The 52,963-nt window shown below is 53.4% G+C and overlaps 1 protein-coding gene and 1 long non-coding RNA gene across 2 annotated transcripts; one reads left to right on the forward strand and one right to left on the reverse strand.

Moving 5' to 3' along the window:
* Nucleotides 1-11,133: 11,133 nt before the first annotated feature.
* On the forward strand, nt 11,134-14,068 carry LOC131423961 (uncharacterized). Its single transcript, XR_009226219.1, has 2 exons — nt 11,134-11,513; nt 12,001-14,068. It is a non-coding gene; the product is annotated as an uncharacterized LOC131423961 (long non-coding RNA).
* A 5,443-nt stretch (nt 14,069-19,511) lies between these two features.
* Tmprss3 (transmembrane serine protease 3) lies at nt 19,512-46,071 on the reverse strand. Its single transcript, XM_046439238.2, has 12 exons — nt 45,950-46,071; nt 40,838-40,948; nt 39,889-40,005; nt 39,402-39,525; nt 36,972-37,097; nt 35,560-35,603; nt 34,908-35,073; nt 33,961-34,130; nt 32,348-32,443; nt 29,280-29,422; nt 28,502-28,654; nt 19,512-26,400 (listed from the first exon to the last, which is right to left on the reverse strand). The coding sequence occupies exons 1-12, from the start codon at nt 46,041-46,043 to the stop codon at nt 26,383-26,385; spliced, it is 1,362 nt and encodes a 453-aa protein (XP_046295194.2). The 5' UTR covers nt 46,044-46,071; the 3' UTR covers nt 19,512-26,382.
* Nucleotides 46,072-52,963: the final 6,892 nt, after the last annotated feature.

A 52,963-nucleotide genomic window follows, 5' to 3' on the forward strand; every position in this document is an offset into this window, starting at 1 on the left:
TCTTTTAGTCACAGTAGCAAGCGCCACACTGTCCAGGCATGTTCTCAGCTCCACCGGACACTCCATTCTTTATCACCATCCCTCCCCACCAGCAGCACAGCAGCAGCCAAGGCCCGATGGCAGGGCTGGAGGAAAGGGAGACGGTGGGACAGAGCCAGGATCACCCTTGTTCTCTGCCTGGTGGGGACTACAGGCAAAGCCGTCTCCTGAATCAGGGCAGCAGAGGCCAGAACTGGAGGCTACTGGGGTAGGTGGGGTAGGAGAAGGAGGAAAAGGGAGTCCCAGAATATGAAGGGGAGTCCTTCAGTTTCTGCTTGTGTCCCCCAGGCCAGACAACACAGCTGTTGGTGGAAGGACCACCAGTGGGGAGGCTGAGCTGAAGAACTAGTGCAGGGCTGGGACCCTGGAGTTCTGAGCAGCCCGGAGGAGGAAGGGATCACCCACCCAGAGCAGGCTGGCTGTCCCAGGATGAAGGTGCTCTGGATCCATTCTAGAAAAATTTCAAAGCAATTCTTGAAGGAACCCTGTTAATCTGCAAGTCAACTAACTGCCTGCATTAGTTTGCTAAGGTGACCATTAGAAAACGCCACAATGGGGCTACAGTGACAGAAATGCCACTTTTCACAGTCTGGAGGCTGGAAGTCCAAGATCCAGGTGCAGCCAAGGCTGGTTCTTTAAGAGGCCTTTCTCCTTGGCTTGGGTGGTGTCTTCTCCCTGTGTCCTCACAAAATCCCCCCTCAGCACAGCCACATACCTGGTGTCTCTTTCTTATATGCACATCAGTCAGATTGGATCAGGGTCCACCCTAACAGCCACAATTTACCTTGATGACCCCTTTAGGACACAATTTTCAAATATAGTCATACACTGAGGTCCTGGAGGTTAGAGCTTTAACACACAAAATCCAGATGTGCAACACAGCGTTCATAGTATATAACACAAAAACAAAACCTATCAGAGATCTGGAGGCAGGAAAGCACAGCCAACATCTACTACAAAGATCAGTGATTGGAAACAGACTCAGAAATGGCACAAAAGTGTTCAATTTAAAAAAAAACACTAAAATATAATGAAGGAGTAAAAGAATGGAATCTCAATATAGAAATAGAAAGTAAAAATAAGCCACGTAGAAATTCTAGAAATGAAAAATATAATATCTGAAATGAAAAATTCACTGTAGGGGTTTTATGTGAGATGCTGAATAGTAGATTCTGCAGAAGAAATGATCAGTTTACTTGAAGCTGGTATAATTCAAACTATCCAAACAAAAGCACAGAGAGAAAGGAGCTGGAAAAAAAAACAGTGGAATTTCCGTGACTTTTGAGACAATGTCAAGCAGCCTCACACACCTGTGATTAGTGCATTGGTAGGAGAGGAGAGAAAAAGTAGATGAACAAACACTGAGCTAAGAATGAGCATTGGAAGAAATTTGGTCAGATTTTTTGTAAACTTGATAAGGATAAACCAACAGATCCTAGAAACTCAAATAACTTCAAGAAAGATAAATACAATAAAAGACACAGTGTGAAATAGAATGGGTCACAGTGAAAATCAGTGATTAAGAAAGTACTTAAAGCAACTAATGAAAATAATCTCCCTGAAGGGGAACACCAGGGAACAACTGACTTCTCTCATGAAACAATGGGAGCCAGAGGGCAATGGAACGGCACGTGTGATGTGCTGGTGAGGTCAGGATTTTCACTCAGTGGAAATATCCCCCCAAACAGGATATTGCTTCTAGATGGGGAAAGCTTGGAGAAGCTGTCACTTGGAAGCCTGTCCTCCAAGAAACATTAGAAGACATCGGGGCTGAAGTTCTGGCCACCTCTCAGTACAGGGCCTGACTTGCCCGGCTGCCCAGCCAGGTCCCACCTGTATGGGTCTGCTCCATCATGGCACCAGGTTGCTGTCAGTTGCGACCCAGTCATGTCTGCATGACTCATCACGTGGTTTGCTACCACTGTCTCTGTCCTAGTCTCTGGGCCAAAATTTGTCTTAAGTATCATTACAAAATGATAAGGCCTCACAGCCTATCGAGGACAGGCCAAACTCCTGAGTAGGAGAAGCAGGACCTGTCGTGCACTGACATGCCCCTCGGCCCACTTCTGTGGCTGAGCTCTCAAGCATCTTGGCATCTTGCCCTTTTGGAAACACACCTGTGTCAGTATGTGCCCCTCCTCCTCCACTCCTACCAGCTCTTACTGCACCTCAGCTCACCTCTTCCACCCTGAGTGAAGAGCACCCGTCCCCACTGTACCCTGTCCACCCTTCCCCTCACCCACACTGTGAGTGGATCTTACTTCTCTGGCTCCTGTATTAATTGTACCAAAGGTCGTAGGCTTGCTGATGCAAGGCAGTTGTCTGAAGGTTTTAGATGCTACGTTCCTTTCAGCCCTTACAACAATCCAGAGGAGGGGCTAAGGGTAACCATCCCCATTTTATGGCCCAGGTGGGTGAAATATTTTGCACAGATAACAGCAAGCCAGTGCAGGGTGAGCAGAGCCAGACCCAGGCCCCACTCCCTGCAGTTCCCCAGGACTCTGCCTCGTGTCCGGCACACGCAGGCTCACCCCAGGACGCAAGCTGAGTAGAGAAGTGGATGACCATCATCCCAGGAAAGGAATCTTTTTGGGAAAAGGAATCTGCCACCTCGTGTTACCCATGACCCAAATTGTCTTTTGAAGTCACAAAATAATATCTAGACATGGTTTGCATGGATGACTGCAAGTAAACAAGGTGAACCTCACTGGGTCCCTCCACTGTCTCCTCATCCGCAGAAAGGAAGGTACGAGGAGACTCGTTGAAAACCGTCCCATGTCTAACTCATTCCCTAAAACCAAGCATGGGAAGGTCTCATTGTTATTGTTATCAAGGCAGAAAATGTTTTCATTACCCAATTTCCGCTCTCACGACGCCTAATGCGGGTGGGAAAGGTGAATGGCGTGTACAGGGAGTCCTTTCCCAGGTCCCCAGCTTCTGGAGGTTCCTTGTGCTGAAGCATGTAGCAGGTCAGCAGTAGAACTTGTTGAAGCCCAGGACTAAATACATAGCAAAGAGCTCAACCAAAGCTAGGAGAAAGAATAGGAAGATGGACCAAAGCCAATGGGAATTTCAAGGCTGAGTTTGGGAAGGGATGAGCTTACGGATGTCTTGCAAGTGACAATCAGGGTGTGGTCAGATGAACATAATGCAAGCCCATCTTCAGAGTGTCCTGCAGCCAACAGTTAACCTGCTCTTGAAGATCTCTTGGCCTCTGATGACGTGGCACCTCCCCGAGACAAGCCGAGATCTGAGCGATTTTAAAGCTCAGACATATTAATCCATTTAAAGTTCAAGTCACGGTAAACTGGTGTATCAAGGTGGAGCTGAGAACTAGGGCTCATGAGGGCCCTTTGCCTGTTTTTTTACATAAAGCTTTATTGAAACACAGCCACGCGGTTCCTCTCTAGCTTCTTGGCTTCCTTCTAGACACGGGAGTACAGTTGGTTAGCTGAGACAGAGACCACGTGGCCCATGATACCTAAAATGGTGACTATCTAGCCCTTTTTTAAAAATCTGCTTACTCCAGGTGTGTGGTCCCCACTCTGTTCACAGGGTAGAGTCCCCCTACCCTCTCAGGGGTGGGTTACCTTCCCTGCTCCCAGAGGTAGGGTCCCCTGACAAGCAGCCCTTCTTTCGAGGGACCAGCACAATGCCTGCTTATCAGGGATTAGCGGGTTTCAGTTTGCTGCCAGCCCACAGGGTGACGTGAGCAAGCTGACCCGGTCCTGCTGCAGGAGCAGCCGCCACCACACCCTCCAGATGCTGCAGGGCTGCCTCCCACAGCCCGGCTCCTTCATGCTGGTCCTGAGGGCACCCTGTGGGGCCACGCGTGGCCCACCCTGTCCTCCTCCCCTGGGCTACATGTGACTCACAAGGGGCTTTCCTTCTCATTTGTCTGTGTTGGGAGCAGGGTGCCTGGCCACCCCCACAGCCTGAGAGAAACCCTGCCCTTCCCTCCCCGCCCTTCCCCCATGAGGGTAGGAGGCTAAAGCAGCCCTTTCTTCAGGTCTCTCTTCCAAAGGATGTTTGTGGGGTAGTAAGGTGCTCTCTCTGGAGCAAAGGACAGGCAGCCTTGGGTCCCCACCATCAGGGTCCCTGTCCTGCAGCGCAGCTCACTGAGTGTGGGGCTTCCTCCTGAACCCAGCCCTGGCAGCCCGGGGTCTCGGGGCCCAGGGAACCACCCTCCTGCTGTTCGTGCTGCTTGCTATCCTAGGAGTCACGAAGTCCTTCATCTCTGACCAGGGACCTGCCAGTTTCCACCAGCAATGCAGGAACAGTAGCAGGTCACTTGCCAGCCTGCGAGTTCTTCCCAGTTCCTGACCCGGAAGAACCAGAGAGGACTGGACGAGGACGATCCTCCCCACGCCTGTCTCCGGGACAGCTGCTCTCTAGCCGACGGCTCACTCCCCTGGGGCACAGCCACGTGCAGGTGTGTGTAGTTTTGCCTACCTCAAAAAAATCCAGCTCAGTGCCAGGTTACAGGCTGGAGGGACAGCCGAGCTCTACCTCTGGAGTAGCACTGCTTCTGGTGAAATAGTCCTCTGTCACCAGCCACAGTAGGCATGGTCCTTTAGGCCACCAGCCTTCCTTCCCGGTGGCCACAGCCACTTTCAGCAAGTGGTGTGCACCGGAGCTTGCCGGGCCAAAGTTCCTTCCCATTAGTGACCTTTCCCAACAGGCTCACATGGAAAGATGGGGAAGTTTTTTAAGCTGACCGAATCTTGCCACGATAGTGTGAATGACCCTATAAATATGATCTAAAGCCACAACTCAGTTTCACAAGAGTTCCCGGCTGGGCCCTTGGTTCAGCCTCTCTGAACGGAACCTGTTTTGAGGGAAATTGTACAGAGCAGTGGAAGCCCCCAGCACAGGAGCGGCTCAGAGCAGAAGGGCTCACAGACAAATGGAGGCGCCGGACCTGCCCAGTAGGGAACCAGCTCACAGTGCAGGGAGGGCATGGGCAGGGGCAGCAGGCCAAGTGCAGGGTGCAGGTGCGGAGGACACGCCTCAGCCCTGGGCTCTGGGAGGTTCTGGGGGTGCTGCTCTCCAGCTCCTGCAGAACTGTGCTGCTGAGGCAGAGAGAGGGAAGGCCCGGGCCACCACGGGTTCTTGACCTACCTGAGGATTCAGGGGCAAGGACCCTGGCCATGCCGTGGCCCAGAGTGGCCCAGAGAGGTAGGCTCTCACTCTGTGATGCTGGGGCTGTGCTCCTGGGGCCACCCGCCTGTGGCCCGCAGAGCCGTAGCCCCAAGTACATGCTGCTCCTTGGAACTCTGTCTTCCCTGTCCCTGCCTGTCGGTGACTATTTCCTGCTGGCTCCATTCTGTCATGCAGCACATCTCACAGGTCACTAGCTCATACAGTGTCCACAAGGAACAATGCTTGTGAACAATGACCACATCCCACAAACCTCCTGGTGGCCCACTATCTGTACTTGACACATCTTCAGTGTCACAAATTCACTTTTTTCCACCATCTCTAGCAGAATTGACTAGTCTCAAATAACTGTGAACAATCCCGACTCTGCCCTTTGGTAGCTGGCATTGACAGGGCTCCTCAGCTGCATGCCACAGGGTTATGGGCTGAATCTTGACACCCATCCCATCCATACGCTCAAGCCCGGACCCAGTGCCTCCAAAGGAGTCTGCGTTTGGACACAGTGTCTTTAAGAGCTGACCAAGGCAGAATGAGGTCTTTAGGGGGCCTTAATCCACACAGCCATGTCCTTATGGGAAGAGAGGTCTGGATGCAGACCCCAGACACACAGGTGATTTCCTGGGAAGAGCAGGAGAGTGGCCCTCTGCCAGCCCAGGTGCAAGGCCTCCGGACAAGCCAGCCCTGCTGCCACCTCGAACTTGGACTCCAAGTTCACGTCAGAACTTAGACAGACCATGAACTGCCCACATCCATGTCAGACAGGTAGACGGGACACTCCCACCCCTGCTGTCCAGCTAGAAAGGCCCTGTGTTCCCACAAAAAGTGAATGTCTCCCCACAAGAGATTCCCTGAACTTTCACCTGAAGAGCTCAAGGACATAAGAAGTTCTAGAAAGTTCCCCAGTTAGTAGTCTGCAGGCCAGAAGGAAGAGGGCGGGGCTAGGACCTGTAGCCAGCTATGGCAGCAGCTGGGAAGGAAGTGGTCAGCAGGTGCTTCAGCTTCATGGTGGCCCAGAGCAGGAAGAGTGTGTCCCCCAGCTCCTCTGAGGGCTGTGCAGGTGGCAGACACACGGTAAGAAGACTCCGCTCCACGCAGCACTTAGAGCTGCCAGAGTGCTCAGCGTGGTGTTCACTCCTGACACAGGCCCACCGTTTGGGGTACTAGGAGCCCTTGCCCCCAGGGGCCATGCACACCCAGCCCTCAGCCCCCGTCCCCGAGAGCACCTGTGGTGAGCGTGCGCCACTCTCTGCCAAACCCTCAGCCACCCCGTCAGTGGAGCAGCTCCCAGGGAGGCCCTGTGCCCACAGCTTGCCTGCGCCCCCCTGGGCACTCTGAGGACTGCAGCACCCAGCCTGCTACTCCGGAGCTTCCTCTTCTGCCCTGAAAGTGCCAGCATGGTGTGCAGAGCTGGTGCCTGGCCGTGCTTTCCTCGTACTTCTGGGCTGTGGGAGGAAACCATTTCCCTGCTGGGGGGCTTCCTCTGGCCTCACCCCTCGTCTCTCTGAAGAGAAAAGGAAGCCACGGGTGCCCACACTTGCCGCTGCAGAATTCAGCAGGTTCCCCCTCACCCACAAAGCCTGAGGGAGCTGCAGGTGCCCGGAGAAGCTCTGAGGCAGCCCGGGGCCAGGGCCAGGAGAGGCCTCAGCATCTGTCCTCTGACTGTCTCCCGAGCACCTCAAGCCTCCCGTCCCCAGCAGCACCTCTGCCAGGCCTCTGGCCCCTGCCCTGCCCCTGGCATGTTCCCTACCCCCTCTCTTGCAGTCCACCCTGGAATCTCCGGGCTGGCGAGACTTCCCAGACGGACAGTGGCAGAGACCACTGTCCAAATGCTCTTTTGTGCCCTTTTCCTGGCAGTGGCAGGGCAGAGGGTGGTGGTGGCCTTCTGGTGGTGGCAGGGTCACTCCCCTGGGAGTCCCAGGCTTCTTGCCTATCCTGATGCTGAGCCGTGGACTGTGCATGTGGACGGTGGGTGCCCAGAGGAGCGTGGGTAGAAGGAACCCAGAGAAAGGAAAGGAAGAGTCAATGTCACTCACCTCTCTCCTTCACTCCCTCCACGGGGTGGGAGCCCAGGGGACCAACGGAAGGGAGTGGCCCTGCCTGATGGCCTCCTTGTCAGCTGGCCCAGCCACCATGCCCCTCCCTGCCAGCAGCAAGGCTCTTGTGGTGGCTGTCCCAGCGGGAGGCTCCCGGCCGGCCACCCACAGGTGGAAACAACTACCCACGCCTGGCCCAGGTAGGAGGAGAAGGGTGGGATGCTGCCCTCGATGCCCTTGTTGCCCAGGTGATGCTCTCAGCCTTGCTCGGTCTCTTTGTCACCAGCTGTTGGTGTCTCAGATCAGCCTCGGGTGCTTTTGCTCCATTCAAGATGGAAATTGCCAAGGGGCAGCAGTACCCTCTGAGGGAGGCTTGGCTGGGGCTTTGGCTGGGCCGTCGGAGACAGTGAGCAGGTGAGGGTTCTGGACAGTGCTCCCAGGAAGCCAAGGGGGAGCTGGCCCAAGCTGACCCATGACTGCTGCAGTGATTGTGCAGGGCTCAAGACTGTGGCCCGGGTCTTCTGCTCTGGGCACTGGGATGGTGCATGGTGCGGGGCACTCATGGGCCCTGGGTGGGCTTGTGCTCACCTGGGGGGTGCTGCCTGAGGGCCTCACACAGCAGGCCCAGCTGAGAATCTGCACACTTAGAGGCTGCAGGAAAGTCCCTTTGTAAGCTCTGAAGAAAGCAGTGGCATAAATAGGGCTATCTTAAGGTGCACATCCTGCCAAAACCTGCCTCCCACCCAAGACATCACAGACTCGGCAGGACCTCAGCCTTCTTGCCCCATCTCATCTTGGCTGCCCAAGGCTTCGACTTCATTAACACCCTCAGTTCTGGGAGCTGCTACTTCCTGAGCATCTGATGTGACCTGACCTCTGTGCCTGCATGTGTCTTTCACCTGCAGATTGGAGATCAAGCCACGGAGGAGACATCACTTGCATCAGAGCTGATGGTGCCAACAGTAAGTGACACTTTCACTTGACCCTTCTTTCAACCTGTAGTGGGGCTGTATGGGGGTCGAGAGGGACACATGTAGACTGCAGTGAGACTTTCCAGTGAGCACTGGGCATGAGGAGCAGATTGCCTAGACCACCTGACAGAGACCCGCCTGGAGGACTCACCCCCAGGACTCTCACCTCAGGTGAGAGCACTTGGGAATAGGTGGGCAACAGCAGCAGTTGACCTGCAAGGAAGGATACCAGGTTCACTTCGCTCAGAATCGAGGTGGTGGTGGGAGCTCAGATTAGCAGCTCAGGGGTGTGCAGGCTTTTATCAGGGAGAAAAGGTCTTTCCTGGAAATCTTCAAGATGCTACCTGTGTCTCATGGCCACCATAGTCACGTGGCCACCTCTAGCTGAAAGAGAAGTTGGAAAGTGAGTTCTTTCCCTGTTCGTTCTTCCAAGTGGAAGGGAGACAAGACAGAAGGGAAGAAGAGGAGGGTGGGCACCCAGGATACAGGCCAGTTGTGAGCTGTCATTGGGAAAGCCACCTCCCTAGCCCTGAGGACGAGTGGGGAGAAGAAGGCATGGGCCTCAGCCAGCAGACTGTCCCGTCATCCACCAGAGAGTGTGCACAACTACGTATGAGGCCCTGGAGCACCCACAGATTTTTGGCATCCATGGGGGTCCTGGAACCAGCACCCCATGAACACCGAGGGGCTGCTACGCTGTTATGTGCCGGTGCAGTCCCTCCCATCCCACTGCTGGCTTCTGGTCCTCTTCACTCCTTTGACTGGTGGCCGGGGGTTTGGGGACTGGCTGACCTGACTAGTTAATTTGGAAGAACTGGTCTCAGGGTGCCCAGCGCCAGCCTCTTCCTCTTGGGAACCAGCTGACTGCAGAAAGGGAGAGGTTTCCTGGGCCCCTGAACCTCCAGGTGCTTTGGTTCAGATCATACACAGCCCAAGGGCACCTGGGAGACTCAAGTAGGGGAGGAATCCAGCTGCCTGGAGGGACCTCTCCTAATCCTCAAAGAGGGGCCAGGGGGCCGGCAGCACCTGTGCTCTGTCCCCCACCCATGCTGCTCCTTGAGCAAGGCCATGTGGGGTGGCGTCTGGTTGGGAGCCCCAGTTGGCTCTGTTTCCTTTTATCTGGCCTATGATCGTAATAAGGTGACAAGATGACTCTGGGCTTCAGTTTTCCAGTTTGTTCAGATGCCCAGGGGTGGAGGCCTCAAGGTATCAGCTCCTGCCGTCTCTGCATCCTTATCATGGGCACTGGGGACTTGCCGTCAGGTTTGATCTCCTAAGCCAGTTTCCATTGGGGAAGTAAAGGGAGTGGACGGCGTTTTGACCCCTGGGTGGTTAGGGCACCACAGTGAGGGTTTCCAGAGAGTGCCCGAGCTCAGAGCGGCTTCTCGACCTCACGAGACAGGGCTCAGACTTCTTGTTGAAACCTTTGAGGGCTCCCGGACTGAGCCTGAAATCTGCAGTCCTTGCATGTACACTGATGCCAGCAGCCAAGGAGCCGCCATCAGCATGGGGACCCCTCCTGTCCCCCAGCCTCCATCTTCTGCCTTGCAGCTAGTCTGCAATCCGGGTGGAAAAATCAGCAGTGAAAACGCTGCACTCCATTTTCAAAGACAGAAACGCATTGTGTGTGGGTGTGTGTGGGTGTGTGTGGGTGTTTGTGGGTGTGTGGGTGTGGGTGGGTGTGTGTGGGTGTGTGTGTGGGTGTGTGTGGGTGTGTGTGGGTGTGTGTGGGTGTGTGTGTGGGTGTGTGTGGGTGTGTGTGTGGGTGTGTGTGTGGGTGTGTGTGGGTGTGTGTGGGTGTGTGTGGGTGTGTGTGGGGGTGTGTGTGGGGGGGTGTGTGTGGGGGTGTGTGGGTGTGTGTGTGGGGGTGTGTGTGGGTGTGTGTGTGGGTGTGTGTGGGTGTGTGTGTGTGGTTTTTTGTTTTGTTTTGTTTTGTTTTAAGAAAGAAAAGAAAACCCAAAAGCAGAGAATAACGCTCGTCTCTTTTAATTTTAGGCCGATTTGAAGTACTGAAGTCAGAGTGGTCGAGTCTGCGGGGAGGCAGGCGGAGGGGCCACCAGGTGCAGCGCAGCGGGGCAAGCTGGGCGGTCGACAGGAAGAGCGTCTAGAAGAAACACTCGTCTGCTGTCGGGTGGGAGAGGCATTAGTGAGAACAAGTATTCTCTTTCACTTCAAACAACTGCAGAGTTTTTCCTTAGAATATCAACAGGTAAATTCTTTAGAGAGCATGACTGCCTTCCTATTTCCACGGTCGTTCCCGCCACCTCCACCCTAAGTGAGCAAAACATGTTACGTGGATTGAATCTTCCCCGAGTTTGGTTTGAGAGGTGACGAAGGTCCCGGTAAGGACAGCCTTTCAGCCTGACTCTCTGTGCTGGACTTGAGTCCAGCCTTTGCAGGCAGAGCCAGCTCCCCCCATCCCAGGGCCCCAGCTAGGCAGAGCACGGCCCTCGATGCTGGGAAGTCCCTGGGGGCCCACAGGGTTGTTCTCACTACTCTGAACTCTCCACCTCAGACCTGATGGAGTACCTTGTGTATCGTTCCCACTTCCTGTCTTGTTGGCAGACCGAGGGTGGAAGCACCAGGGGTACCCCAGAGGGCTGTCTGCAAAGCAGCAGTCTCTTTTCTTACAGTCATCGGCCGTGACCACAGGGAAGCCACAATTCATCCTTTCGTAAACTTCCATCTCACACTTCTTCCCTACAAGTGCAGGAAGGGCAAGAAGCAGCCGTAAGTCGTGAGCCAGTCCCCCCTACTATCACACACACACACACACACACACACACACACACACACCCTGGCCTCTTTCTCCAAGGAAGGAAGCATCTGGTGAGGCTGATGCTGAGCCCACTTCTGGGTCTGAAAGGGAGGTGGGGTCTGTTTTCCTGGTGGGAAAACACGGGGGGGGGGGGTGCACAGAGAAAGCCGTGGACCCCGCCTGCCAACACCGCACCTGCCTGGTGACTTAACCACTCGCTCCTTAATCCCAACAAAGGATTGTTGAGCCTCACTCCCCTGATAAATAAGCATTTACTGAGCACCGTTCATGTGTGTGAGAAACACACCAGGCCAGGTGATGGGATCCAGAACTGTAACTAGAGCTGCTGTTCGGAGCCTGATGGAGAAGTCCATGGAGATGGATGACAACACAGAGCCGCCACCACTGTGCTCAGGGGAGTGTGGGGACAGTGGGGCTGGCCAGGAAGGCCCATGGCAGGCAGGTTGAACAAAACAGGAAGAGCTTCCTAACGGAGGAAGCTGAGCAGATGCGGAGCAGCCTGGAGCCGAGGAGCTGCCGGTCCAGGGGCAGGTGAGGTGGAGGGGTGGGAGCTGGGAGGAGCTGGACGAGGGCTGGGTGACAGATCCCGGGGACAGCTTGAAACAGGGCCGTGGTGAAAGTGCTCCAGAGGGAGGCTCATGGGGGAGGCTTGTGGGGGAGGTTGGGGAGGCTCCTGGGGGCAGCTAAGAGCTGCCAGATGGCCTGGGTGTGAGGCCAGCCAGGCCTGAGCCAGACCATGGTCTGGGTGTGTAAGGGATCTGGTGGCCGTCAGACTGCAGCAGGCGGTGGAAGAGGGATTGGAGCCGTGTGTCTCTGTGTTGGGGCTCAGGTAGAGCAGGCGCTCGGGAGTGCTGTGGGGTGTCTGGGGTTCTGTAGGGGCTGCCCTCCTGATGTGTTTCCACGTGTGGAGGTGTCACCAGCTTTCTTAAAGAGGGCTCCTGGCTTTGCAGCAAAGACATCAGCCTTCCCAGGTGTGACTCCCATCATGAATCTAAGGTGACCATTGTCCACTCCACAGGGCAGCCGGAGGTCTAGAGGAAGCCCACAGCAAGGGAGGAGCAACAGCCCCAGGGCAAGAGGGGCACCTGGCCAGGTAACCTGCTGCCTCCAGCTGGGTCCCCAAACAGAAGTTTAAGGTCTCCTAACCTGGCCCCTGCGCTCTACAGGCCTGTCCTGCCCTGCAGAGTGTGGTCACACGAGGGAACTAACGGCAGTGCTCCCTGTTGAGGGCCAGATGTGCCATTACGGCCTTCTAGATTTGTGCTACCACAGGACTGTGGACCCCAGAATTCAAGATGAGCCCTGAGCCCCAAGACAGGGGGCAAGGGTGGGGGCTGCCAGACCACGTAGCAGGCTGAGCTGGGCACTGGGAGGGGAGAGCCCAGCAGCCCGGGACCCTCCCCCGTCATTGCCTCTCTCAGGCCATTTCCTCCCTCAGGTTTAGAAGCCGACCCGCTCCCTGCCATGACTTTGGGGGCCCCAAACCATACCCTTCCTCTTTCCTGCTGCCCTACACTACCCCTTCCACCCGGCCCCAGCCCACAGGCATCAAGAGGGACCTGGAAGGGGCCCAGAGGGGAGCAGAGCCTCCCTAGCTCCTCCGTAATCTCTGTGGAGGCCGTTGACTTAGAAATTTTGGAAAATACTTTCTGCTGTGGATCTGACCACGGTCAGTGGCCTTCTGCAGCTCCTCCTAGCTGAGGACGCACGTCCACCAGCACTGCCACAGGCAGAGCACCGTTTCCAGCGGGCTCCCTGTGTGTCTACCGCGCCTTCCTGATGTACATGTCAGTGTCCAAATCTGGAGACCAACGAGGCCTTGGGACGTGGTAGACCCCTTCCCCCTGCACTCTCAGGGAGAGCTTGGGCCCACTGAGCAGAGCGGACAGCACAGGGGAGCAGGGGTGTGCACCCCTAGGAAAGGGGCTCTTCTCCCCCAGCCTGCAGCCATCAAGCCCAGGGACCTGGGGGTCGATTCTGAAAGACTGATGGCCAGGGAGCTCCTTCCTGTGGCCCTCCTCGCGGGCCTCGGAAGCCTGCCTCCACAGCTGGTCCCCACTTGCCTCTGCCCATCCTGCTACGGGCTGTACGTGCAGGGGCTGGACCAGTGGCTGGCACAGGCGGGGAACGAAGCAGAGTGTAACTGTGGCTCCCGCAGGTTCTCATGCCCACCAGGAAGCAGGAGGGCTTACCTCCAGGGTTCTCTGTCAGGGTGCTGAGGGCCAGCATGAGAACCATGAGCAGGATGCAGGTCACCTTGTGCCCCATGGCCACTTTGCCTCCTCTCGGCCCAGAGCAGACCACGAGTCAGGGATAGAAACCTGTCCGAGTTCTCACCTTTATACCGCAGGCCTATTTGCTTAGAGTGTGAGATAGCGTTTGCCTAAGGAGGGTCCCCAGCCCTCCATGCCAACAATCTCCACCAATCACAAGCTGTTCCTGAGACGCGCTGAAGCCCGTCAGCGGGTGTGCTGTTATGGAGAACACTGTGCGGACGGTCATCTAGGGGCAGGGATTCAAGATTCAGAAAGTCCCTCTCTTTTTTACCCCCCCCCCTTCTATTTTTTTTAACTTGTTCTAACTAGTTATCCAGGACAGTAGAATGCATTTTGACACACTGTACACAAAGGAGCACATCTTCTCCGTCCTCTGGCTGTGCATGGTCAGTCACTCCAGTAGTGACACAGGTACGTAGGGTAACAATGTCTGCCTCATTCTACGGTCCTTCCCATCCCCACTGCCACCCCTCCCCTCCCTCGCCTCTGCACAAGCCAAAGTTCCTTCACTCTTCCCTACCCTCTCCCCCTGCCCCACTATGGATCAGCATCTGCTTATCAGAGAAAACATTCGGCCTTTGGCTTTTTGGGATTGGGTTAGGTCACTTAGCATGATGTTCTCTACTGGGGACTGGGACCATCCACTTACCTGCAAATGCCATAATCTCATTCTTCTCTAAGGCTGAGTAATTCTCCATTGTGTGTATACACCACATTTTCTTTACCCATTCATCTGTTGTAGGTCACCTAGGATGGTTCCACAGTTTAGCTATTGTGAACTGAGCTGCTATAAACACTGATGTGGCTGCATCACTGTGTTATGCTGATTTTAAGTCCTTTGGGTATAAACCGAGGAGGGGGACAGCTGGGTCAAATGGTGGTTCCATTCCAGGTTTCCTGAGGAATTTTCATTCTGCAGGAAAGTCCCTGTCTTATCCCATGAGTCTCCTCCAACAAGACCTTGATCCGGGTCCCTCCCACACCTTGCTCTCACTGAGCTGGTTCATAGGGACACATGGCCAAAGAGGGCCCAGTGGCATCAAGCCCCACTCCAGGATGCCTTGGGAGGAAGAGCCCCATCCAGCTGACCTAGTCCTTTCAGGATGGACAAAGGAGTGATTCTTGGACATGTGGAGAGTCCAGGTCTGAGGGAGGGTCACTGAGGCTGGATGAGATGCTAAGGGGAAGAACAAGCCTGTTCCGCCCTCTGCTCAGCCCCAAGGCTTTGGACCTTCACCTGCACCTTCTGTCCACTTGCTTTGTCCTGCTGGACATCTCCATGGCAAATGTGTATGTGAGCGAGGCACCCAAGGCCCTTCACCGAGGGAGCCTGGCCCAGCCCAGGGGCTCCCATTCAAGCAGCCTTCACCTTGGACACACAGGGTTACTGGAACTGTAGGTGGAGGGGTGTCTCCTAGGTCTGCAGGCTGACCACTGTGCACCACCCCCAGTTCCTTACCCCAAGGGAAACTTGGAGGCATTGGGTGGGGTATATAGACAGAAATATCACCCTGAAATGTTGAACAATGGAATCTTCTCCAGCCCTGCATGAGGTGAACCCCCCCACCCTGCCCACATTCCCCTGCCTAAGCCTTCAGTCAGGCAGGCCGTGGGATACAGGGCAGAGGCTGCAGGGAGTGGGGCCCACGGAGGGACGAGTGGACACGGCACACGCAGTACCTACTGTTGAGCCCTAAACCAGAAGGACATCCTATTATTTGTGACCACACAGACAGAGCGGGAATACATTATGTTGAGTGAGTTGAGTTGAACACAGAAAGTCAAATCCTGCTTGTCTTAGATATGGACTCCTGGAAGCAGCCGGTGGGGTGGTGTTATCCGGGCTGGATGTGGGCTTGGGGAGGCATCAAAGGACACACAGTTCCAGTTAGACCAGAGGAACTAGTTCAAGAGAGCCAGTGTCCATCTTGGAGAGAGTGTTTATAGCAACATACTGTATATTTGAATAATACGAGCAAACTTTAAGTGCTTTCACTGCACAAAATAATATATGCACTTGCACAGACCCATACGTTAAACACTGATTTAGCCATTCCGTAAGGTACACGCCTGCGCTGGAACATCATTGCATACCACAAATAGGTATGAGTTTTATTTTCCCATTAATTTAAATAATAAATGAAGTGGGATCTAAAAAAGAAAGACAGACTGAAGGGGCCCACGGCATCCTTCAGAAGTCCAGTGGCCCCAGGCTTTGGAGCCAGGGTTGATGTGGGACCCACAGACCCTCAATGAGAATGGAGTCCAGGTCCCTTGGGGAGGGGTCTTAGAGCAAGGCCACAAGGTATATGGTGACCCTTCTCCCAAGCCTGCCCCAGAATGGCCTGGGCCATTTGCCAATGCTATGGGTTACCTTGTATCCCTACAAAAGATGTTGAGGTCCTGACCTCCAGCACCTGAGAGCATGACCTTGTTTGGAAATAGGGTCTTTACCTGGAAAATAAGCCGGGTTAGTTGGAGTTATTAAGGTGGCCATGACTGTTTCTCTATAAAAACAAGAAATTTGGACATTGACATGTACATCAGGAAGGCAAGGTAGACACACAGGGAGCCGCCATCTAAGTCCAGGGACCACTCAGGCTACCAGAGGCTGGGAGAGGGCTGGAGTGGATCCCCTCAGAAGGAACAGGCCGCAGACCCCAGGCCCCAGGCTCCAGCCTCCAGCAGCACGAGACGGTGCGACTCTGTCACTGAAGCTTCTCGCTTTGAGGGGCTTTGTTACCACAGCCCCGGCAGGCTAACATATCCAGCATGACTGGACACTGGGAAAAGAAACAAAGGCTGTCCAGGGTGGCCGAGCATTAGGTGACCTGACACTGAGCCTCAGAAACCAAGCCCACAGCAGTTCAGCATGTGACTTCAGGTGAGGGCCACGTCAGCCCAGCGTCCGTCCAGTGAGGCCTGACCCTCAGCCCCTAGGGAAGCTTCCCTAGCATTTTTCTATGGAATTTGTAATAACATGGAAAAGTGTCGTGCGGTGGTATTAAATAAAAAATAAACAGACACAAAAGTTGACAGACAACTCAGTAGGAATCCCCTGGATTCCGCCCTCTGGTCGCCTGAACCACTTCTAATGCACACAATCAACTTTCGCCACTGAGACACTGTGTTCCTAAAATGCAGGGTAAAGATTGGCCCCCTCAAAACCAGAGAGGGAATGAAAGTGCCTCCCCTCCTTCAGTGAGTCAGGCAAGATGCAGAGGGTGTTTGACTATGGGGTGCCCGGGCCCCCGCCCCACTGACACACTTGCTCTGTGACTGTTCCTCACCCCGTCCCTGAATTCAAACACAGGCCCAAGGTGACGACGCTGAGCGCGCCTGTGTCTCATAGATCTCAGGTACCAGGCGAGGAAGCAGCCCAGTCCAGCCCACTGTGTCCTCCTCACCCCTCCCAGCAAACCTCTACACACAGCGTCAATGTGCAGACGGGGCCCAGAGGGAAAGGATACGTGTGACCTGCAGTGGTAATGGGGCCCCACCCCGTCTACCCGTGCCCTCTTATCCTGGCCCCTCCTCCCACTCCTGCCCCTCACCAGCACCAGCCCGCAAGGCCCCTAACCTTGTCCTGGACGACCCTGACATCTGCCTAAGGCAGGCTATAAGGCAGCCCCTGGGGCAGGGCACATGGCTGAGAAAGGCATCTGAGCTGCCCAAGGGCCTGGGGTAAGGTGAGGACTAGACCGCAGGTTCCTGATCCCACCTGCATCCAGAGAGTGTGCCCCTCTTCTCAGGCCACCTCGCCACCAGAAGACCACCCAGGCCCCTCAGGAAGGCATGTTGCGGGGACTGAGCGCACACTCTAGAGGAGCCCACAGCGGGGCTGCCGTGGCCAGCAGTGGTGCCTCCTGGTACCAGCAGTGTTCAAAGGAGCGACTTCATCTGAAAGATGACTTAGGAGGAGGTGAGGTCCTCCGGCAGCATGGCGCCCTCTCCCTTGCATCCTGACACCTTCAGTGTGAGAGGAAGGGGCAGCTTTGAAGTCACCATGGTGGCACCACCCAGCCTAGGCTCCCTGTGTGAAGTCTGTCCCCGGCACACAGCAGGCAGCTGAGTCCACCCGTCACTCTGTGCTGTGATCTGCAGGTGTCCTGCCTCCTGAAGGTCCATGTGCTGGAAGCTTGGCCCCAGTGTGGAACGTGGAGGAGGGGGTGCCTCTAAGAGGTGAAGCCTCGCGGGAGAGGATGGGTGTGCCCTTGGAGGGGTTGAGGTAGTTCTGGTGACAGCGGGGTGTTGTGTGGTAGTCTCCTCCCTCATTGGGCCCTTCTTCACAGGGCCAGTTTCCCTTCCACTTCTCTGCCATGTTGAGACACAGCCAGGGGGTCCTCACCAGCAACAGCACAGGCTGCTGGGACCACAACCGTGAGACAGATGAACCTCTTCCCTTGATGAGCCTCAGGTATCTTTTTAGAGCAACAGAAATGCACCAGGTCAGTGTAAAATATTATATTTTGAGATTCCCACTTTACACAGGGGATGCCGTAGTCCTTTCCAAGGGCGTCCCTGGTCTTTTTGGTTTTCCCGTGGGCAGAGATGATGAACTGGAGTGAGTTTCTGAGAGCAGACCTCGGGGCACCTGGGCTTCCCTTCCAGTCTGCACTGAGGATGGGGTGATGAGGAGGTACATGGGGCCCAGAGAAAAATGGAGCATATAGCCTCAAAATTTTTATGACAGGTGCGTGGCATTCAAGAAGTTATTCTGTATTTAAAATCCTCAGAAGTGTTAGTCCTTATCAAACAACAGAGCCTCACAGTACGAGAAATAGAATTGAAAGGAGAAGGAGATCAGGACACAGGGACACCAGGGACATCAAGGCCCCTCACAGCAGCTGGTAGAACTACGGAGCAGGAGGTTGACAAGGGCACCAGAGATCTGAACTACACCACCCATTAAGAGGACCTGATAAATAGGATATGTCACCAGAAATAGCAGAAAGCACATTTTCTAAGTGTCCATGTAAACCCATAAAGATCCAGCATGAGCCAGATGTGATGGTATGTCAGGAGCAGTGGGTGAATTAGGGTTTGTTTGTATCATCTCAAGGCAGAGGTGATGCCCTTCTGAGAACTCCAGGTGATATCTTGCTGATTCAAGGCAGCCCACCTGGTGATGCCTGCTCAAAAAGGATTCTGTGTCTCGTTTATTGGCTCGTTTATTGAATTTATTGGCTTGTTTATTGAATTTATTGGCTCAAATAGCCCTAAAATCAAATGCCAGTTGCCCAGGGGTGGAAGAGATATCTGTGTGCCTAGGGGTGGAAGAAATAGCTGTGTGCCCAAGTAGCCTGAGGCACCAGCTACCCAGAGAAGGGAGAAATACCAGGCAAGTTTAAGCCCTCATTTAGGCTATTTTCCCACAGCCCTGCTTTTGTTTATCTTGAAGAAGCTTTTCTCACAATAAATCCTTTTGATGTGTTTGCCTATAAAATGAAGCACACGGAGTCTCACTCTTTGTTAGCGATCAGATCACCATCAGGGCTGATCTGCCCACTGGGCCGCTTTTCACCTAGATTCGAGTCTTTGTATTTATTTCTTATCTAAGTTTCCTAATACAGCCCACCACCTGCATTCCGAGGACTGTTCAATCACTGAGCAGGTTGTGGCGAGACTGGTGCACAACTTAATCCCAGCAGCTTGGGAGGCTGAGGCAGGAGAATCACAAGTTCAAAGCCAGACTCAGCAACTTAGCAAGGCCCTAAAGGAACTCAACAAGACCCTGTCTCAAAATAAAATATAAAGAGGGCTGGGGATGTGGTTCAGTGGTAAAGCACCCCTGGGTTCAATCCCCAGTACAAAACAAAAAAACAAAAAACAAGATGCACCATAAACATGCATCTAAAATAACTGAAATTATAGACTGGATTTTATGACTACAACAGAATCAGACAGACTCTCTAAACACATGGAAATTGAGTAATATTCTTCTAAGTAATGCACAGTTTAAAAAGGAAGTTTCAATGAAATTTAAAAACACACAGAACTGAGTGAAAATAAAAACATATCAGAGGCTCAGCGGAAGCAGTGTGGAGGTAGAGATTTACAGCATTAGCCTACGTTAGAAATGAGGACAGAGTCAGGCCAGTGGCAGATGCCTGCCGTCCCAGAGACTGGGAGGCCACACAGGAGGATCACTTGATCCCAGGAGTGTGAGGCCAAGAGCAAGAGGCTATCTTAAAGAGAAAACACACACACACACACACACACACACACACACACGAGAGGAGAGAGAGAGAGAGAGAGAGAGAGAGGTCTCAAATCAATGACCTAAGTTCCTACCTTGAAAGGCAAGAAAAAGAAGAACTAAATAAGCCCAAGGAGAAGGAAATAAATGATAGAGGTAAGAGCAGAAATAGATGAAATTGAAAATAGTGGGGAAACAAGACCAAAAAAAACTTGCTCTTTGGGAAAATCAGTAACACTGACAAACCTATAGCAAAATTAACAAAGATTTAAAAAGAGAGAACACAGTAACTCATATCAAATTAACAGGGGACATCACAACGGACCCTGCAGGCATCTGAAGGGAAAAAATTTTCAAGAACTTCATACTCAAGATTCTGACAACTGAATAAACTAAGCCCTCAAAAACCACAGGGTACCAAAACTCAGATAAGATGACATGCACAACTTGAATGACCCTATGACCACCCAAGAAATTGAATTTATAGTTTTAAATCTCAAAAAAAAAAAAGAAGACATTTTTATACCCTTTTTTAAAAGAATTAACACCAGTTTCACACAATCTCTTCCAGAAGGATAGAAGGCAGGTGAACATTTCCCAGCTCATTTTACCCTATTACCAAAACCAGGCAACACCAATTTACAAAAAGAAAACAGCACATATTGGATTACCTGCAAGACGCTTTGGTGAAATCTCAGCACAACTAATTCAACAACACCCTGCACTAACTCCACCTGACCAGGCGGGCTCATTGCCACCGTGCAGGACTGGTTCGACATTAGGGGGTCATGAATGGAATCTATCACACCAGCAAGGCACAGAAGACAAAGCTCATGGTTGTATGATTGATATGGAAAATAACTGACAAAATCCAGCATCTATTCATAATAAATTTTAAAAAGTCTTAGCAAGTTAGTAGCAGAGGGTGTTCCTTGACTTGGAAAAGAACATCTACAAACCTAACATCCTGCTTAGGACTGGCCACCTCTGCCCTAAGGCTGGGAGTACGGCCAGGAAGCCAGGTCTCATTCAACATGGGCCTAGAAGCTGTCGTCACTGAAACCAGGCAAAGGGAAGAGAGGAAATGCAGAGATGAGCAGGGAAGAAATGGAGCCCCCCGTGTGCACATGGGTGATCTGCAGGACAGGTAAGTCCCGGGGAGGACGGGCTGCAGCCTGAGGTAGGGCAGGATTAGTCTGTGCGAGGCGCTGGCCTCCACCCAGCCTCTAAAATGAAATAACCCCAGTGAATCTGCAAACACAACAAAAGAATCCCAGAGACTCCTGAGAGAACCAGTAAGGACCCCAGATACAAGGCCCCACACCAAAGCACCCGCACTTCTGTGCACTGTCACCGAATACGCAGAATTTAACATCAGAAACACAACTGCCATTTACAGTCACTCAAAATGGGCTACACTTAACATGGACAAGATCCTATGCTGGAAACGCCGCCGAGGTTCTGAGGGAAGAGCCAGACGTCCTGGAAAATGCAGAGGCGCGCCATGTCTGTGCCTGGGAAGGCAGGCCCAGAGTCCGTCCCCTGGCTTGGCCACAGGGGAGAGGAGCTCCTGAGAAGCCCAGCCAGGTTTCCTAGAGACACCCACAAGCTCACTTCAGAGCTGATACGGAAGACACAGGCCCCAGGATAACCAAGACAGGCTTGAACAAGAAGATCAGTGGGAAGAACCCCACCCAGGACATGTAGGCTCACTGTTTTAGGGACAGTGATTGACAATGTGGTAGTGGCAGATGGATAGACACACAGATCAACAAACAAAAGAGAGACTAGGAAACAGACTCACACAAACATGCCCGGCTGATATGGGCAAAGGAGCAAAACCAATTCAGTGGAAGAAGGAAAGCCTTTCACCAAATGGCGCTGAAACACCTGATATGAAACTCAAATACATCATAGAACCAAAACTGAGATATAATAAAATATAGAACCTTGAGAAAAATAGGCGAAAAGCTTTACATAACATGTAACAATAAACCCCACCGTTATGCACAACTTCAAGGCACCAATGTAAAAAATGTGGAAACAAAAACAAACGTTGAGAACCTAGAACTAAGCAAAGGGTTCTTCAAGTCGGCACTCTGAACACCAGATGTACAAGGAAAACGCCAACGGAACCACACCAAAGTAGGAAAGCCCAGTGGACAGGGACAGAAAGACAGCCTGCAGACTGGGAGAAAATATTTGCAAGCTACACATCTGGCAAAGGATTTGTATCCAGAATATAAAAAGATGCAACAGTAGAAAACAATCCGCTTTAAAAAATGGGCAAAGAGCATAGAGATGTTTCACTAAAGAGGATGGCAGCCATCTCATGAAAAGATGTTAGCCACCAGGAAATCCAAATCAGAACCACAAATAGATGTCTCTGCACACCTATCGGGGTTGACAGGTCAGTTCCTAACAGGCCAAAGCCAGCCTAGTTCGGATGTTTGTTCTTCAAGAGGAGCGTGGCCGCACACCTGCTGGTCCACACGACTGGAATGCGCCTACATTTTAACGTCATAGACATTAAAATGTTCCAACATCAGCAGCTCCCAACCCACCCCTGCCCGCCGGGCCACTGCAGGCCAGGGGAGCCAGAAGAAGGGCAATTGCAGGTGCAGGGGCCACATCCTCCCACCCTTGACCCCCAGCAGAACGAGGGGTCAGCAAGTGGCCGAGGCAGGTGAGGAGGGGACAGAAGGCCCAGCTTGCCTGCACAGCTGGGCCCTATCACAGCCAGCTCCCTGTCAAGGACAGGAGGAGGGTGGGGCCTCTGCATGGCACCCAGATGAAGGGAGAAAATGCCACTGACAGCCCAGCACGCACCCGATCCCGACCCCAGTGCGAGAGCGGCTTCCAACCCCACCCTGCTTCCCCTTTGTTCCTAGGAAGGAAGCCTCCTGTTGCAGCTTCCCGCCAGCTGGGACAGTCTTTTGACCATTCTTTGAACTGGACCTTGGATCGCTGTGTTTCTGATTGATCACCCTAATGCAGACCAGAGCCCAGGGGGACCCAGAGATGTGGCAGGGCTCCACCTTCTCACCTCCAGTGTGTTCTGCACTTGTAAGTGGAGAAACCAATCGTGTTACTAATTCATGTTGCCTTCGGCCGAGTCTCGCCTGTTTCCAAGACAGAAGTGTGCCGGCGTGCGAAGCAGCAGCACTTGGACAATCCATGGAGTGGTGGCTTGTTTTGTGGTGGCTGTTCATTCATGTCTCCAAGCTCCTGGGCTTCCTATGGGTCCTGGACTCTGGCCTGGGGCCAGGAGCATGGGGAGAATGGAACAGCTTCGCTCTCAGTTGAGTCTCAGTGTGGAGTGAGTGACTCATGAGCTAGTGGCCATGCTGCCACGGGAGTGCCACCACATGCACACACACCAACAGGTCTGTGCACGCACACACAGGTATCATGAGGAAAGAGTGGGGCCACAAAGTTCAGGGGGAACCCGACCACTCCCCCAAAGAGACAAAATGAGGCAGCAAGCTAAGAACTGCGTGGTCAGACGGCTCTGCAGGCCCAGCTCCCCCGAAACCCTGTCACACAGAGAACATTCCAGCCGAGCAGCAGGCCAAGTGAGGCTTTCTGTCACAGGCTGAGGGGGACAGTGGCCCATAGGGGACTCTGTCGACTCCATCTAAACGGGCTGATCAGAGTGGATGCTGGAGATCCACACAACAGAAGTCCTATTCTTTTGGCCCTGGCTGGGCTTCCTATCCTCTGGGCTCAGTCCCTTCCGCCTCCCCGTGGCTGAGGCTGGTCCTCAGAAGTTGCACCTGCCCATCTGAAGGCAGTGTGCCGAGGCCGGGATTCTCCATTCTTTGGGGCTTCAGGGCTTTGCCCTGCATCTGTGACCGACACTCCCGCACCAGACAGGGAGAACTGGAGGACACAGTCATCAGGGTGACCCCAATTCAGACAGGCACCTCCTGTACCAGGAGGAAGGCAAGCATTCAGGTTTTTATGGCCAACTATGATATTTAAATTGTTGACCAAACAAATAAAGTCAAATTAAATAAAAAAGCAAATAAGCTATTGGCCGATTTTTAACAGTCTTTTCCCCAGACTTTTTCCCCCCACTCTTTTCTAGAATGTTGTTAGTTCTTCTCCTTCTCCTTTTTTGTGGTTCTGAGCATTTGACCAGATTGTTCTACCACTGAGCTACATTCCCAGCCCTTTTTATTTTATTTTACTTTATTTATTTATTATTTATTTATTGAGACAGGGTCTCACTAAGTTACCCAGGTTGGCCTTGAACTTGCAATCCTCCGGCCACAATCTCCAGAGTCACTGGGATTTCAGGTGAATGCCACCTCACCTGGCTGTTGTTGGGTCTTCTATAATTCTTTTGAAACGTTAAAGTCATAGGAAATACTATTGAGATTGCTGTTTCTGGTGGCTCTGACCTGGATGGCTATGGGGACATTCACCATCTCAGGACAGGAATGTCCACAGCTGGCCCTCAGGTCCCAGCCAGCCACGGGCAGCCCTCTTGGTCTCTGGTGTATCCTCCAGCCATTTCTCTGGAGATGGCTGCAGGCAAGAGGGCTGTGGCCATGACTGTCCCTCCTGGCCTGGCTTTCAGGCACCAGAATGGCCTAAGCTGCAGCAGTGGAAGCAAATACCTCCTTGGAGGAGGAGAGTTGATCAGGACTTGGATTCACTAACATGTCTCAATAGCTCCAAACAGCTGGCACAAGAAACTTCTGCCTCAAAGGCCAAAGTGTCCGACTCCGTCTTGCTTTCTTTCCTGTAGTATGATGAGCTACTCCAAATCCCAGATACACCACTGGCCCTCCATGGGACCCTGGGAGAGTGCTGCACTTCTCACACCATCTCATCCACGGAAGAGAATCATACAGACCCTCTCTCACTGAACCTTTGTGAAAATAAGGCAGGCAAACCGGGCTCAGGCCCCAGCACCCTCGAGTTCATTTCCTGCCTGCTTTACCCAGGATCTTTCGTCAGCTGCCAGACATCTCCTAACAAAATTAAGCAGCAGTTAGAGAAGGCAGAAGCCACAACAGAGCAGAAACTTGTTTCTCAAGCAAGATGGTGCACAGGAAGTCTTTCCCCTTCACTCTGTGGATATTTGCTGTTTCCAAAGACAGATGGGCAAAAAGACTTAATGTAAAACTGGGCTGGACATTTTCTATTACTGAGTTCCCCTCTTACCCAAGGTTTCTCTTTACAAAGTTTCAATTACACAAACTCAATCATAGTCTGATACTACAAAGTGGCAAATTCCAGAAATAAACAATTAGTAAGTTTTAAATTACACGCCATTCTGAGCAGTGTGATGAAATATCATGCCATTCTGCTTCATCCTGCCCAGGATGTGAGTCATTTCTTTGTGCAGTGTATCCATACTGTATATACCACCCACCTGTTAGTCACTTAGAATCATCTCAACTATAAGATTAGCTGTCATGATAGAGCAGTGTTATGCCCAAGTGGCCCTTATTTTACTTACTCATGGTCCCCAGGTTCAAGAGAAGTGATGCTGGCAGTTTGGGTATGCCAAAGAGAAGCCATGAGGAGCTTCCTTCAAGCAAAGGTAAAATATCAAAAGATATTTTGAAAGAGAAAGAGAAGCCGCAACCACACCAATTTTTATTACAGTAAATTCTCAGAATTGATCTATTTTATCATTAGTTATTACTTTTAATCTTTTCCTATGACTAATTTAAACTTTACCGTAGATGTGTGTGTATATATAGGGAAAACATGATATGGAGAGAGTTCAGAACTAGCCCCGCCTCAGGCATCCATGAGGGTCTCGCAATGTTCCCCGAGCACAAGGGCCGTACTGTGTGGAAATCTGTCCGTGGCTCTGGTGTGGGTGGGGAGATCCAAATTCAGCCACTGCCAGCCAGTTTGCCCTAGCTCTTGTACTTCATCTGTCCTCAACACACATGTGCACATACACACACACACACACTCACACACACAAGCTTCCTGGAGCCGCTCCTCCCCAGGCACCTGATCACATCCTGCTCTCTTTTAAACTCACTGACCTTGTTCATCACTGCCACATGCAAAGCGACTGATTCAGATTCTGATGACTTAATTTGTGACAAGCACCAGTGGCCAGTGAGACTTACCAAGTGACCCTCCTCTGTTACTATGTGACATGGGACTCAGGGCAGGGGGGTCAGCTGGGAGGGGCAGGTGTGCGGAAGATTAACAGACTCCGTGGGGTTGACCTGCGGCCATCTACTCTTCTTGTTTTTAGTGCCCACTGGGTTGGAGCTGGTGGCCCCTTTCTACCCAGGACTTCATCTCTTCTGACTCTGCTTGTGAGTCTTGTATTATAATATGAGGCAACATGAACCTGCTAAGAAACCTGTTCCAACAGAAAAACGCAAACTGCACAACAGGCACAGAAGAGATCAAAGAAGAGGCTCCAGTCTCAGGACTTCCGGCTACACGGGGAGTCGGCACTCAGCCAAGAGTGAGATGCAGGGTTCTCAGGAAGCAAGAGGCCAAGGAGGAGCCAAGCACCAGGCTATGAGGACATGGTTCTGGTATCCAGAGGGACACATGGAGAGAGCTGCATCTACAGGGATGGCTTTCAGGGCCCTGGGTCCCCGTGTGTGGCCAAGTGGTCGTGGTGCTCTGCCTGCAGGATCGCCTGCTTTATCAGTGCTTTGCACGACCCTGCCCAGAAGAGCCCGGGGCTGGTGGGAAAGGCTGCTTCTGTGCCTAGTGGGAGGCAATAAGAAGCTTCAAGTTCACTTCAGCCCAAAGCCCCGGGCCGCAGTATTGGAAGAGGGCCAGGAGGGCGCTCCCTTGGGCTCTGCTATTCATGCCTTGAGCCAGAACCCTGGAGGCACCTGCTCAGTCCAATGTACCCACACAGGAGTCCAGGGAAGGACGGGGCCGTCTCCCTCGAGAGCTCTGGTGGCAGCATGTCCCCCTGTCTTCAAGACTGCAGGTCCCTCTAGGAGTGAAAAACAGAGGGTCAGCATCGTCACTGACGAGTGTTCTCCATGACCAGTGAGGACAAGCCTGGCCTCAAGGGAGGAGGCTGCGGCTGTGTGTGGGGGACCCCGATGCCCAGCGAGGCTGCCTTGCTTCTCCTCACCGCCCAGAGAAGCCCATGCCCTCCCCTGGAACCTAGGCCTTAGCACGGTGTCCCAAAGTTCAGGCTGGAGTCAGAACAGTTGGCTTTGTGACCCAGCAGGCTACAGAAGCTAGTGTGCCCGCGACCCTGTGACTGACAGGACAGTTTGCCAAACCCGGCCAGGGCTGGAAGGGCCTCATGACGGAGCTCAAGCAGGACAACAAACACCTCCGAGACCACGCAGGGGAGGGGAAGCCACTTCTAAGTCTCTCCAGGATGTCAGAGGAGTGATCCCAAACCAGGTCCACAACCAGGGACATCTCCTGCAGACTCCGTGGTCAGAGGTGGCAGATGACTAAGATGCCCTGCAGAGGGCGTCAAAGGCACCTGCCAGCCACTCCTCAGAGAGCAGGCTGCTTCCTGAGAGTGGTGAGAACTTATTCTAAAGCCTTTCAGGGAGCCAAAGCACATGGACCGGCATTTCTCAGAGGGCCCCGGAACACCCTGTGCATACAAATGACCAGGTCCTCACGCCCAGACCCCCAGGCAGACTGTCTGGAGGAGGTCCTGTGGCAACAGCAGCCAGGGAGGGTCTTATGCATCCCAAGTTGGAGATCTGGTCGTTCCACTGTGCGGAGCCGCACTGGGTGACAGTCTGGGATCTGCTTAGACTCACTCTCGCCCCCTTTACAACTTGGAAGCCCGAAGCAGGTTTCCTCCCCGTCATGCAAGGAGGGTCATGGCATCTGCCACCCGGGACAAGGCTCCGAAGGCCTCGCATGCCCTGCGGGGAGACGGCAAGCTGCTCACAGGCCCTTGCCACAGAGCAGAGGTGCTGGGACCAGAACCAGTCGTGGGCCTCCCCTTGAGCCCTGGGAACCAGGCATCTTCTCGTTCGAAGCAGAAAAAAAAAAATCAAGAGGGAAAACCAGGGGTCCAAGCCTGAGAGGCACCCTAGGCGTTTGGTGTCCTCTCTTCCTCGATTATTTCAAATGAGAAAAGCATTTTGAAATGGTCTTCGACCCACAGGGACGGGAAGCAGGGTGGTGGGTACTTGGCTGGAGAAGTGGGGAGGGCTGTTAAAAGGGGACCAGGTTCACTTGGGGATGATGACAATGTTGTGTGACATAGAGGACACACCACATCGTCAATGTAAGAAATAACATGGTACTGTTCACTTTAAAATGGTTCATTCTGTGCTATGGAAATTTAACCTGAATTAGTCTTCAAAACTGATCCAAAGAGTAATATAAGACTCAGTCTGAGGCCAAGTCAGCAGATATTTGCCAGGTGCCCTGGAGGCCACGGCTTGGCCTCGCCTCCCTGCCTCCCAGCCTGCTCTGGAGGGCTGGGGTCACCCCCACCTTCTACCATCACAGCGGGGCCTGTGTTCACTGGAAATTCCCATCCCCTGGTGCCCAGCAAGTCTCAGCTGCCTGGAGGCGCAGGGTTCTGCCTGCCTGCCCAGGGCCTGACGAGCCACTTACTGGCCAGGGCTCTCCTGCAGGCCCTTCCCACTTCTCTCCCAGGCAGACCCCCCAAGAAGCACAGCCTGGGCCCCGCACACTGGAGATCTCCATTCCATCCTGGCTCCCAGCAAGGGGCAGTCCTGTAGGGAGCGCCCAGGGCCCTCTGTGGCCAATTCCACGGTGTCCATGGTCACTCCACCACCCACCCTCTGTGGGTGCACATGGCACACTTGACTTGGCCCCACCCCAGAGAGGCTCCTTTGGGACTGCCCTTTTCCCTACTGGGTAAAGCAGTTCCATTCTTCTCGTCCCAGTTGGGGTCCCTCCTCAGTGTGCCAGGACCACACCTTACAAATGGCATCAACCAAGGATTAGCCATGCTTGAGGACTGATGCCCTGAAGCCACCAAATCACCGCTTGCTGAGTCAGTAGCCACTGGCTCATCTGGCTCTCTACAGCAGAGCTGGGCCACGTTAGAACCCATGCGAGCTGCCGGAGCCGGTACCCACCTCCATCTGCTCGTGAATCCAGTCCAGGAAGGAGGTGATGCGGGTGTAAACCCCGGGCTTGTTCACTTCGGCACAGCCAATGCCGAAGCTCGTGGCACCCACCAGCTTCCACAGCCTGCGCTCTTGGCACACCAGGGGCCCCCCACTGTCTCCCTGGATGGCAGGAAGGAGGCAAAAGTCAAGGGGACAGCACGGGTGCCCTGGCCATGGCACAGAATTCCCCCTTACAGCATCACATGCTCCGCAGGAGGATGGCTCTGTGTTCCCCACCAGCCCTTCTAGAAAGCATGCTGGCATTCCAAGAGCGTGGGCCCGAGGCCCCACTGGGGCAGGTTCCCTCCAGCTGTGTCTCCCACCAGGTCTCAGATACTGAGCCCATGAGGGTCAAGGGCCGCCAAGGGAGCTCTGGAGGGAAGTCTGCCTGGGCCAGACCCTCAGCATCCTGTGGTCCACCAGGCAGGATCTGTGTCTTTGGGGGGCCCGGGTTCACTGGCTCCTACCTGCCTCCCTCTCTATTAGCCCCTCACACACTCAGAACTGGGCTGGGGGAAGGAGGGAAAGGCCCTCCCAAGTCCAGTGGCCTTGCAGACCCAGAGCACTGGGTAAACACCAGCCCCTGCCGCCAGGAAAGGCAAATATCTTAAGCAAATTTCTTCCCAACACTGTGTAAATTTGCTTTTCGTTCAATCACAGGGCTGGTGGTGGCCTGTTTCACGTGCTGGGTCACTCCTGGACCCTTGCCCACTGCCACGACCCCAGGGCCGCCAGGAGCCCTTACCTGGCAGCTGTCTACACCACCTTTCAGGTAGCCAGCACAGAGCATGGAAGGGGAGATGATGCCTCCGTAGACATCCCTGTGGTTACAGAGCTTGTTGGAAATCAAGGGGACAGCTGCATGGTTCAGGACAGGGGACGCGTCACCTGCTTCAAAGCAAGAAGGGAATGTCCAGGGAGGAGGAGGCCCAGCTCAGATGCAGAGGGTGTGTGCTGGGGACTTGGGTGGTGGGGGAAGAGGGGCAGGCTGCCCAGCTGCACTGGTGGTCATGGCCAGGGTCCGTGGGTGGCCAGCAGACTCACCTGCTGTGGACATCCCATGCCTAGAGCCTCACCCCCTCCTCAGTGGGCCGCAAGTCAAGGTCACTAATTTCCCTAAGGGGCCTGGAGTGAAGGAGGACATGGGGACAACTGAGCCAGGGTCCCCCCACCCCAGGGCCTGTCGTGGCCGACACACCAGCCAGTCCAGGTTCCAGGAAGGAAAATGAGATTCATGAAGGTCACCTACAGCATCTGGGCAGAGCCCTGCAGTGGTCAGCAGAAAAATGCCCTCCAAGAACATGCCCATCTCAGTCCCTGGAGCCTGTGACTAGTCACCGAACCTGACAAAAGGGACCTGGCAGGTGTGACACAGGTATGCACCATGACACCATCTGGGTTATGTGGGTGAACTCAGTGAAGTCGCAGGGCTTAACAGACTCAGAGGAGGTGTGGTGACGGAAGCAGAGGTCAGGACCACGGAGAGGCTGGAGAGCTCCTGGCCCTGGAGCAAGGGCAGAGCCCAGGAGGGGAAGGGGGAGCAGACTGTCCCCAGAGCCTCCGGAGGGAGCCAGGCCACCAACACTCTTCAGCCCACTGAGACCAACACTGGGCTCCTGACCTCCCTAATTGTAAGGTGAAAAGTCTCATTTTAAGCCACTAAGTTGGGGATCGTTTTTTGCAGCAGCCACGGAAGACCAATACCCTGAGATGGGTCTGCCTGACCACTGACAGGGGTGGACCCCTCCACGAGAACTTGCCTTTTCACTGTGGAGTCCTGAGGCAAGAGGGTCCTTCCTCTCCACCCCTAGCAGACAAGCAGGGGTGTGTGGGTCTGTGCTCCTCAAACCCCACATCTTAATTGACCAAATTACATGGCTATATTATGTTCATGTACAAATATGAAGCAAAAAACCCCACCATATGTGTAATTATATACACCAATAAAAGTCCACATCGTAAGTGCACAAGTGAGCGTCACCTGCGCTTCCTGTCTGCCCAGGTCCTCCCCACATCTCACCCTCAGTGGGACTGCCTAGTGCTGATGTCCGGCTGAGTAGCCATCTCCACCCACCCCACAGAGATTCCATGGGGCCAATCAAGTACTCTTTTCCGGGTACTCCAAATTCTTGAAGATGGCCCTGGCGAAGGGCAGGGTGGGAGGCTGAAGGTGGACCCCAGGCCTTGGGCCAGCTGGTTGTGAGAAACTGGGCAAGGGGTGCCCTCCCTTCTGCCTGTGTCCCCACCCACACATGAGCACAGTGATAGCACCCCTTGGGGCTGCTTGAAGGAGCAGGCAGACACACAGAGCTCCGAGCACACAGCTCTGTGTGGGGGAGGAGCTTCCTGCACACAGGCGAAGCCCCTGGGACAGAGCCTGGCAGGGAGAGGGAGATGCGGGCTTGGTGGGAAGCTGAGCAGATGCACCAGGGAGAAGGGGGATCTCCTGCAGCCCCTCCTCTTCCCAGTCCCCTGTGATTCAATCCTTCTGGTGGGATGGGTGGTCTGAGTGAGCGCTCCCAGGAGAGAGTGGGCATGGTTTGCTTTCCCTGCTAGGCTCCACAAGGCAGAGGCTGGTTCTGATGGAGCTGGGAGCCCCTGCGCAGGCCATGTTGGCAGACGGTTTGACTGAGTGGGTGGGTGGGCTTGAAACCAGTGAGCACCGTAAGGACCTTGAGCCAGGATGGACACCACTGGGGGTGCTGCTGGGAATGCTGGGTAAGCAAGGCCCAGGGACACTGTGGACCTGGTAGGCTCCCGCGTGCCTTCCAGAGGGCAAACTCAGCTCACAGCTGTCTAACGGAAAACAGGGAGCTTGCTGCCCTTGGTTGAATTGGGCCACCCCAACATGCTACATGAAACCATGAAATCCAATGCTATTTGGAACTCAGTGTTTGCAAATGTAATGAGGGGAAGGGTCTCAAGGCAGATCATCCTGCACTTAGGCAGGCCCTAGACCTAGTGATTGGAGTCCTTACAGGACAAAGGAGAAGGAGATCTGAGGCACAGTGACACGGGAACACCTAGTGGAGATGGAGACTGAACCTGGAGTGACACATCCATAAGCCAAGGAACACAGAGGGCAGTGGGTGCCACCAGACCCTCAAGAGACTCCTGGAGCAAATTTCCCTGCAGAACCTGGGAAGGAAGCAGGCCTGCCCACACCTGACCTCCGACTTCTGGCCTCCAGAGATGTGGGACGTTCTGCAGTTATAAGCCAGTAGATTGCAGCCATTTGCCATGGCAACCACGGGAAACCGACACCACTCCTCCTAACAAGGAGCAGTTGATGGAGACCCTGCCATGACCACACAGGCGCCCCACTCTTCTGAAGAAAGAGGCTGGGTTTATTCATCTGCTGCTTGCATTGTCTGCATGGCTACTTCTGCTGTTATCAGAGCAATAAGATCCCATCAGGTGGCTCTTTCTACTTGACCTTTGTAAGATGAAATATCACACCTTTCCAAAGTCCCACAGGCACAAGTTCTCCACCTGATACCCATCTCTGACTGCTCGGAGTCTCTTCCAGGCTGGCTCCACATGTTAGTTAATGGGTGGGAGGTGGAGGGGCGGGAGGGGGGCCCTGCTGATGTTCTCCCTGGAGTCTCATTTCTCCCCTGAGAACATCAGCCACCTCGTGTAGTCCTCAGGCAGGTGGGACCATGTCTTGTGACCCACAGCCACGCAGCAGGGGAGTGCATGACCCGCGGCTGGGAGCTCTGCACCCCACAGGGACATCACATGGGGACCCTGGAGGGGCCCCTTCCCAGTCCCAAAGTTCTGAGCTCCTCAGCTCAGAATCTGATCACTGACCTCCGTCCTCCGTGGCCCCCCATCCGGACGTCCAGCACACTTTTCCATCAGGAAAGTTCTCCTCAGAGTTGGGCAGACAAACTGGTTGGATCATCTCTGTTTGAAGAGGAGGGAAATGGCCTCAGGTCAGTGAAGCACTGGTCACAGGAAACAACTGATCTCTGGGGGGCAACTAGCCCAGAGTAGGGAGCCCACCCCACCCACCACCCAGAGCTCCCAAACTGGACAGCATGTGGGCCTAGAGGGGCAGCAGGGCTTTGCTGTGACATAGTAAGTAGTTCAGGCTCCGAGGGCTGAGCAGTGTCTGTCCCTACCACTCAGCTCTGCCTCTGGAGCATGGAAGTAGCCACTGGTGCTGGTCAGCAATGGGGCCATGCTCCAGGACGGTTTTATTTCCCCAAACAGGCAACAGGTGGAGTTGGGCCCCCTGGTCTGGATATCGGGTAGGTACTTTGCTTAGGGAGCACCACATCGTGGGCATTCCTGCCATTCCTGATGTGTCTAGTGGCAGCAAGCTTGCCTGCATGTGAGGCTGTGCCACCCAAGTCCTCCCACAGGGACAGTGCCCAAGTGCCCAGGGTTTGCAAGTGTATCCCAAGATGTGCTTCTCGGGGTGGGACAATAATGGAAAGGCTAAAAAGGAATGAGGAGATGTGTCTCGGTGTGTAGCAAACAATTCCCTTTGACTCTAGAAACATTTCTTTCCCTGTGTCCCATAGGCTCAAGAGGGGCACACAGATGCCACTGTGGGCAGACTTGGCTGCTCTGTGCAACTCCTGTTTCAGAGAGGGGAGTCCACATGGTCATGACCCACCCGCCCTCCGAGCACCCATGGCCTTGGCAAGGGGATTTACTGGGGAGGCTCTAACCCAACACCCTTGAGAGTTCTATCAGGTGTGTCCTTTCCATCATTTTCAAAATGTCCCAGAGGCAGGACTTGACTCAAAGCAATAGGGTCTTTTGGAGCCTGCAGAACTCAGTAACTGGTAGGATGAGAACTCTTTTGAGAATTTCCAGGGAGCTGAGGATGCCTAGTACCTTGCGGCTGGTAAGGAGGTGGCAGGTCCTGCCACACCCACCGGGCAGCTCTGCATCTTAGACACTGGGATCCTGTTCCTCTCCCTAGAGGCTCCAGGCAGAGGACCTCACACAGCAAGCTCCTGGACAGGCAAGTATGCTCTGTCCCTGCAGAAGGTGACTCTCTTCCACCACCTAGAGGCATCAGTTGCCCTGACCTGAAGAAGCTTTCTGCCACCAGATGGCACCAAACAGTCCACAGAGATTAGAGTAGCACCAGGAAGTCCCTGAAACTAAATCAGCATTGGAAACATGGCCAGGCTACAGACGAAATCTAAAAAAAGCGACAGTCTGCTAAAATTGAAAATTTGTGTAGTCTCCTAACATAATGGCCATATTGTCCAGGACATAAGTGAACATTATTTATACCAAGAACTGTGAAAAGACAACCAACTCATGCAAACACACACATAAATCAGACACTGGAATTGTCTGGTAAAGATTAGGCAACTTTCATAAAAGTGATTCAACAAGCAATCACAAATTCTCTTGAAACAAATGAAGAGCAATGGAATGACAGAGAAACCCAGACGTACCACTGAAGGTGAGAGGCCCAGCCAGCTTCATCAGAGCAATGTCGTGGCCCAGCCTCTTTGGCTTGTACTTGCTGTGGTAGATGATCTTTTCCACCAAATGGGAGGGCTCTGGACTGTCCAGCAGAGAAACTAGACCCACTTGGATGGTCCATGACTTGGGGAGGTATAGGCTGAAATGAACAGACCCAGAGGAGAAGCACAGGAAAAACCCAATCATGCTACCCATTGATCTCAGTGTCCTGAGGGCCCAGGAGATGTGGGAGATGTCATCAAGCAAGAGTTGGTCTAGCACCCTGCTCATTTGTGCCTGGCATCTGACCACGCTCTTATGCCCTGCAGAAATCAGGCCCGCAGCCTGGGTATATCCTAGATGGGCCTCACTCTGCACCACTGAGGACTTCTCTGCATTTGAGAACTAGTCTCGGCTTTGCTTACTGCAAGGGACCTATCAGGGGCTAGTCTTCATCCCACAGCAACCAAAGCAGGAGGTAAAAATAGCAGGAGATTAGTCGTTGCGTTGGGAAATCTTTTCTGTGGTTTTCTTGCCCTCTAGACTCCTGAGAGAAACTGCTCTGGGGCACTCGGTGTCCTGCACCCTGTCCCCACCTCGTGCTGCACTGTCTCACGTGGCAGTTATAACACAGTCTGTGGATGGAATTAGCTCCTCGAAGCTCTAGGGCCTTTATCCAGGGGCTCTCCTTCTGCTGGGCTTCCTTCCCTTTCTTCCTTTCCTGCGTGAGCTGCAGGTCTGCAACTCCTCAAATGAGCCTGAGTGGCCAGTCCCTCCCAGTCAGTGATGGTCGGTCCTTGGTGGGGAGGACAGGAACCCTCGACCTGGACAAGGCTTCTTGGTGACTGGTCTGTCTGCTCACCACCCAGCTCAGCCCACCCCACCTGACCCAGGACAGAACAGAGGTCAGGGGAGACCAGGAGGCCAGGCCACTCACTCGTAGACACAGTGTGCAGCAGTGACGATCCACAGGGGGGTGATGACGGAGCCCCCACACAAGTGGTACCCCTGGAACTGAAGGCTGACCTGCCAGGGCCACTGTGCCGGCGAGGACACGTTTCCACCCACGATGCGTGGGCTGTGTCCTGTTCTCAGACCACAGACTGTGGAGGGAGAGAGGGGGCTGGGGAGACCCACAGGCTTTTCTGGGGCAAACGGAGTTGCCGCTCAGACTTGCTCCTCCCAACATTGTTGCCACACCTAGAGCTCACAGAGGTCCTCAGATGAGCACTGGGAGGAGGACCCTATCAGACCCCAGCAAGGGGAACTCTGCCTTCTGCCAGGAGCCAGCGGCAGCTCCCCTGGGCCTAGGCAACCCGTGTGTCCTCAAGGGGGGAGCGGCAGTGAGCCAGGCTCTCAGGATGTACACAGGGACCTAGGCCTGTCCACTGCTAAGAAGTCACCTGGAACTGTCTCCACACTTGACAGGTGAGCCTGGCCCTGGCCCCTCCTCCAGGATGGAGGGACACAGAGTTCCCACCTGGCACCTGGGAAGGAGGGCTTCAGAGCCGTCGTGGAAGGGGAAGGAGGAGGATGGAACATTGCAAGCCCTGACTTCCGTTTGGTCCTCTGCCATCTGAAGCTCTTACCTGTGCATTTCAAGGTAACTGCATGACCCGAGGCACAGCCCTCCCTGAAATGGAAAAAATGGCAGGCTTTGAGATGTATGTCTGAGGCATATGAAATGGGCATCTTTTTTACATTTTTAACTTAGTCTTGATGTAAAAGAAAACCAGGCCATGTGCGGTGGCCCACCCTGTAATTCCAGCAACTCGAGAGGCTGAGGCAGGAGGATCACAAGTTCAAGGCCAGCCTCAGCAACTTAGCAAGGCCCAAAGCAATTTAGTGAAATTCTGTCTCAAAATAAAAAATAAACAGGCCTGGGAGTATGGCTCAGTGGTTAAGTGCCCCTGGGTTCAGTCTCCGAAATGAAAGAAAGAAAAATCAACTCTATTTGCCTTACTCTTGAGTTAAATTTTGGTGTGTTTTAAAGAAAAAGCAAACCAGGGAGCAAGACTGCACACCTCCTCTAACCCTGGAGCATCGTGAAGCTGTCCCTGTGCTACAGTGTCCAAGTCTCGCGTGGCTCTGAGGACACACAGACCATCTGCACATGCCTGGTGGCATTGTGGGTCTATACCCCCAGTGTTTTCCACACCCTGCCTGGCCCTTGGGGACACAGAGGGCCCCCAGGGACAGCACTCCTGGCCGTCCAGGACTCTTTCAGCCTGGGGTCACACGCCTTAGTCAGGACTCCTCCCTGGAGCAGTGAGACGCTCTGGAAGAAGACAGGCCCCACAGGCCCCACAGGCCCCCACTGGTGGGGACCAGGAATCTGCTTTCTCATAATGAGGGGAAAGGGGAGCCCGAGACCTTGGCAACTTTTCTGCCTTTAGAGCCCCAGCCTCACCGTACAAGAGAAGCTAGCGTCACAAGGCTGTGGACATGGGACGTGAGGGAGGCCCTAGGTGCTGCTCACCCCAGGGTGGACAGGGGAGAGGTCTGTTTTCAGACAGAGGACATCCAGCCCAGGGGGTGGTCCCAGGCGTCAGGAGGAGAGGGTGGATCAGAACACCCGGCTGCGGCTTCCCCTCACCGTCCAACCTGGGACAGCCGGCAACCCCCTCACCTGCAGGTGACCACATGTTGCTAAGGACACCGGGTTTTCCTTCCCCGTGGGGAAGCACGCAAAGTAGGTGAGGGTGTTGAGGGACTTCGTAAGCAAGTTGCTTTCTTGATTTCTTATTTCCTACCTTTCTTCCTGTTTCCATTTCCCAAACAGCTGGAGTCCCTGCTGGTGACAGGCACAGCACTGCCTCGGTCACACAGGTCACTCCCCGACTGCATTTCCTTCCTTTCTCTGTTGGGCCGTACTGGCTCCTACACCCCGCTGCCGCACCTGCCCAGCCTGAGCACCGCGGCCACCCTGCAGACTCACTCCCGGAGCTGAGCCCAGCTTCACAAGCCAGACGAGGACTCAGCACCAGCGTGGGCCACCTACCTCACGTACACCGAGTGGTGTAGCAGGGTCACCTTGTCATCCGGCAAGAGGTGATTGATGGACACAAAGTGCCCCCGGAACTGCTCCTCCAGAGCGCCCACCGGGAGGCTGTCTGAGCTCACGTAGCTGCGAGCACATCAGAGACACAGACTCAGCAGGTTACAGGGGCTGAATTCTTCCCTCCACCAGCTCAGGGCTACGGGGAGGGGGCGGGGGGCTTCGTTGTGTCCACCCCACACTGTCGGAAACTTCCTTTTGCTGGTAAAATAAACTGCACACACCTTAGAAGGCCCCACAGACCCGGCCCAGGCCCTGCCCTCCTACCCTGGTCCAGCCACCAGAGGAAGGACGGCTTCCTGACACACCGTGTGGTCCCACCTCTGTCTGAAATGGCCTGTGCTTGGCCAGTCACAGGGGGGCGGGGGCAGAGCCAGGTGTGGCCTTGCCAGGGGACCAACATGGGGCTGTCTGCTCAGAGCTGGCTGGGTTCCCTGCAGAGAGGGAGAGCAGTGACTCAGGGGCCCCAGGACCAAGAAAATGTGAGAGACATCAGAAGCAGGTGTCCTGGCAGGGACAGGAAAGGGGTGAGACAGAAAAGTCAGGCTGAGGGGGCTCAGGGCAGAGCAGCTGCCTAGTGCACAAGGCCCAGCACTGCAGGAGGGAGGGAGGGAGGGAGGGAGGGGGGAGAGGGAGGGGATGGAGGGAAGAAGTGAAGGAGGGAGGGGGAAGAAAGAAAGGAAGAGGAGAGAGTTCAAGCATCTGAAGAGTCCCAGAGGAAAGTTGGTCTAGGGAATGAACCAGGTATGGGACAGGGGGCTGCTCGCTCTGCACTCTGCACACAGCAGCTCAGCCGGCAGGATGTCACACAGAGCAGGGAGTGACATGTCAGGAGGGCACACAGTTCAGTCAAGCCTGAGTCTGAGGAACACGTCCTGGAGCCTGCGTCCGTGACCTTGGCAGCCCTCCCAGGAGTGCTCAGACCACGGCAAGGGCAGAAGGCCCTGGCACCAAGGAGCATGCTATGGCTGGTCCCAAGAGAGCCTGAGTGCACAGGCAGCTTGATGGCGGGGACCTGTGACCTGCCGAGGGCCTCCAGGTGCCACAACTGGGGCCCACAATGGTTCAAAGCAGCAGCCACAGCAGGAGTCTCACAGCAGGCTGCTGGTGCCAGCCCCCTCCAGGCCTGAAGGCCACTCCCACAGCCCCCTGGAGCAGGACCACGCTGCCCCTGCCCTCAGGGAGGAAACCAGTCATGGGCGATGGAACCTGAGCTCTCTGGCTTGACGGGTCTGTTTATGTCTTTTGTTTATCACAAACATCTGCCATAGGATGTGGTAGAGCCGAGGCTCAAAGAAAGGTTTTCAAAGAGAAATAGGAAGAAGCGAGAATGCAGAAGTGAATCTGAGCAATGGAGGCGACAGATGGGCAGGACAGAGGGCAGGGAGCGTGGGGTGGGAGACACCATACAGGCGTGATCAGGGCTGCACGGGGAGGGAGGGGGCCGGGCTTCTTGGGGAGTGGGGGACAGTCTGGGGGGAGGAAGCAGGAAGAGGGGGGCTAAAGCAGGAAGACGCAGTAGCGGGAGCAGAAACCGCTCCAGGAAGCTCTCCAGCTGCACGCGGGAGCATGTGTGGGGGGAGGGGGGTGAACTTGTCCCCGCGGGTCTCTGAGCGTAGAGCCCGCGTAACTCTCCAAGGCAGCTGCGACTGTAGCAGTGCTAGGATGGCACGGGGTGTGAAACCAGGACTCTGTGGAAGGTCGGAGCTGCGAGGCTTGGAGGCCCCCGTTTCCCGAGGTGCAAACAGGGCTGCAGCCCCCGCTGACCAGAGCCGACCCTGCCCAGTCCCTAAGAGGAGCGGGAACCCAGGAGCTGCCCCTGCACACGGGGAACCCGAGTGAAGGGCAGTGAGGCACCAGGGCGGGCAGCAGCCATGAGGAGTCACAAGGAGGGCGGCCGTGTCGGGCCGAGGTGTGCCCCAGCGCACCAGCCCCAGACGCAAGCTGACCACGAAGCAGAGGATCCCCTGCCCGTCTTTCTTCTGCCTGTGGATAAACAGTGTCTCGACCCCTGTACCTCACACCTCTGGCTTTTTAAGAGTTGAGAGCTGCAGGGTTCTTGGGAAGAACACACAGACACTGAGGTGGCCACCAGGAGCAAGGAGGCCGTGTCCACCTCTGCCACCGGCTGTGGAGTGGGGAGCCAGAGCCATCCTTTTTCAACTCCAAAGCGCTTGTTGCAAGCATCCAGGGTCCTGGCCTGACCCTGAGGACCCCACACGTGGTTTCCTGGGCGACTTCAGCGAGTCACTTGGGCTGTCTGGGCTGCTCCTCTAGAGATGCTGGCCCACAGCTAAGCAGAAGGGGCTCAGCTACCTGCGGTGACCTTCACTCTCGCTGCCTGGCCTGGGGTGGACACGCTCCTGAACTTACCTGGGGAACCCTAGCTGGGCACAGGCGACGTTTGCATAGTGTCCTTTCCAGCCGTCGGAGCACAGGGTCCTCCACGAAGCAGCTGTGAACACCTGCAGCACCGCGTTCTGACCGCTCACCCGGACTGGCCGTGGGGGAGGAAGGTCTGTGAGCGGCCATGCAGGCTGAGGCCTGGGCAGAGATGGCTCTAAGGCCAGCTCCAGCCCTCCACATCTGGCCGGCGGCTCACCCACAGCTGCCGCCCCCACAGAGCAGGGGCAGCCTTACTGTCGGCACCGAGGCCTCCTGGAGGCCTGGTCTCTCTGCTCCTGTAGCCTCCCCAGCTCCTCAGCCCTCCCTGGTCTCCCAACATCTCCAGGGCCTAGTGATAGCTAAATCCCGGCTGAGGATGGGCATGACCATGACTGAGGGAAGGCCTCAGGTGGGAGGGTCCGAGCTGGTCCTGCCGACCCCCTCCTGTTCCTGCAGTGAGCAGGCAGCACCTTACCACACCGAAATTCATCCTCCCCATCTCTGCAGTCAGAGACCCCGTCACATCGAGCTGTCAGTTCAATACACTTAAAGGAGGAGCGGCATCTGTACTTCCCAGAGCAGTCGAAGTGGACTGAGGAAAGGGAAGAGGGCAGGAATGTTAGCAAGCAGCTCTGTCAGTGCACCGCACTATCAACTGTCCACCTGCCACGTGGCGCTGACTAGCCCATTAATAATGAAACCTGTCTTGAAACTGCATCCTCCTCTGTGGCCTATTTCCTCCAGACCAGTTTTTGTGCTGAATTCCAGAGGGAGGGGCTGCACCCCACTTTGTCTTACTATGTGGCCAGGCCTTGGAAGCACAACTAAACATGAATTTAGACTCTGGAGGGTTCAAGTTCAAAGAAAACCACCTGGCAATGGGCCAGCTAAGCCGGTAGCCCTGACAGAACTGCTGGGCCTCCCGGTTTTCTCTTAACTCTGGGCTGGGAGTGGATGGACTGTGGACCACGCGACCGAGCAGGTGGCATTGTAAACTGGTCTGTGATTCAGTCGTTTGAAGGAGAAGCTGAGAAATCGTTCCCTCCTACATACCCTTTCTCCAACGACCCACTTTCTCAAAAGCCACACGCACCTCTCTGTGAAAGTATCTGGAGAACCTGGCGTGGCCTGAATGCCCCCTTTGTCCCTCCCGCCCCCAGGGATTGTTTCATCAGCTGCCTCTGGACACTCCTCCCTGGCCGGCCCCTTGGTGACAAAGCTCCAAGCGTGGCCAACAGCTCCTGCGAGCCCCACCAGGCTTGGCATTCATGCAGGTAACCAGAGCCCCCAGTCAGCAAACCAAAGAGACAGCAGCGCCCAGTAGCTACGGCTGAGGGCAGCAAGACCCTGGAGGGAGGAAGCACATGAAAGTGTAAGTGCTAGAAGGAGCATGGAGAGCCTGCTGGATAACGGACGGTACTCACTGCCCAGGCCAACGGCCAGCGCCAGGATCAACGCGATGATCCCCACGACGATGATTGGAACAAACTTCAAGGGCAGCAGAGACAAGATCTGGGCTGCCACCGCGTCTGCATCTGAAAACCAAGGGGGGCACAGAGCACCCGAGCAACAAAACTCAGAGTTTAGCCACTCATCCCCCCAGTGCAAAAGGCACCCCCAAGAAGGTGGCTTAATTAGAGAATAGGCCACATTCTCTAGAAGTTCAGTGCTCCCCGGTCCCACTCCAGCTAGTCTGTCCATCCTGGACTGAAAGATGGAGTGAGGGTTAAATGGTGGACCAAGAAGGACAGGTTGACCTCCGCACCCCCAGGCCTCTGAATGCACCCTTATTTGAGTGTTTTATGTAGCAGTCAACTCAAGATGCTGCCCAGGGGGTGGGCCTGACCCAATGTGACTGAAGTCCTACTAATGGGCAAGTCAGACACTGAGACAGACACACATAGAGGAGGATGGCAGGGAGGGACACAGGGAGCAGCTGGGGCAGAGGACAGCATGATGTGCCCGGAAGTCAAGGAATGCAGGAGGTTGCCGGAAGTGGCCAGAAGCTGGGAGCGGCAAGGGAGGGCCCAACAGGTTCCCAAGGAGGCACCCTGCTGCTGTCCTGGGTTGGCCCCCAGAAGGGAGACAATGAATTCAGGCTATTTTAAGTCACCCAGGTTTTGGTCCTTGGGTTCCATAGCCCCAGGACACTGGTTCAGAGGGAGAAGGAGCCCCAGGTCCCAAGGATGTGTCTCTATAGAAGAGGACAATGTGTAAATCCTAGACAGGGTCCTTGAGGCAGACTCCCAGAGAGTCCCCAAGGCAGGACAGGGACACACTTTTCCATGTTCTTGCACAGACACCGACATCCTCTGTTCTTGATCGTCTCTCCAAGGATGTGTGTGGAGCAAGTGGCCTTGGGAAACAGAGACAGCATGTCCCTCAGGGCAAGGACCGGTTTGCTCACTGCCCAGTTTGATAAATTAAATGTCTTTCTCCAGAGCAAAGTTCACACAGTTCAGCTTGCAGCCCGTTACAAATATTAGGGTGCCCTTAACTACAGGTCCTCCAGCTGTGACACAAACCTCCTGCATGCGCAGTATACACCTGGCTGCTCCCCAACTCTGGAGCCGAGAGTGGTGACCGGAGCAGCAGGCACAGACTGGATGCTCAAGCCACCCGCTGTGCTGAGTCATGTGTCCCTGTCTCCAACACAGGACTCTCTTGTCTCTGTGGCAGGCCAACCTGTTAGCTTGTGAGAGGGTGAAACTTCAGACCCTTCACAGGTCTTGCCCACGGAACCAGGCAGATTTGGTGGAAAAGTAAATGTAAAGAGCACTGAGATACCCAGAAGTGCCCGCCTCTCGGGGACACCAAGAGTATTTCCACTGTCGCTCCTCCTATCAGGAAGAGCAGGTCATTCCACACAAATTATCTCATAGCTCTGCTGATGTCATGTTCATTAACAACGAGGAAGGAAGGAACCCCAAGGGGAAGAGAGCCTGTGGAAGATCACGCCCTGCCCGGCGGGGTGGGGGGAGACTCGCACCTGCCCCCTTCTCCTAGTCTTGGAGACGCGGAATGGGGAACTTGCCCAGGGGAGACCTGGACAGACCTCCCTGCCTGCATCGGGAACCACAGCTTCACCCCCAGCAACAGAGTGTGATTAAAAATGGTCAGTATCACCTCAGGCAGCTGAAGACAGAATTCAAAGACAAAAATGGTAAAAAATAAATAAAATGGGAGGGAAAAGAGGAAGCAGAAGGAAAGGGTAAGAGAGGACAGAGAAGTAGAAGGCAGATGATCATCACCCACTCAGAGACTAGAAATGAACAGCAAGTGCTCTGTATTTGGCCTGAATGGGCTGAGCAGCTTGCTCTTGGCTGTATCCCCAGTGTCTTGAACAGCAGCATTTGATAAATACTCACTAGATGTGTGTATGGAAGGATGGATGGATGGATGGATGGATGGATGGATGGATGGATGGATGGACCCATTCACAATAGCCTCAAAAATATATATATACTTGGGGATCAATCTAACAAAAAAGGTGAAAGACCTCTACAATGAAAACTACAGAACACTAAAGAAAGAAATTAAAGAAGATCCCCCATGCTCTTGGATAGGCAGAATTAATATAGTTAAAATGGCCATCCTACCAAAACTGTGTATAGATTTCATGCAATCCCTATTAAAATCCCAATGACAGTCTTCATACATCTAGAAAATGCAATCATGAAATTCATTAGGAAAAATAAGAGGCCCAGAATAGGCAAAGCAATTCTCAGCAAGAAAAGTAAAGCAGGAGGTATCACAATCCCATAACCTGAACTATACTACAGAGCAATAGTAACAAAAACAGCATGGTATTGACACCAAAACATACACGCAGACCAATAGTACAGAATAAAAGACAGAGACAAACCCACATAAAAATGGTTATCTCATAGTAGACCAAGGCACCAAAAACATACATTGGAAATAAGATAGCTTCTTCAAAAATGGTGCTGGGAAAACTGGAAATCCATATGTAGCAAAGTGAAATTAAACCCTATCTCTCACCCTGAACAAAATCAATTCAAAGTGGATCAAAGACTTAGGCACTAGAACAGAGACCCTGTGCCTAACAGAAGAAAAAGTAGGCCAAATCTTCACCCTGTCGGCTTAGGACCTGACGTACTGAACAAGACTCTTAAGGTACAAGAAGTAAAATCAAGAATCAATAAATAGAATGGATTCAAGCTAAAAAGCTTCTTCTTAGCAAAGGAAACCATAAGATAGTGAGAGAACCTACAGATTGGGAGAAAATCTTTACCACATGCACCTCTGATAGAGCACTAAGCTCCAGAATATATAAAGAACAAAAAAACTTAACACCAAAAAAACAGGTAACCCAATCAATAAACAGGCCAAGGAATTGAACTTCTTCTCAGAAGATGATATATAATCAATCAACAAATATATGAAAAATGCTCAACATCTCTAGCAATTAGAGAAATGCAAATCAAAAGTACTCTAAGATTCCATCTCACTCCAGTCAGAATGGCAATTATCAAGAATACATGCAATAATAAGTGTTGGCGAGGATGTGGGGAAAAGGTTCACTCATACACTGCTGGTGGGACTGAAAATTGGGGCAACCACTATGGAAAGCAGTATGGAGAGTCCTCAAAGAACTTGGAATGGAACCACCATTTGACCCAACTATCTCACTCCTTGGTTCATACCCACAGGACTTAAAATGAGCATACTACAGTGACTCAGCCACATCAATGTTTATATCAGCTCAGTTCACAGTAGCTAAACTATGGAACCAACCCAGGTGACCTTCAACAGATGAATGGATAAAGAAAATGTGCTATATACAAAATTAAATATTACTCAGCCTTAAAGAAGAATGAAATTATGGCATTTGCAGATAAGCGGATGGGACTAGAGAACATCATGCTAAGTGAAATAAGCCAATCCCCCAAACCAAAAGCTGAATGTTTTCTCTGATAAGCAGATGCTGATCCATAGTGGGGCAGGGGGAGAGGGTAGGGAAGAGTGAAGGAACTTTGGCTTGTGCAGAGGCGAGGGAGGGGAGGGGTGGCAGTGGGGAGGGGAAGGACCGTAGAATGAGACAGACTTTGTTACCCTACGTACCTGTGAGAGTGCACTACTGGAGTGACTGACCATGCACAGCCAGATGATGCAGAAGATGTATTCCTTTGTGTACAGAATGTCAAAATGCATTCTGCTGTCCTGTATAACTAATTAGAACAATTTTTTTTTAATTCAAAAAAAAAAAAGAATGAATGGGTGGATGGATGGATGGATGAGTGGGTGGGTGAGTAGGCGGGTGAAAGGATGAGTGGGTGGTTGGGTGGATGGGTGGGTGGATGGGTAGGTGGGTGAATGGGTGGATGGGTAGGTGAATGACATGTTGATAATGGAAACAGTTTTAACATAATATGGGAGGCCAATCCCTTTCAGGGTGACACATCTAAGACTTTGAGCCAGCAGGGGTTTCTCTTTACCCTCATCCCACCCCCAGAAGGAGTCTGCTCCAAATCCACTAATCTCTACTGAGACGTCCACCATTAAAAGAGTCTGCGGGAACCCCAAGTGTGACCTGCTGTGTGTATGTTTAGATTTAGAAATTGACTCCCAGTGTGGGATCAAGACGGACACCGAGGGGGAGACTGCATCAGCCCCCGTTTGCCGGCAGTTCCTCTGCCTCCAAGGTGCTGTGGAGCTGCGGCAGCCCCACCCCACCCTGTATGTCTTGGGGACAGGACCAGAGTGAAAAGCGAAAAGCCTCTCTGTAAGAGGGGTGCAAATGGTCTCTGGGAAGGAGCCCCTGGCCGCTAGCAGAGTCACAGCCTCCACACTGTGCTCAGCAGGGAGCGCGGCATGCTGGCCTCCCTGTGCTGAAAGGGAGAGAGGTGCCCGAAAGCTGGTGAACTGGTGCCCCAGCACTTCTCCTCCTAGGAATCCATCCAACCTGTCATCCTAGACCCACGCAAAGTCTGCCTGTAAGACCCCGAGAAGAGCACCATGTATCATATTGGCACATGGGGACAGCCTGAGCCTCCGACAGAGGGAGACCGGAATGAGAAATGGCAAAAGCCTGTGGAAGAACACGCAGAGAAACTTCAGTGACACAGAAAAGGGTCGGCGGACTTCCGTCAGGACCAAATGCAGACACTTCAAACTTGATGGGCATTTGCCTGACCTACCACTCACTCCCCTGTCCTGGCTGGAAGGCAGTCAGAGGCAGAGTTCTCTGGAAGGACGGGGGGGCCACGGCTACTCAGGACTTCCTGGAGGCCTACGAGGCTTTCTGGCCAGGATCTGACCCCTCCAGGATTGACCAGGACAGCTGTGGAGCCCCCGTCTCCAAAAGCCTCCCACCAGAGAGGTAGCACCTGCCTTCAGCAAGTCAGCAAGCGGCTGAAGGAGACAGTCCCTCCTGGTCCCCCTTCTCTCTGGGACCCAGCAGCCCTGGGAAAGGCAGGCAGCCGGCTGTCAGACATGCGGACGTAAGGAGACACTCTCGGCCATAGTCGTCGTCTTTCTGTGAGCACCACAGCCTCTCACCTGGTTCCACCTACCTGGCACAACAGGACTTATTTTCAGATCATCAAGGCCAAAGAGTGACCGGAAGGAGAAGGGGGCCTCGGTGGCCGGTGGGTCGTTTTCCCCCATGGTGACTATCTCAGGGCCTCTGAGGTTTGGCTCCACCTCCACCTCCACCTCCTTTAGCCGAGGAGAACAGAGACATCATTCCCCATCCGTAGCTCCACTGTCAGAAGTATCTTTGTCACATTTCAAATCTGATCCTGATCAATTCCACATCTGGGTTTTTGTTGTTGTTGTTTATTCTGAACCACAGAGAAGCTATTTTTGCCACAGAGTTGAAAAAAAGAGCAAAAAAACTTGATTCCCGTACGACAGTGGCTTTCCCATTGCCCTTTTAACCTGCTTGGCATCAATCGAAAGGCTCTTGGGGAGAGATGTCCCTTGGTCATTAGCAGTCCCGTGTTGTTGTGCCTCAGCTGAGAAGCTACTTTCAAAGTCGTTCTGACTGTCTTCACCCACCCCCATGAGCAGACCCCTGGGCCCTGTAATACTCCTGCCACAAACAACAAGTTTCCACACTCACATAAGGTCCCGTCCCCAAAGGTAGCCAGCACCAGGGAAGGGCGCCCGCCACCGTGTTAACAGCAGCGCGGTGTCCCCAAACACGCCCTTTCCTGGCTCCCACAGATGTGACCTAGTTAAGGATGGAAGATGGGAGCATTCAGGGCCTCTGGGGCCCAGTGCTCCCCACAGAGCCAGGCAGCCAGGAGCTCTGGCCTCGGTCACACCTGGGCAGCCACACCTGCTCTTCTCCAAGAGAACGCCGTGGCAAGGACAGGAGGGCTGAGGCCCATCTCAGTCACTCCCCCACTCCAGGAGACCCCAGGAGCCAGGAAACGGCAGAGCACACAGGTAGATAAATGGCAGGCCTCTCTCCCGGTGTCGGGTGTGGGCTGGCGAGGAACCTTGCCCCAGAGCTGAGACCGGAGAACCCACAGGCTTGCAAACGGGGGCCTTTGATCTGCCCTCCTTTCCTTCCTCGCTGCCCGTTCTGAAATTCCAAAGGGAGCCACCGGCCACGCACAGCGAGCCTGGCTCCCCAGGGTCTGACACACGCTCAGAGTTGCGGGCCAAACAACTTCCCTGCATCGCGGGAGCGACTTGGAGGAATATCTTAGAAAATTAACCAGCTCGGCTTTGCTTCTTGCTGATGCTTCTGCTCATTATCAGCCTGTGGCAGATGAGGCAGTTTATCTTCCTAAAGGGGTAAGAATTCATGGAAAAACTCCCTCCGAGGGCGGCACCGCCCCTCCCCGGCCCTCACTCACCATTTCTGGAGCCGCCATCATTCAAAGCAGAAATGATTTCCTTTTTCATTATAGAAACAGGCACAGTGGTGAACAGCCGGCCAAGGGGGAGTCCAGCCCGAGGAGGCTTTCACCAGGTCACTCAGCCTTGTCGCCTTGGTCATCGTGGCCAATGGCACTGCTGCCGTGCCTGTGTAACCCAACCTGGACGTGGCTATCAGGTAGCCCTGGCTGGTGTGGTCAGAGAGGGGAGGGGCACGTGTGAGGGAGCCGCTCGAGGGGCTTTGCACAAGAGGGCTCTGCAGGGCACCACTTGCTGGAAAGGCCTCAAGAGCCCTGCCCAGAGCTGCTCGGGCAGCCAGGAGAGGGGCAGGAAGCCTCTGGAGGGGATTCTATCCCTCCGGGCTACTGAGCGTGGTTCGGTCCTGCCCCTGCCCATGGACAAAAGACAGGCTGAGCGTGCTCACTGCAGCAAGCTCTGTGTAGCCATGCTGGGCTCTGATCCATAGGGACACTGTGTCCCCAGAGGCTTCTGCATGCAGATGCTCCAGCAGGAGAGGACACCCTGTGTGGGAGGAGGGGCGAGAGGAGGCCCATCCAGGTGGAGCGGCAGGGTGGGAGTCCTGCCTTCCCACGTTCATTCACGCAGACTGGCTATGTCCACCAGGAGCCAGGCGTCTGGAGCAGACAGCAGGACACTGAGCCCTCGCCGGTGGCCTTAGATGATGAGAAGAGGAGGGGGAGAGGGTGGCTCAGGACCGGCTCTAGAAAGGAGGTGACAGGACAATGTGAGTCCTGAGGAGCAAGAGGAGAGCTGCTCCTCATGGGGTGACCATCAACTCAGAGCCCAGGGAGAGGACACACTGGAGAGTCCCAGGCCCCCAGAGAGGGCCCCAGGCTGGGAGAGAGAGGAGTTGGAGGCCTTGGGCGGCAAAGTTAGCCAGGCCAGCACACAGGCATGGAGGCCAGGACCTCAAAAAGGACTTCAGTTCGCTTTCTGTGTGATGGAAGCCACAGGGGACGTGAGCCAGTAGCCAGGTGGACAGGAGGGAAGCACAATGAGGGTGGGCACTCAGGCAGCTGCGGGAGGCTGCTGCAGAGTGACCCAAGGCTGTGACTTGGACCAGGGCTGATGGCGAACATGGTGGGAACCGTCAGGGTTGGGCTGGACAGGGAGGTAGAGGTGGCCGGGTTTGCCAAGGGCAATAGCCAAGAGCCGTTCTCAGCCAATCAGGGTTTAGTTCAGCCAGTTTTCCACCTCCCCGTCCCTGCCCACCCCCTGTCAAGGTTTTGGATTCACCGAGGTCCCCCAAGGTCAGGTTCCCTCCTTACCTCTTTCTAACCACTACAGTCCTGGGCAATCATTTGCCCCCGAGACTGGGACAGGAGAGTCTCTAGCTTTGACTGTGTGCTGCAGGTGGAGTATCTTAGAGGACAGTCTGGAACATTCTCCATTCACAGCCCCATACTTCTGGCACCATGGTGACTGCGATGGGGGCCCATATACACCAATGGGATCAAAAACCAAAGTGGGCAAAGGACACTGAAGAGACACACAGATAACCAAGAGCCACCATGAGCACACCTTAACAGCAGAGCCAGAGCAGGCCAACGCTCACCCCCGCTGCCCAGCGGGTCATGAGGGTGGCTGCACAGTACCTCCCCAAAAGGTCAGCTATAAACCAGTTCCATCAAGCTCAAAACAGCCCACCAGGAACAGAAGCAGCAGCCGGGGCTGGCCCACGGCCTCGTGAAGCAATGTTCCAGGGGCCTGGGGTGGAGCCTGAGAGCAGGTGTCCCCTGGGGAGTCTCCTGGGCACTCAAGGGAAGCGTTGGAACCATTGTGTTCAGCTTGTCACCTCTTCAGTGAGTCGGAGGAGACGCTGTCCATTGGGGTCTTCTCCTTTCTCTGTTGGAGACAGATTTCCTAGTTAAGAAGAAGGGACCGAGCGAGACAGGGCATTTCCCGGCTGGCACAAGTCAGTTATTCTTCTAAGAGACGAGTAGAGGGGTTGGGGGTGTGGCTCAAGTGGTAGTGCGCTCGCCTGGCACGCGTGGGGCACTGGGCTTGATCCTCAGCACCACATAAAAATAAAATAAAGATATTGTGTCCAACTACAACTAAAAAAATATTTTTAAAAAAAGAGACGAGTAGAAAAATTTTAACGTTTCTAACATTTCAGGAAGGGCTTATGGTTTTGAAGAGAAAAGCATAGTTGGATAGAGGGTACTTATCAGCCCACGCATCTTTTTCCTCCTCTGAGTAACAAGCTTTGTCTATTTCAACACTTTCAAGATCAAATCATTTGGTTATACAATTATTCATCTCTCAGAGACAGGACAACAGACCTGGAGGACATTACGCTAGTAACACACCAGACAAAGATGGGACTCATGGTCTCACTTGTGTGGGATCTACAAAAAAAGAAAAGCAAAAGCTTGAATTCATAGAGAAAGGCTGTGGTTCCCAGGGCAGCGTGGGGTGAGGGGAGGGAGCTGTGGACCGACAGACCCAGAGACGCCCTTATGGGAAGGAGGAGCCGGCCAGGAGGAGGGTCCAGCACAGCACCACAGCTACTACTGCCTGGTCCCACCTTGTGTTGGATGCAGGGAGCTATCCAAAGATTTAGGTGCCGTTGCCACACACACAACAGGAAGATGACCATGTGAGATGCTCATCCGCTTGAGTAGAGTAACCATTTCACTGTGTATTTCAAAGCATCAATGCAGCTGGGAACCTGGCTCCTGGGTGTAGCATGGACTTAGAATGCACCTGGCCCTGGGCTTGATCACCAGCATCAAAAATAAAACAGAAAAAGAAAAAAAAAAGACTGTTAAAAAGCATATTATAAAAATATAATAAACTCACATTTAAAGGTGAAATGCCAAACCTTTTTCCTCTAAGCTGTGCACTATAATCACCTCTGTTCAGCATCTATGAGGGTCCAAACCTGTGCAATAAGGCCAAAAATTTTTTAAAAATGTAAAAAAGAGAAGAAAGGAAGGTAGAGAGGGAGGGAGGAGGGTGCTGGGGAGGGAGGGAAGAAGGAAGAGAGAAGTGTAAGATGAAAAGTCATAAGCACTGATATGAAAGAAAACTAGACTTACTCTCAGTCTCATTTTGTACATAAAATACATTTAAAATGCTAAAAATAAATTATTAGAAAGAACAAATCCAGAAGGACTCTTGGATATACAGTCCATGTAAAAATACTATAAAGTCAGTCAATGGCACATTGATTTATCAGCCACAAAGAGTATGAGCATGAACATTCTAAAGAGACGAGTGGCATCAAAAGTTCCCAAATACTAAGAATGATCTAGTAAACACCACAAGATCTCCATACAGAAAACTCTGTAACAAAGCTAAAAAAAAAAAAAATTAAAACCTGGCAACTCTAGGCCAAGAAATTTGACAATCCCATAAAATATTTCTTGAAAAGTAATTTAATAAAATAGAACCACAAAGGAGACTTGTATACCCGTGAAGTAAATTAAAATCTAAAACTTCCCAACAAAGAAAATTTTAGGCCCGATGACTTCACTGGTAAATCTTTTCAGCACTTAAGAAAGCAATGACACCAAGTGCAGGAGAACTGAGAGGGAGGCGCGTCCCTTGGCCTGACTGTCCCCTGGCCTCACCTTCTTCCCGCTCACCGTGGGGCAGCTGTGTCTGCTGAGCAGAGCCCCCTGTGGACGTGCCCACCTGGTCGGCCCGTCTGGTCGCCAGCTGGGTTTGTCTGGTGCTGTCTGGGTTGTCCCCCGTGCACACGAGGTCTTTACGTGGACACACGTTTTTATTCTCCCTGGTAGGACGCTCCAGGCAGCCCTGGTCATGTGGTGGATGCACCTTCACCTTTGTAAGAAACAGCCCAAATGCTCTCCTGAGTCGTGGGCACCTCGGATGCCTCGTCCTCTGGTTTCCACTCTTAATCTATATGTCACTCTCATCCTCTGACGGCTGACGATGCCCGATGGCGCGTCTTCTCTGTCAAATGTCTATTTTGATATTTAGCTATTTTTAAACTGGCTCGTTCTCATTGATATAATGCAACACGTTCCTATGGGTGATATTCAGTGTTTTCTGAACACAAGTCCTACATCAGGTATGTGTGTGCTGACATTTCCCCCAGTCTGCAGCTTGTCTTTATGGTGTCTTTCAATAAAGCCAAAAATAAAAAAATAAAAAATGTAAAAAAGAGAAGAAAGGAAGGGAGGGAGAGAGGGAGAAGGGTGATACAGAAGACAAGAGTAGAAGTTTGCGATTTTAATAAAGTCCCAATCATCACACTTTTTGTTTTAAAGTTTATTGTTTATGTCCTAAGAAAGCTTGGCAAACTCTAGCACATCAAAGTCCTTCTTTTAGAATGTTATGGTGTTAGATTTTACCTCTAAGTCCATCACAAATATGAGTGAACTTTGTGCGTGATGCAAAGCCAGGGTCAGGCTCAGCCCATGCCCACGGGCCCTTTCCCGGCACCATTTCCTGAAAGGCTACCCTTTCCCTATCAGGTGACATTGACTTTTGTTGAAAATCAGTGGGCCACACAGGTGGGTCTTTCTGCACCCCTCACCGACCAAATTTAGGTGAGACAGCAAGGACCTAAGACAGCCAAGACAATCTTGAAAAAAAAAAAAGTCAGAGAACTTAACCCTGTAGTAATAGAGCAGCATAGAATGAGTTCACATATGGGCCAATGGAAAAAGAGGACCAAAGAGAACCATAAACACTCTATTACACGGCCAGTCACGTGACTCACAGAAATATGTGCTGAGATTCACTGGGCAAGTGATGGTCTCACTAATGGGAAAATAACTAAACTTTATCCCGACCTCGCACCGTATAAGTTGCTTCACACAGATCGTAGAGCTAACTACAAATGGTAAAAGTAGTGAAGTTCCCGGCACAAAGCCCAGGAGACTACCTTCCTCAATGTGCACAGAAAGAAATTGTGTGAACGGGATGCAGAAGACACTAACTAGAGTTCCCACCAGTGGATAAGCAAAAGCAAACCTCAGAAGATCTGGATAGGAGCTTCCCCAAAGAGAATATTCTAACAGCCAGTAAGACTGTGACACGGTGGCCCACACGGTGTCCTCCAGGGAAACACAGGGACAAGCACGGTGAGAGGCCCACAGGGTTCCACCAGGATGTGGAAGGTGAAATGGCTAGTGGTGGCAAGGTGATCTAAGGTGCAGAGCACCCTTGTCCTCTGCTAGCTAGAGAGCAAATCGTCATCAACAGAGGTGAGTGACATCATGCTTACCTAACTAGATAGTACACAGCAATGATGGCAAATTAGGCACATCTGCAAGCAGTCATGTGGGTCAATCTCTTAAAAACCTGGCAAAGGAACTGGTCATAAAAGAGCAGATACTATAGGGTTCCATATACATGAGGCTCAAAAACAGGCCAGTTCTGTGCTAGAGAGCACAGTGGTTCCCTCTGCAGGGGAGGAGGAGATAGACGCGAGGTGGCTAGACGGGTCAAGGGGGCTTCTGAGGTTCTGGAAAGTTCTAGAACAATTTTTAAAATTAAAGTACAAATTGGTGAATACTAAAAGAACCAGAAAATTTTAGAGCCCGTAGGAACAATAGGTCCAGCATAGTTAAAGGTCTTGTTTGCACACGTGGAAATTGAGGCACAGGTGGCTAAGACCAGTGGGACCCAGGAGAGAACCTGGCCCCTGACTGGCGCTTCCCGGTCCTTCCTCCAGGCTCTCACATATCCGTGCTCCT

This window comes from Marmota monax, unplaced genomic scaffold, assembly GCF_021218885.2.
Source record: "Marmota monax isolate L192 unplaced genomic scaffold, Marmota_monax_Labrador192_F-V1.1 WCK01_AAM20220418_F8-fsc00125, whole genome shotgun sequence".
Classification (NCBI taxonomy): Eukaryota; Metazoa; Chordata; class Mammalia; order Rodentia; family Sciuridae; genus Marmota; species Marmota monax.

Excerpts from the sequence above, each read along its gene's own strand:
- Tmprss3 (XM_046439238.2), bottom strand. The coding sequence starts at position 46,043 with ATGGGGGAAAACGACCCACCGGCCACCGAGGCCCCCTTCTCCTTCCGG. Across the intron at positions 34,131-34,907 it reads GCTGCACACTGTGTCTACGA|CCTATACCTCCCCAAGTCAT; the intron begins GTGAGTGGCCTG and ends TGTTCATTTCAG. Across the intron at positions 29,423-32,347 it reads GGGGGCCACGGAGGACGGAG|GTGACGCGTCCCCTGTCCTG; the intron begins GTCAGTGATCAG and ends GCTTTGAAGCAG.